Source organism: Neltuma alba, unplaced genomic scaffold (assembly GCF_004799145.2).
Source record: "Neltuma alba isolate B1F8T4 unplaced genomic scaffold, ASM479914v2 tig00002017_pilon, whole genome shotgun sequence".
Taxonomy (NCBI): domain Eukaryota; kingdom Viridiplantae; phylum Streptophyta; class Magnoliopsida; order Fabales; family Fabaceae; genus Neltuma; species Neltuma alba.
Window position 1 is genome coordinate 1 of NW_021632706.1, and position 53,316 is coordinate 53,316.

General features: G+C 32.7%; 6 protein-coding genes and 1 pseudogene across 10 annotated transcripts; 2 read left to right on the forward strand and 5 right to left on the reverse strand.

Annotated features, from left to right (window-relative positions):
• Positions 1–89: 89 nt before the first annotated feature.
• LOC114715368 (heavy metal-associated isoprenylated plant protein 28-like) lies at positions 90–1,339 on the forward strand. The gene is made up of 3 exons (XM_028900213.1): positions 90–105; positions 741–816; positions 930–1,339. Exons 1-3 carry the CDS (start codon positions 100–102, stop codon positions 1,337–1,339), a joined length of 492 nt encoding a protein of 163 aa, XP_028756046.1. The 5' UTR covers positions 90–99.
• A 2,072-nt stretch (positions 1,340–3,411) lies between these two features.
• Positions 3,412–10,595, forward strand: LOC114715379 (uncharacterized). 2 transcript variants are annotated; one of them, XM_028900223.1, is made up of 11 exons: positions 3,412–3,763; positions 5,195–5,339; positions 6,172–6,239; positions 6,804–6,874; positions 6,973–7,239; positions 8,281–8,444; positions 8,529–8,599; positions 8,691–8,743; positions 9,698–9,866; positions 9,962–10,059; positions 10,143–10,595. In XM_028900223.1, the coding sequence occupies exons 1-11, from the start codon at positions 3,589–3,591 to the stop codon at positions 10,245–10,247; spliced, it is 1,386 nt and encodes a 461-aa protein (XP_028756056.1). In that variant the 5' UTR covers positions 3,412–3,588; the 3' UTR covers positions 10,248–10,595. The 2 variants fall into 2 exon arrangements, with proteins under 2 accessions (XP_028756056.1, XP_028756058.1); XM_028900225.1 differs by having other exon boundaries at positions 8,544–8,599.
• Positions 10,596–12,581: 1,986 nt separating this feature from the next.
• LOC114715432 (hydroquinone glucosyltransferase-like) lies at positions 12,582–14,171 on the reverse strand. The gene has a single exon (XM_028900296.1). It carries the CDS (start codon positions 14,163–14,165, stop codon positions 12,708–12,710), a length of 1,458 nt encoding a protein of 485 aa, XP_028756129.1. The 5' UTR covers positions 14,166–14,171; the 3' UTR covers positions 12,582–12,707.
• A 10,767-nt stretch (positions 14,172–24,938) lies between these two features.
• LOC114715389 (anthocyanidin 3-O-glucosyltransferase 5-like) lies at positions 24,939–26,479 on the reverse strand (annotated as a pseudogene).
• A 7,537-nt stretch (positions 26,480–34,016) lies between these two features.
• LOC114715420 (olee1-like protein) lies at positions 34,017–35,027 on the reverse strand. The gene is made up of 2 exons (XM_028900271.1): positions 34,862–35,027; positions 34,017–34,375 (listed from the first exon to the last, which is right to left on the reverse strand). The coding sequence occupies exons 1-2, from the start codon at positions 35,025–35,027 to the stop codon at positions 34,017–34,019; spliced, it is 525 nt and encodes a 174-aa protein (XP_028756104.1).
• A 2,924-nt stretch (positions 35,028–37,951) lies between these two features.
• LOC114715424 (pollen-specific protein-like At4g18596) lies at positions 37,952–39,004 on the reverse strand. Its single transcript, XM_028900285.1, has 2 exons — positions 38,836–39,004; positions 37,952–38,316 (listed from the first exon to the last, which is right to left on the reverse strand). Exons 1-2 carry the CDS (start codon positions 39,002–39,004, stop codon positions 37,952–37,954), a joined length of 534 nt encoding a protein of 177 aa, XP_028756118.1.
• A 2,811-nt stretch (positions 39,005–41,815) lies between these two features.
• LOC114715398 (protein SCAR3-like) lies at positions 41,816–50,804 on the reverse strand. Of its 4 annotated transcripts, none has more exons than XR_003737551.1 (10): positions 50,299–50,678; positions 48,048–48,211; positions 47,105–47,228; positions 46,645–46,777; positions 46,458–46,522; positions 43,633–46,363; positions 43,432–43,533; positions 42,533–42,640; positions 42,228–42,426; positions 41,816–42,147 (listed from the first exon to the last, which is right to left on the reverse strand). XR_003737551.1 is itself a non-coding variant. In XM_028900258.1 (10 exons), the coding sequence occupies exons 1-10, from the start codon at positions 50,705–50,707 to the stop codon at positions 42,376–42,378; spliced, it is 3,618 nt and encodes a 1,205-aa protein (XP_028756091.1). In that variant the 5' UTR covers positions 50,708–50,804; the 3' UTR covers positions 41,816–42,375. The 4 variants fall into 4 exon arrangements, 3 of the variants coding, with proteins under 3 accessions (XP_028756091.1, XP_028756074.1, XP_028756084.1); XM_028900258.1 differs by adding an exon at positions 50,702–50,804 and having other exon boundaries at positions 41,816–42,426; positions 50,299–50,432; XM_028900241.1 differs by having other exon boundaries at positions 41,816–42,426.
• Positions 50,805–53,316: the final 2,512 nt, after the last annotated feature.

Here is a 53,316-nt window from a genome sequence, read left to right on the forward strand (position 1 = left end):
AGACCATATGGTTTTATGATTTCTTCTATACAGTCCTCTAGGAAGCTTAAAACATTTGCTTCACAAGCTTTAAGGCTCTCTCCAATTCCAACTTTCATCATGACGGTAATAACAGATATATTTCTGATTGTTATTTTTTCTTCTTCATTTTTTATTAGAAATATTTGAATATCATATCGTCACCTTCTAACTATAGAAATTATTGTACCGCCTCCTCTAGATAAAAAGTTTGTTTTGACTATAAATATAATATCCCAATTAATTTTATCTTTGAAATTTATAATTTTTTTTCAAAGTATCAATATTGATTACATATAATTAAGAAGTAATTATAAATGCACGTGATTAAAAAAAGTATATCTTTGTACAACCAATACACATTTGTTATAAATAAGATGGGGCGGATGAAGTATAAACCTGCAGGCTATTTTACCAATAATGCTCTATAGCACAAACGTATCATTGATAATTTCTTTCGTTATTATTTCAGAATATAAACCTCGTATCATCATTTTTTTTTCCGGTGCTTTAATGTATATATCTGTTCGTGTGTGTGTCTGTATTTATGAACAGAGCAGTGCCTTTTTTTTTTTTTTTGCGTGTGCTTTAAACTCTAGATGCACTGTTATTGTTGTATGGCCAGCCTCAAAATTCAATTATGTCAGTGAACGCTATCATTTGTTCTAACCTTTGGTTTTCTCTTCTCTTGTTTTGCTTTATACATATACATATGTACACAGATAGTAGAGATCAGCGTGAATATAGACTGCGAAGGTTGTGAACGCAAGATAAAGAAGGCCCTTCAAAAGCTACCTGGTAAGAACCTCACATCTTTCTAATCTCTGATCTAAATTATTATACATATATATAGTAGCATTATCAAGGTGTTTAATCCATACGTTTTTAATAGTCGATGAAAATGTTTGCAGGAGTTGATGATGTCGACACAGACATGAGAATGCAGAAGGTAACTGTGATGGGATGGGCAGATCAAAACAAGGTTCTGAAGGCTGTGAGGAAGACTGGCAAGAAGGCAGAGCTGTGGCCATATCCATATGAACCAGAGTATCACGGCTTCGTCCGCCATTACTGCAACAATAATAACAACTACAGCTATGAATATGACAATGATGATGACGATAATGGAAGAAGAAGACGAAGAAGAAGATCTGTTTCCAACTATCATTCTTCGTCTTCTTCTTACAACTATTACAAGCATGGGTATACTAATGGAGACGACTTTGGGTACTACCAGAAGCCAATTGGTTCAATAGTGGTCAGTGAAAAGGCCATGTCTGTGTTCAGTGATGAAAACCCTCATGCTTGTGCTATAATGTGACATGTGTTTGTGTGTGTGTGTTCAGTTTCATGTGTTCTTTTTTTCTCTCTCCAAAGAATAAATTAGGGTTTTGCTTTCAATGTGGGTGTAAAATGTAAGTAGAACCATTTGAGAAGCATCCATGGAGTGGAAACAAGGTAAGCTATATATAATGCCAATAGATGTAGTGGATTGCGTACGTATATGGTGGGTGTTTGATTAAATTCATGCGTTATTTGATTATTAAAATGGCCAATCTTGCAAGGAAAGCTTGTGAACACCATACAAGTAAAGGTTAAAAAAAAGGCTCAGGAGCACTATTTATATTTTTTTTTTTATTTGTTACTCCTCTTATTCTTAAGATACGATTTAATTGGAAAGTTAATGTTGATCTTATATATATGACATGTTGTACATGTTTATTAATTTTTTTTCCCCAAATTAGCTTTATTGATATTCCCACAATAATAAGAAAGTAAAAGATGGAGGAAAAAAATTAAAAAATATACTTAGGGTGTCTTGGAAAAAACAAATCACATCAACTAATTTAAGTCAAATTTTTACTCCCTTCAAATTAGCTAATTGAGTCTTATATTAAGGACAGAAAGAATAGTATTTTTTAAGTGCCACAAGAGCCTGTGTTACCAAATGTTGCAATAACGCTTGTCAACATTACTGCCTCCTGGGTCCTGTCTCTAATATAAAAGTTAACGAGAAAGTTAAATTTGGTTTTAAATATAAAATTATAATTATTTTTGTCCTTTTTATTTATCTAAACTAACTCAATTGATTGTATATTTATGTTAAGGGATTTTGCATCAAAAGTAGTTTCAATCCAATTGATTTAAGAATGTATTTTAGGAAAATCAACATATATTTTAACATATAACTGATTTGACTATTTTTCTTAATCTACCTAAATTAATAAAATAGATATTATATTAAGAACGAGAGGTAATAATATTGTAATGTCAACAATGAGTTACCTTAGTGGCATTATGAGCTCAAAGCAAATTAAACTATAAGGAGGAAACATTATACTTACTTTAAGATATCATTGCGTGTAAGTGAATGATTTAAAATGGTATTTCTTCTAAATAAAGAAGATATATAAATATATATTCATTTACATTTTATTTTCATTAAAAAACTTGTTAAAATCACATAAATAAGGTTATAACTGTTTGTGTTAATATTATCAATTGATTTCATATTAATAATAGTCTATTTCTTCCCCCTTTTTTTAAAAAAAAAATGAAAAGAGACTAATACCTCTCCTTCTCTTCCCTCCCATAACATAGAGGGGTTGCACGATAACACCCCTCCCCTTCCTCCCTTCTCAAATGCCTAACTGAACATAACATTACAAATAGTATTGTGTAACCAGGGACAAATTTCCAGTACCAACACTCTTCTAAAACCATATATTCCTACAAACAATTGAGAAAAAAAAAAGTTTCGTCTTTTCATTTATGGAAATGATTATTTATTTAAAACCCAAAAAATATTTTAATTATAATTATTATATTAATTAATACTTGACCTATTCCTTATAAGAATTCCATCATGTTTGATAATATAATACTCCTCTCTGATCTTTAATATAAAATATATTTAAGTAATTTGATTATATTATAAAGTTAGATAAATTAGTTAATCATGAGAAATATAACATGTTTTTCTTAAAATATCATAAGAGAAATCCCCAAAAAAAATGATTGTTGAATTTCAAAATTTTAAATAAGAAATTATTACAAAAATATGTTGTCATTTGTTTTTTTTAGTGTAGCCATTTTCCTTACAAATATAGTAATCAATACTGATTTAGAATTTTAAAATTTAACAGTTATTTTCTTGGGATTTTTTCAAATCATAATCATCTTCCTTAATATCATCCATCTCCTATTTAATTATAGTTGAAGGAGTATCAATAGGAGTAATTTAAAAAAAATTAATAAATATGTTTTATTTAGATCATTAATTCTAGATTATGGCCTAAACGTGCTTTTCAACTCATTTTGCACGTGTTAATATTATGCTTCCCACACGCCACTGTGTAATTCAGACTGCCTTCGGTAGGTAAGGTGGAAGATTATGGCGGATTTTGAGTGCAGTGAGGAGGGATGCAGGGGATAAACTAAATTATGGTGCTTACGTAATCTTGTGCCTTAGCCGGCAGAAATTAGGATTTGGGTCATTCTCTCTCTCTCTCTCTCTCTCTCTCTCTCTCTGTCTGCCTGTGGCGCTACGGAATTGTTTTGTGTATATATATGGCAACGGCCCCGTTGATTCACGCGCGGTGCGGTTATGCTTCTCGAATTGTTAGTCGGAAAAATGTATCTCAGCAAGGACCTATAGGATCTTCTTCGAATGGATTATCGTCGTCCTTGTCGTGTTCTTCTTCTTCTTCCTCCCCTTCCAACTCCGATTTGAGTTTCCCTTCTGGTAATTTTTTTTCTCCTTTTCGTTGTTACCTTATTCTATACTCTTAAAGCTTTAATCGATTTTTATCTCTACTAATTGGGTATATTTTGTGCCATTGTAAATTCAGAATCTCTGAATTTGGTTTTGGTTTTATTAGTGATTAGTGATGGAACATTATTAAGTGTCGTATTGTAGGGTCTGTTATTCCCCGAACACTGATCAAAGGATCATTTATTCTTGCCTTAATTGAAGTCGCCTATTTTTCTTCCATGGGCTGGCTTTTTCTGTATTATTTGGATCTCTAGAGCGTTTTTGTTTTATCTGATGGTTCTTTAGGGACCACTGTTGGATGGCAATCTTAAAAGGGGCCTTGATACCCAATCTGCGACCGTTTTCATTTATGTCCATTTGCTGGAGCTGGATAGCTTTGAAGTAATTTACTTTGTGACTGCTGTTGTCATAAATAACTGTTGCTTCGATAGGAGAGGCAACTTATTTTATAAATCTATAACTAAGATTCTTGAAAATTAGTTGATGTTGGTTTGAAGTTCATAGTCAGATCTTCCTTGCAATGTGTGGGACAAAATTCACATGTCAGAAGTCTTCCTGAAGACTCTGCTGTACGATTATTCTCACCGACCCATTATTTTATCATCTTCAATTTTTATTCAGACATTGGCATTGCTTTGGGACTAGTCTCACGAACAAAGTCAATTTATTTCATTGAAAGAATAAACACTTGTATAGAGTAAGCATGTGGGTACAGAACTTAGAGAGATTGGGATTTTGGGTATAATAGCATTTGTAGTGGCACCGCAGATTTTTGGCTTTTGATGTTTAGTAACATATACTCTTGGCGGAGTTGAGAAGGATTTCTATTTGGATGAGAGATACTTCAGCCCTTTCCTTGTTCAAATTGGTATTCAGTCCACCAAATGGCGGCTCACTAGATGTGATACACGAGATGGAGAAAGTTGAGTTAAATTCAATGTAATGCTTGATTTAGTTTAGACAAAGAACAGAGGAGATATCTTTTAGTGATCGAGAGATATTTTAGACTCAGTATCTAGAAGGTATGAGTATTTATTAATATCAATTTATATTATACAGGCAAATACCACACATTCCATGCAGTCTGTTTCCATAAATCCTTCTCCTTGATGAAGATATGTGCAGTTTTGATTGGATAACAGCATCAATTTATTTATGTTGTTCCTGTAGTAATGAGTTTAAAGCTAGTCATCATGTAGGACTCTGTTTCATGTGTCTTTAATATCTAGTTCTTTTTTTATTTAGTATAGAGGTTTACTCCTTGGGTTGCAATTTCTCTTTTCTCTACAAATTGACCTTTAATTTTGTGAGGAAAATAACCTACTAATATTGGTGGAAAGGAACTCTACCTTAATTTTTGTTAAGTAGTTAGATCTTAGATGGATAGATCAACTTTTGCAGGCACAAACAGTGGACAGAGACGCCAGGGCCTTCGAGTACAAAGTATGAGTACCACTACTCAGGGAAAGTCTCTAGACAGAAGCATTGGGAATTCGAAGAATGACCCAGATCATCTTCTTGTTCTTGTTCATGGTATCTTGGCCAGGTATATTTTTCCTAGACTAACATTTTTGCTTAAAAAAATATGTCCGTTCTTCAACTCTAGGTGAAATCGGGCTGAACATGAATTATGGTTTTCATTTTAACAATAACTTATTTCATTGATCTATATGTATTAGATCTCAATAGGAGGCCTTGTTGATTAGGGCTCTGAAAGTGCTTTAGTTTATTAGCTTCCTAATCAGTTCATATGCAACTCATCCTATTGCTATTCAGTTATGGATGCCATCTTTTGATGTACAGATAGAAGCCTTTATCCTTAAAATTGAGGTGTGCGTGTGTATGTAGGACTGGAAAAATAGCCGGAAAAACAAAATTAATTGCCATTAATCGGTGTTTCTGCAGTATAAGGCAATTTCGCCACTTTTCACTTGGTATCCTTGAAATTGAAGTTCAAGTTAAACATGGCAGTTGCTTTGGTAAAATGTTTTTCCATCATTACATCAGTCAGAATGGGTTTCTACTAAAATGTTATCGTTATTTTTTTCCTAAATGGAAATATTTGGGTATCTAAGTAAATATTCTTCCCATTTGGTTGCACGTCTTTTCAAAGCAGAGAATTGATTACTTGAGGGTCTTACTCTAATAATGAAAACTGGAAGAAAAGCCTCTGCCAAGTGGTTGACTTGTTTTTAATTAGTCGAGCTGTTTTCCACTTTTGGTGGTTCTAAATTTGATTCAAACAGTGAATAATATAGTTATGCATAATCTCACAGTATGACAATGGATATTGGACAAGTTTCATAGTCAATCTATATTCTGTTGTTTTTTCCTGTTTAATTCAGTTATAATATATCATTTTGTCTCAACTGTTGCAGTCCAAGTGATTGGATTTATGCAGAAGCAGAGTTGAAAAGGCGTCTTGGAAAAAACTTTTTAATTTATGGTAAAATCCTTTATACTTGAAATTCTGTACTTCTGCACAATATTTATTATATCTCACACACGCACAAACGGGCACCTTTCTTTTTTGAGATCACTCATATTAAATTAATGCTAAAATATTAGCATGATTGGGGAAAATCTTGTTTCATTACAAAATTAAGGCTTTTCTAAAGTCCGTGGACAATCAACAAATCACATGAGATGCACATAAAATGGTCAAAGAATTGAAGAGAACAATTGATATTATGTATCCCTTGACTTATTATGTCCAGCTCACTGGGTTAATTAAGCCAACTTGGAGTATATCTCCCTCCAGGCTTCATTTGGCGAGCAAAACCGTACTTGTACTCTTATGCTGAACTTTTTCAGTTTGTAGTGCATGATAAAGTCTATTTATAGCAGTTAGATAGAAGTAAGCATAAGCTATAAGTGATGACAGTAATTGCAAAGGTGGTGTATAAACTTTTGTTTTTTTATTTCCTTGAATGCCTCATCTATGAATGCCAAAAGCAAAAGAAAGTTAATGATTGAGCAGAAGTCCTTGATAGTTTTTTGGTCTATGCAGTAAGTTCATCAAACACTTACACCAAGACATTAACTGGGATAGATGGAGCTGGCAAGAGATTGGCTGATGAAGTGAGTCGTGAAATATACTTGTTTAAATTTTGAAATTGTTGACCCCATTGATTATGGTGAATTGAAGTTTGATATGAACTCATTCAAGTTATATACAGGTCATGCAGGTTGTAGGAAAGACTAAGAGTTTGAGAAGAATTTCCTTTCTGGCCCACTCTCTAGGTGGCCTGTTTGCTAGATATGCAATTGCTGTCCTTTATTCACCCCCTGCCAATAACTGTGACCAACCTGATGATCTAGATAACTGCATGATCGAGAGTTCGCAGAGAAAAAGCTTTTCCAGGGGAGGGTCGATTGCTGGATTAGAGCCAATCAATTTCATAACCTTGGCAACTCCGCACCTTGGTGTCAGGGGAAAAAAGCAGGTCTGTCCTGGACGATAATAATTATTGGACCATTGTTGTTGACAAATGGCATTGAGCTGCTGTTTTTCTTTTAAATTTTTTTTTTGGGGGGGGGGGTTTATCGCCATCTTACTTTTGCTCTGTGATTCTGTTGCACTTATTTGCTTATATGCTCGGCCATTGCTCATATTTTTTCTAGTTTGGCTCCATAATGAATCAGCAGGGCCCCTTTTATGCTTTCTAGCACCTTCGGTGGTCTCAGACCTAATGCTTTGAGGCTGTTCATTTCTCATAATTCTCATGGGGCTATGTTTGATGGGATGAGATAGAAGTTTAAGAAAACATTAGTTCAAGAGCTTTTTAGTCCCTTAAGAAATCCATATCCATAATTTCTCTAAGAGAAGCATGAGTTGAAGCCCACAGTGAAGCCAGCCGGGGAAAAACTGCATTATGCCATTAAAATTGCAAATGTAAAATGAAGTCAAGTCACTCGTTTTTTTCTGCTGAAGCCTTTTCTTTTCATTTTTTTTTTGTTACAAATTTTCTGATGGTGTAAAATTATGTAAAATGTCAAATATCTGCATTCTTTTTTAAACATTTTAGGATTTAGTGCGATCAAGGGCATTTTTGACTAACAGAAACCCAATTATTTACTCATTAATTAGCACTTATTGGATGCTGCTTAACGTTTGTTTCTGATTCTTTTCTTTTTCTCTAATTGTGCTCTTCTTATACATTCCCTGTTCTTACTTTTATTTTCAAATTGATATAATTTCCCTATATCTTGGCTTAACCAAATTCATACATTGATTTTCATGACGGCCACTGCTCTTTTTTTAAAAAAAAAAGAAAGAAAATTGGCATGACCTGATACACTTTCTCCAACTGAAATATTTTCCTTTCGTTTTTTTTTTTTCCAACACCTTTATTGGCCCTGTGCTTAGATTTGACAGACGTGTTCTATTTCCCAGTTTATGGATCTACACAAAATCAGCTTTCCTATCTCAATTCTATTGTTTATTTATTTTACAAGTTTGACTATTTACCAAGTTTATTTTTCAGCTTCCATTTCTTTTGGGTGTCCCAATCCTAGAAAAGCTTGCTGCTCCAATAGCTCCAATTTTTGTTGGACGGACTGGCAGTCAGCTGTTCCTTACTGATGGTAAACCAAATAGACCACCACTTCTTTTAAGGATGGCTTCTGATTGTGAAGATGGAAAATTCATGTAAGCAAGCAAATACTTCTGTCCTTATGTGGCTACGTATTCTTCTGATTTTGTTGAGTGATATTTAATTCAATGTTAATAAAGTTCTCTGTTTTGTAGATCTGCTCTTGGATCATTTAGATGCCGTATTGTTTATGCTAATGTATCTTATGATCGTATCCTTAGTATCTTTTCCTTAACTGTAGCTTGATAAATTTGTTAGCTCTCTCCTTTTCAATTTCGTTATTTTTTCTTAAATTATCATAGATATGGTGGGGTGGCGCACATCTTCTATAAGGAGGGAAACCGAACTTGGTAAGGTGAATATGATAATTTCTCCTCTTGTATATTATTTCTTATTCTTTGAGTAGTGGTATCTCAAATAAAATGTGCAAGATGGATATTACATGGTTGGATTAAGCTAGAGTAAACACCAAGTATTTTGGGCAATATTATTACACTAAGCTGTTGAAAGCCTTATGATCTGAGTGGGTGAGACTTTGTGGTAGTCTCAAAGCATATATCAGAAAAGCGTTATCTTCAGTTTATGTACTTGAAAGATAAACGTCATTATCAAATGCTTTTCAAAATCTACGGAATAGTAGTATAGAGTTGAGAAAAAGTCTAGATAAGTATTTTTTTGTTTATAAATATTTTGTGTATGATGACTAGTTGTATTGAAAATTCTTTGCAATGTGTACTCTTTATTCTGTTATAACACTTGGCATTTATATAGGCCAGTTGTTATAACAGAATAGCTTACACAAAGAAATTCATTCAGTAGCATGTTATCCTCGAGCTTCACACAAGCTCTCAGCTTGTTCTCCTTTCTTTGGTTTACTTATACTCCCATCATCATTGATATAGGGTGAGCAATCTCTGGATTTAACCCATGAAACCATTCATCATTGGGCTTCTCTTTGACAGTTTCCTTAATGAGTCCATAATCATCTGGATGATTAAAAGTTCGATGTCAAGAGCTTAAAAAGGAAATTTCATTCATATCAATCATGTCTTGAAGACAACAAAGGAAATAGCAGTAAATAATAGCCCTAATTTAAGTCTTAATTGATGTCTTAATCTCTGATTTATTAAATTATTACTTGTATAATTTTGTTAGTTCTGTTCTTTGGAAGCAATGTACAGTTAACAAATAGACATAGTGGGAGGTGTTGATTTCCTAGTTCTTTTGGGGCAAGATTGTTCAGTGCAAAGGTGATAAAGGTGCATATAATGTCTTCTATGGGATTCTAATTATCTCTGTCAATTGGCAGCCTCCTCGCCGATCTTTGGTTGGATACAAGCATGTTGTTGATGTGGAATACTGCCCTCCAGTACCTTCTGACGGCCCTCAATTTCCTCTGGAGGCGGTAAAAGCAAAGGAGGCGGTGCAAAATGCACCTAGTACGCAGAATACTGTGGAATATCATGAAATTATGGAAGGTGACTATTTTTACCAAGAATAACTAAAGATATATAAAGTGCAAGTTGTGTCACTGTTGTCCAACTTCTAAAGCTGCTCTGTATTTTTTAAACAGAGGAAATGATACGTGGATTACAGAAGTTGGGATGGAAAAAAGTTGATGTCAGCTTTCACTCAGCATTTTGGCCTTTCTTTGCTCATAACAACATTCATGTACTGCAACCACGTGATGTTTCTGTCAAAGGTATTGATTTTAGTGACAATGTTTCTTGACTCGAGTATTTGTCTGATTTCAGGTAAAAAATGAATGGCTTCACAATGCAGGAGCAGGAGTGATTGCTCATGTTGCTGACAGCTTAACTCACCAGGAAACATCGTCAATTTTGGCTGCTAGCTTGTAACTAGTATCTGTAAATACAATATGCTTCAGACATAACTAATTGCATTATAGAGTATGGAAACAATATGTCTGCTATCTTGTGATTAATTGCATTATGATGTTAGGAAGTAATCATTCTTTTATAATGGTCATTGATAAAATTTTGCTCATTTTTATGATACTGAATTTATTTGGCATATATGCTTTGCTCAAGCCTATAGTAGGAATGAGTTTATTGTAATGAAGCCATATCTGACATCAACTGTATCATCTTTGTTTATGTACAAGAATCCTTCGTGTACATATATAATAGGGATGTTAAACATGTTTCCATTGGTCATGGTTTATGATATGAGCCAAACTGTTAATACCTCGTGAATAGTACGGCCTACTATAAATTTTGTATTTTATACCAATTGAGGTTTTGCTGGATGCTACTGAACTTACCGTGCGTGAACTGGTTTGGTTCCACTTTGCATTAGCTTGCTTTGATCTTGTTCTTGGGTCCAGTCAATTTGAATGGGTACCCTAATAGGAGGCAAGCCATTCAAATTTGGAATTCCCTCCAATTGAAAACCTGGTTAAAGATTATAGTTTTCACTTGGTGAGGATCAAAGGAAGCTAATTCGAGTCTCTCTATCTCCTTTTTTTTGGCAATTACAGTTAGATTTTTTTCGCTGTGATTGGTTTGCATTGTTGGTTTTGAATAGGATGATGAACTACTCCACCTTAATTTGATGAATGATTTGATGTGATCAGGGTCCAACTTATCACAATTTGAATTTGGATTTAAATTTTGTTGATGAACCTCATGTTCGTTTAGCTTACGATGGTAAATGAGTTTATGACTTGTTTTTAATTTAGCCTAGATTGGATGTGGTTAATAGCATGATTACTGGGGCTATTGAATGAAACACTAGATTTTAAATAAAGGAGAATTTTAAGCAGGATTAAAATAAAATTAACTAAACCAAAACTAATAGGGATGGAGTCTAATAGAAGGGATTAGTTCTTCACAACGTGATGAATTAATGTTCGAATTCTCTTTGGAAGAAATGTTCACATTCAGTACTTGACAATGCTTTCAATAAGAGAATACCTATACATAACCAAAAAAATAAATAAATAAAACTATTTTTTAGGGAAAATTGCAACAAAAAAAAATCTTAGAAATTGAAAAATTAAAAACAAAGATCCGTTTACAAAAATTGTTGTCATTTGTTTATCAATTGTTATCAAAACCAATGTTAATATTATAAACATGCCTCTATTTACATGTCAAATTTCAATATTTTTATTGTAAAGTTTTTGTATTTACAAATAGTTAAGATCTTTCGATAACTATTTCTTCTTTAAAACACGTATATCACCAGGTTAACAGAGGGATTTCGGCATGAGGTTTCATTTCACGTTATTAAAAACTATTCAAATTACAGTTTTAGTAAAAACAAGAAATTAAAATATTCTCTATATTCCTTTCCAAACATGTCATGATCAGTGGTGAGTGGTGGGTAATCATGTCATGATCAGTTACTGTTTTTCTCCTTTGTTTCACTCTTTTTTTTCTTATATTCTTTGCCATTAAAATACATTTTTTAAATTAAAAACATAGGCGCTAACAACGGTTACAAGTTGCATCCAACTGGTAAAAAAATGTGCAGCAGTAGAGGGAAATATACATTGACAAGGGTGATGAATCCCATTTATCAATGGGTGGGTCCCCAGATAAAATCATATAATTTAATTTTAATTTTAATTTACTCTCGGGAAAATAGATCTTTTATAGTCCATGTGAGTTTGATTTGATGGTAGTTTGATTTGACTAAAAATTATAAGAATAAACTTTTGTCTAGCTAAAATTTAGATACTCCAACCATTCCTTTTTATAAAAAAATCTTACTCATAGCATTGCCCTCCAAGTACATAACCTTTTACTGTTTAAATATAAGAAATAAATTTTCTCTTTATCTGAAATTTTATACTATTCTTTTTACTCTAAACCCAATTAAAAATATACTCCATCATTTCTAAATATAAGACCTATTTTATAGTGTAAATTACACTACAAAACGAGTTTTATACTTAGGATCAGAGGAATATCACTTATTATCTTTGTATGACAAATTTTCATTCATTATCTCTCATGTAATCTCTTTACAAACAGAAATATATATAATTAAAAAAAACATGTATATATATTACGTGTTTATTGTTTTAACTAAATTTAATTAATATTTTAAAACGCATGATTTTTGTAACTATTTCTTATAACAAGTGACGGGGAGAATACTTTTTTATGGCAGTTAAAATTTAGACACTAAGTTAATTATATCTAAGTTAAAACTACATGCCTATATGGAGCAAAAGATTGATTGTCTTTATTTTTTATTTATATAATTATAACTTATTTCTTATAACAAACACAGCATCTACAATGCCCGCTCAAATGAGCCAAGCAACACAGGTTTCTTGTACATAATCATCAGTTCTTCAAGGTGGCCTTCCACTGAGTAGCAACTCGGGCGAGTGACTCATAAGATGGCCCACCGTTACTCAATGCTTTGATTGCACTTTCTTTCAGCTCTCTCGCTCTGCGTCTCATCTCCTTCCCTTCTCCTCCTTCCACCGTCATCCTCACCACCTTCTCTATCTCCTCCCTCCCAACAACCCTTGTCTCCGCCGTGTCCTCTGCCACCGCTTTCATCGCCACTCCAACTTCCTCTGCCAGCATCGTCGCATTCATCCTTTGCTCCGAGTAAAGCGGCCACGCTATCAATGGCACACCGTGAGCCAAGCTCTCCAACACCGAGTTCCACCCACAGTGAGACAGAAACGCCGCCGTCGAACTGTGTTGGAGCACCGCCACTTGCGGGGCCCATGATGGCACCTCCAATCCCCTTCCTCTGGCCCTCTCTATGAACCCTTCTGGTAAATAGGACCTCGCGTCGGCGTCCGTATCGTTACCGACGGTGAAAAATGAAGCACATGCACTGGCATCATCTGGGGCTCGAACCACCCATATGAACCGTTGGCCGCTCAGCTCGAGACCCCATGCTAACTCCGTGAGCTGCTCCGCAGACAAAGTTCCCCCACTGCCAAGAGCAACAAAGAGAACCGAGTCCTCTGGTTGTTTATCAAGCCACGCCAAACACTCCGACCCGGTTTCTGTTACCGATTCAGTTTCCTTTATCACCGGTCCGATAGGGTAAACCGGTGCTGTGAGGGTCTTCTTGTAGAAAGCATTCTCTCTGATGGCTCGAACCGGTGCAGGTTCGAGATCCTCCCATGTGTTCAAGAACACTCCATCCGCCATTGACACCCTACTGAGGTGATACAGATACCACTTGTAGTCGTCGCTCTTTCGGCTTCTGACCTGATCGAGAAGGTCGTGGGTTCGCAGCGGAGAGCATCCCGGAACTTGAATGGGCTCCGGAAGGTCAACGAACTCGCCGGCGACGTCACGGTCAAGCTGTGGGAGCAACAAGGAGAAGGCAAGCAAGCGAGTGGAAGCAGTGAAGAACATGAAGACACGGATGGAAAGCTCCTTGCAGATTTCAAACGCTTGGGTGCAGAACAAGTCGATGACGACGGCTTGAGGCTTGTGGAGCTGCAAGAGTATGGATTCTAGGGAGAGCAAGGTTTGTTGTACGTTTACAGAGAGACGGGTAAGAGCTGGAGCGTCGTCTTCGACCACGCCGGAGAGATCAACGGTGGGGAAATCGACGACGGAGAGGCCGAGAGGGAGGTTGGGTGAGTGGAGGAGCTGAGTTTGGGCGAGGGAAGCTTCGGTGGGGATGTTGAGGAAGGTCACGTGACAGCCATGGAGGAGTACGAGACGCTTAGCGAACTCGAAGAGAGGCGTCACGTGACCCAAGCCAGGGCTCGCGAGAACGACGATGTGTGGTTTCTTGGATTGCGCTTCAGTAGCATCTCTCGCCATTGTTTCTGCAGAGGAAGAACAGGATGATGGAAGATAACGTTGAAGGAAGTTGTGAAAACTGATGATACAAAAGTCAAGTAATGCGAACAAATATATATAATCAAAAGAGACTCCTGGCTCGAAAGCTGAAGTAGAAAAAAGGGTAGATAGATCAGAGAAAGAATAAATATTAGGTTCACGTGAAATTAGACTCTGGTGATGACAAAAATCAAACATCGGGTTGAATATAGAAAATCATTAGTTTTGCCATACCCACACACACCCCCTAATAAATATTATAAACATCTGCATCAATTAATAAAATTAGTTAAAATTAGTGGTTTTTCATAAAATATTAAAATCACTCTCCATAAAAATCATTAGTTAAAAATTTTAGTAAATTAATTAGAAATTTTTATAATTACTGAGGGATATATTAAGTGAGACATTGACAGGAGAGTGTGTGTAGATCGATGAGGTATATCTAAATTTTTATGTTTATTTTTATTTTATAACTGCAGTTATCCAATAATTAAGGATTAATCACTTTTGAAATATAAAGATCATAGAAGTGTGTTTTTTCTCTTCCAATAAGATACTTCTTATACGTATAATAACCACAAATTTTATTTGTGCAAATAATTTATGAATAATTTTAGAATATAAGATGTATCAATTAAGCTGATACTACCTCTTGTCCTAAATATAAATACTAGTTAGAGATTAAATTTTGTTCTAAATATAATATATCAATCCAATTTCTCTATAAAATTCATAATGTTTTCTCTAAAAATATCCTTTTGGTTGGAAAGGGTCCCTATCAAGGAATTATTTTTATGCACATGATTAAATAGGTTAGTTTAAAAAAGTTAGCACACATTTACTACACTCAACCAACTTAACTAATTTTTTTAATTTTTTCAAATTAATTATATAGTTCTTATATTAAGAATCAAAGATAGCAACAAATTCTAAATTATAGTAAGTTTATATGTATAAATTAAAAAATACTCCTTCCTAAAAAATTTTAAAAACTTCTCAAATGTAAATCATATTAAGTCTATTATTTAAATTAAAAGTAAAAAAGGATAATAGTATTTTCAAAAATGAATAATAAATATTTTATATAGCCTAAAATATATATTTGGTCTTCTAAATTTACATTAAGTTTTAGTTTAATCCCTTAAATTATAAAGTGTATTTTCAGTCCTTAATCTTAACTTCGATGCTAAATAATGCTTATAATTATTTTTATATTTTAAATATAAAATAAGATTACATATCAACAACTTTATTTTTATTTTAATCATTTATAAATATAATCATTTTTAGATTTTAAAAGAATGCTGATTAGGATGTTTATTTTAGTTTTAAGATATAAAATAGTTATAAATATTTGTTAATATTTAATTGCTGAGTCCAGATTTAAATTTGCAAAATCAACATTTTTCATTGAATGAGACTAATGGTATTAGAATTAAGGAATATATTAAAAATACATTTTTATAAGTTTAGGGGATTGAATTAAAACTTGATAGAAACTTAGGGTATCAAACATATATTTTAATTTTTATTAAATTTTATGAGAGAACTAGTAATAATAATTGATGAATAATGCATAAGGTCACATATCTTCGACAGGGTCGTGTAACTGAAGAATCTGTTCTCGCCGGTCCCCGCCTATTCAAATCATGTTGGGACAAAGAGGCACCGTCAGCTCCTTTGATATTATTATTCAAGTGCTAAATATAAAAACTAATTACATATTTAATTTTATTCTAAATATAAGATATTAATCTATTTTATTTTTTATATTTATTTTTCTTTTTAAAGTACTTCTCATAATGATTACATACATGAAAGGGTTTTCATTCTAATATATATGATTAATAATAATATTTTAAAGAAGATAACATATAATATATCATGTTCTTAATATAAAAGCTAGTTGACTAATTTAAGTAGATTAAGAAAATTTATTTAGTTATTTGTAGCAAATATAAGTTGAATTCTCTAGAGTACCTACACTAATCATATATATTAACTAGAACTACTAATTAATAAAATATTTAACATGTGCAACTCTGCAAATTATTTTTAAAAATAGATAAATACGAGAGATAAAGTAGATTAGAGTTCTATATTTTCTGACAAAAAAATTAGAATCTTCTATTTAAGATCAAATTAAAAGTCAATCAAGCTCTTATATTAAAGACCATAAATAATATTTATTACAAATAATTAACTTAACTAATTTTTTAAATATTCATAAATTAATTATCTAATTTTTGTATTAAAACTCGAAGATAATATCTTACCAGAAGAACGTGGGCGCATTGCCCTAGTGCCAAAGTGGATCTCTTTTGCACGACGGAAGGCGGAGGATCCCAGGCCAGGCTGTATGAAGTGAGAGCATAATAATGATAAGGAGGCAGTGCCGACGAAGGTGTCGGGATGTGTGAAAAGATGATTAAACAAAACACTGCCAAGTACCAACCCTTCCATTAATTCACCATTCTGCAATACACAGCCACACACACAGACACACACATGTTGTGTCTGTGTGTGTGTGACCTCCATCCCACGTACATACAATTTTATAATTCCAATTCAAGTCTGCTTACTGCTGATCTGGCACCAAATCGCTGTTTGACTCCTTCCTCTTGCCTCTCATATTATAACTGTTCCGATTCTTGTATTACAAAATAGATTCTATATTTAGAATTTGAGGTACTCTTTATTGAGTTTTATAAGAGGGTCTGTATTAGCAGATAGGAAGTGAAAAACTTCATAATTTAAATCCACATTAAAAAATGAAAAAAAAAAATAGCTCAATTCCAGAGCGGATTCTCTTTGTTAAAAGAAAAGCCCAAACTCACCTTCCTAATCAAATCAAGTGATACTGTTAAATAATAGTGATGTATTACCTTCGATTCTAATTATAAAAACTAATTGACTAATTTGAGAATATTAAGAAAAGAAGTTAAGTTAGTTATTTGTAATAAATATGTGTTGTCTTACCTAAAATATTCTTACAAATTAAGTGTTTTAGCTAGAATTATCATTGTTAGAACGACTATCTTAGAAAAAAATATAAATATGAGAGATAAAATGGATTTGGTCTTATATTTAGAAACAAAATAAAAGTCAAACAAAATCTTATACTCCTCCGGTCCTAATTATAAGACCCAATTGACTTATTTGAGGAGATTAAGGAAGTAAGTTAAGTTGGTTATTTATAATAAATAAGTGTTGTCATTCCTAAAATATCCTTACTAATTAAGTATATTGGCTAAAACTATCATTATTAGAAGGATTATCTTGGAAAAAAATACATAAATATAAAAGACAAAATAGATTGGGTCTTATAATTAGGACCAAATAAAAAGTCAAATTGGGTCTTATAATAAGAACCGAAAGAATATTAAAGAATGGACTAATATAAAGATTGAGAACAAATCGTTGACTAAGGTTTCTTGAAATCGTATCTCTAGTCGTTGAAACTTTGGTTTCTTACGTGCCCATGTACATCTTCACCAGTCATTGACATTTTCTTTTCAGACCCAAAATAAATAAATAAATAAATAAAAGTGTCTGTTCTTTTATATATAGTATTTTATATATAACTGCTAATACACGTGCTGCATTTTATAATGCCCGTGGGTCCTACTTGCCGGCATAATTCAATTGTAAATTGTTGTATAAAATCTTATAATGTAAATCAGTATCTGTAAATTTTCATATACACAATTCATATATGCACTCACACATTTACTTATAAAATATGAATACTACTTATTATTTTACTATTATTATTTATTAAAATGCATGAGTACTTATAAATTATCTTCCGGTCCTTAATATAGGATCCGGTTGTTGAGTTGGTTTTGATCCTAAATATAAAACCCATTTATCATATTTATTAATTTTTTTTAAATTACCCTTATGGATGCTCCCTCAACCATAATCAAGTAGAAGAAGGAGAGATGGTATTAAGAAAGATGATTATGGTATTTTAAGAAAAACATGTTATATTTCTTACAATTAACTAATTTACTCCACCGGATTAAGGACCCAATTATTGAGTTGGTTTTTGTCCTAAATATAAGACTCATTTCTCATATTTATTAATTTTCTCTAAATTACCCTTATAGATACTCCCTTAACTATAATCAAGTAAAAGAGGGAGATGAGGTATTAAGAAAGATGATTATGGTGTTTTAGGAAAAATGTGTCACATTTCTTATAATTAACTAACTTACCTAACTTCCTTAATCTAATCAAATTAGTTAAATGGGTCTTATATTAAGAACCAGAGGAGTACTTAACTTTCTTAATATAATCAAATTAGTTAAATGGGTCTTATATTAAGGACCGGAGGAGTAATTTATAAACTTGACATAATCAATATCAGCAAATTGACCTAATTTTTTCCCTTTATAAATAGAATATTAATAGTGTATTTCACATGAAAATATAAGAGAGAATTATAAATAGATTTCGAATGAAAAAATTAATTATCTTCCCACTTTTATTTATAAGTAAAGCTTCTATATTTACATAATAAATAAATAAATAATTTTTTATTCAGAACCTGTATGTAATTCTCTCAAATTGAACTACACGATATTATTTACACATATTAATTGATCCATTGAAATACATTTTTCATAAGAAAAATAACAATAACAAATTTTATTGAGGTGTTACTTTAACACTGATTAGAGTTTATGTGAGGTGGTATTCTGAGACTATACGAGAATTCTTCTGTTAATGTTGATATAATTGAGAGTGAAGTTGTTAAAATAAAAGTCAACCTTAAAGATGGAGAACAAATCGAAGTACGTTTTGGAAAAGGTTTGTTGAAATTAATAATCCTCTCAATTAATTATAGAGATGAGTAGTTTTTTTTTTTTTTTGACCGGAATAGAGATGAGTAGTTGAAACTTTGCTTTCTCACGCACATATGACATAGACATTTTCGCTGTGAACAAATCATTGGCGTTTTCTTTTCAGACCAAAATAAGTGTTTGGCCTTTTCATTTTTTTATAACAGTGCCAATACATGTGCTTTATTTTTTAAACGCTGGTGGCGATATGATATATATATATATATATATATATCTGTGTGTGTGTCTGTGTGTGTGTGAATGGCTGAGTTCCTGTTAACCAGAAAAAGCTTGATATGTTTGAGGATGATCAGAATAATATCACTCCCGTTCTTAGTATAAGTTACTTGTAACACATTCTCACATATTAAGGAATGCATTAAATTTACAAAATTTTTCAATTTTACATTTATTGAAGTCTTCTGCCTTCTTCTACATTTACAAATCTTTCTCATATATATATATCTTACCCTTTTTTCTCTTTTTCCAATAAAAATTAAATAAGTGTAAAATTAAAAAAAAAAACATTAAATATGCAACAAGTTTCTCATGTTTAGCACCGAAACTTTTCTTTACTAGTGACTTATATTTAGGATGAGAATAAGACTTCATTTACAAGAGGAAAAAATGACCTTAAGTTTTATGAAATTATTGTGCAAAATCATGATTACTCTCTTAGAAAAATGTGTAGTAACTGAGATACCTATGAGACAAATATCATATCTTTTGAGAAGCCATTTGTGTTTGGATTCCTCGGGAAGCAAAGTTAGTCGCTAATTGGGACTAAAACTTCATTGGATAGGTCTTGTCTAAACTGATTGAGCAAAGGGACGTCCTTCACCTTTACAAGGCTGATTGCTAATAAAGAATTGTGTTCCTAGCTTAAATTTTGGTTGATTTTTTGTTTTTTTTTTATGTATAAATATCATTCTATTATAAAGAATTCTATTCGAGCAGTGTGGAGCATTAAATTTTGTTAGATCTTTTGTTTCACTGTTTTGTTGCTTTGTTTTCCTGTACTCCTCCAGTCTTTAATATAAGACTCATTTAATTAATTTCATTAAATTAAAAAAGTTAGATAAGTTAGTTAATTATAAGAAAAGTGATATATTTTTTCTAAAACACCATAATTATTTTTTTAATACCCCATCTCCCTCTTCTACTTGATTATGGTTGAAGAAGTATCCATAAGAGTAATTTAGAGAAAATTAATAGATATAAGAAATGAGTTTTATATTTAGGACCAAAACTAACTTAAAAATTAGGTTTTATATATAGGACCGAAAGAGTGTCTATTTTGCAGAATGGTTTTGTTGGTTTCTTGTCTTTTCTGTACCATTGGATCTTTTATTAATGGAAAGGAATTTTTTTTTTTTTTTTTGCCCACCCAGCTCACCGGAGCTTTGCTCCAACTACATCTAGATCCAACCCGCGTCGCTTACCTGGCTATGGTGGATAAGTCTCCCAATAGGGATTTCTGGAAAGGAACTTTTGAAGGCAAAGAGACGTAAAGAAAAATGCAATTTATTTACCAAAAACACTCCTATTTGCCAAAGAGGTCAGCCCGCCTAAAACATATCGACCATATGTACGATGGGCCGGAATTTTAACCCAGCTTGCCCAAGGGGTTAGTGGGCCAGCCCATTTTTTGTTCTGTTTTTTTTTTTAAATTTAATTACAAACATTTTATAATGCCCGTGGATCCTACTTGCCTGCATAATTCAATTGTAAATTGTTGTGTAATATCTTATAATGTAAATCAGTATCTGTAAATTTTCATATACACAATTCATATATGCACTTGCACATTTACTTATGAAATATGAATACTACTTATTATTTTACTATTATTAATTATTAAAATGCACGAGTACTTATAAATTACTCCTTCGGTCCTTAGTATAGGACCTGGTTGTTGAGTTGGTTTTGATCCTAAATATAAGACCCATTTATCATATTTATTAATTTTTTCTAAATTACCCTTATAGATACTCCTTCAACCATAATCAAGTAGAAGAAGGAGAGATGGTACTAAGAAAAATGATTATGGTATTTTAAGAAAAACTTGTTATATTTCTTATAATTAACTAATTTACTTAACTTTTTTAATCTAATCAAATTAGCTAAATGGGTCTTATATTAAGGACTAGAGGAGTAATTTATAAACTTGACATAATCAATATCAGCAAATTGACCTAATTTTTTTCCTTTATAAATAGAATATTAATGGTGTATTTCACATGAAAATATAAGAGAGAATTATAAATAGATTTCGAATGAAAAAATTAATTATCTTCCCACTTTTATTTATAAGTAAAGCTTCTATATTTACATAATAAATAAATAAATAATTTTTTATTCAGAACCTGTATGTAATTCTCTCAAATTGAACTACACGATATTATTTACACATATTAATAGATCCATTGAAATACATTTTTCATAAGAAAAATAACAATAAAATTTTTTATTGAGGTGTTACTTTAACACTGATTAGAGTTTATGTGAGGTGGTATTATGAGACTATACGAGAATTCTTCTGTTAATGTTGACATAATTAAGAGTGAAGTCGTTAAAATAAAAGTCAACCTTAAAGATGGAGAACAAATTGAAGTACGTTTTGGAAGAGGTTTGTTGAAATTGTTAATCCTCTCAATTAGTTGTAGAGATAAGTAGTTGAAACTTCGCTTTCTCACGCACACATGACATAGACATTTTCGCTGTGAACAAATCATTAGCATTTTCTTTTCAGACCAAAATAAGTGTTTGGCCTTTTCATTTTTTTATAACAGTGCCAATACATGTGCTGCATTTTTTGAACGCTGGTGGCGATATGATATGTGTGTGTGTATGGATGACTGAGTTCCTGTTAACCAGAAAAAGTTTGATATGTTTGAGGATGATCAGAATAATATCACTCCGGCCCTTAATATAAGTTACCTGTAACACATCTTGCATATCAAGAAATGCATTAAATTGGCAAAATTTTTCAATTTTATATTTATTAATGTCTTCTCCCTTCCTCTATATTTACAAATCTTTCTCGTATCTCGCCCTTTTTCTCCTTTTCCAATAAAAATTAAATAAGTGTAAAATTAAAAAAAAAAGCACTAAATACACAACAAGTTTCTTATGTTAATACCGAAACTTTTCTTTACAAGTGACTTATATTTAGGACGGGAATAATACTTACAAGAGGAAAAAAAAGACCTTAAGTTTTATGAAGTTATTGTGCAAAATCATGATTCCTCTCTAAGAAAAATGGGTAGTAAATGAGATACCTATATTTTTGGCCAAAAAAAAAAATGAGATACCTATACGACAAATATTATATCTTTTGAGAAGCCATTTGTGTCTGGATTCCTCTGGAAGCAAAGTTAGTCGCGAATTGGGTGACTAAAACTTCATTGGATAGGTCTTGTCCAAACTGATTGAGCAATGTGACTGATTGCTAATAAAGACTTGCGTTCTTAGCTTAAATTTTGTTGATTTTTTTGTTTTTTATGTATAAATATCATTCTATCAGAAACAATTCTATTGAACACTAAATTTTGGTAGATCTTTTGTTTCACTGTTTTGTTGCTTTGTTTTCTTGTTTCTATTTTCCATAATGGTTTTGTTGGTTTCTTGTCTTTTCTGTACCGTTGGATCTTTTATTAATGGAAAGGAATTTTTGAAGGCAAAAAGATGTAAAGAAAAATGCAATTTATTTACCAAAACACTCTTATTTGTCAAAGAGCTCAGCCCGCCTAAAACATTTCGACCATATGTAGGATGGGCCGGAATTTCAACCCAGCTTGCCCAAGGTGTGTGGGCCAGCCGATTTTTGTTCTTTGCTTCTTTTTTTTTTTACTTTTTAAATTTAACTACAAACATTTTATAAATCAAATCTAAATTGTTTCTATATTTTTATGAAGTTACATTGATTCATTTAACATTAAAAGCTGCAAATACAAGCACAGAAATTATTTTACATAATTATTTCGCAAATATAAAGATATAATGAAAAATTAAATATAGAACAAAGCTCCCCAAAAAACCAAAATAAAGGTTATAATTAAAACATATATAAAACAAAAGTTACTTTTATCATTAGAATTATATTTAAAATATTAAAAATTGAAAAAAAAAGGGGTCAAGTTCAATAGCAAAGGTCATGCACATGATGAGAAGTTAATTATTCCTTGTTTGATTACATGGAAAGAAAATGACTCCATTTTCAATTAATTGAGATCTAAAATATTTATTATATTCCTATAACCATTGCTTATGAGAACTTTTTTTTTTTTTAAATTACCCATCTGTTCCTAAATATTGGGTTCGTTATAGAAGTAATCTCACAAATGTTTAGAGCATAATTACTTTTCTGGTCAAAAAGAGAACAAATATTTTCCTTCCATACATGTGCATGAGTTTAGTTAACAAAGGTAACAAGCGATGGTGAAAATTAATGAGATTAAAGTTCGGTATAGTCAATAAGAATAATATTAGAAACTAAATAATTTTATAACAAATTTAATACTTTTCTTAATTACTAAATGGAGTAGTAGTAGTAGTAATAACATATGACATTTTACCTTTGAAAATACACCTTTATTTTGTTTTATTCTCTTTTTTTAATTTCCATCTTGGTTTACCATAAATCCACAGTAAACACAAGATCTGGAGATTCAATTCTTTGTGACTCGGCCTGTGGATGCTTTCAGCTTCGGTAGAGTTGCTTGTTGCCAGGAAGTATGAATCACATTGTGAGAATGAAGAAGGTGAGCTTTCAGTGTTTCCGTTAATAAATGTTGCTAACACTAACTTCTTCTCAATGCCTGGATAATAATATTGCTGCATTGGCATTTCGCAAAGACCATATATTCCACACGAGAGCTCATATATTTTTAAGGGCTAAGATGAAAATTTAGCCTAAAATTTTTTATTCAGGAGTACTAAGCAATGAAATTTTCTTTTTTTTTTTAAATAAATTTGTTCTGAAAGTTTAAACGGTAACAATATTGTCCTTTATTGTTAAAAATATTAAAAGTTAACATCACTATTTTAACAGTCCATGTTAACTTTTTAGTGGTAAAAAGTAATATTGTTAAGATTTTAAATTTTCAGAACAAATTTCTAACCTTTTTTTTCAATTAAAAGAAAAGACAACTGACCCACAACCTTCCAATTTTAGGGGAATCTTCATGCTATCAAGTTGGAAGCTCATTGACACATGAAAACTCATAGATAGTACTACTTCTGGTCATAATTATAAGATTTTATTTATAAACTATAAATAAGATCTTATAATTAGAATCGGAGGTAGTATATCCAAAGTAAAGGCCTCAAAGATCAAGATTTGAGACTTATGTGCATGGATTAAGCATGTCGTTCCGGGTCTATTCTCATGCACTTATGCATTCCTTAGCTTTTGAACTTTATTAAAATGACTTTAGAGTGTTGTTGGCCTTGCAAAAATCATCTAAACAAGTCTTATTTGATAACAACTTTTACTTTCTCGAAAGAATTGATTTTTTGGGGAACGAACCAAAAAATGTGCGGGTGATTTTTTTCACTTAAAGTTTTTTGTTTGGTTATAACTATCGCTTTCCTAACAGAGTTTTTGGGAGCACAAGACGTTTGAGTAATTTTTTTCACTTTGTAAAGTTTATTCTAAAAGTCTGTTTTTGGCTTACTTTTCAAAAGTCCTTCTTATTTGAATACTATTTTTAACTTTTGAATAACTTTCAGTTACTTTCTAATGATAAAAGTTTTTTTAAAAAACATATTTAAACATAAAATTGGTTACAATAACTAAGTTTAATTTTATCGAATTGATTTTTTGACAAAATAAATATTTAATAAACAAAATTTTGATAAAATGAAACCGAAACATACACCACAATTTTCACTTAACGGAGGAGCTTATACAGAGTCATATATTGGCCAATCAGCGATCGCCACTTCATTGCACAAACAGGGTTTAAGGGATCCAAATTCGAAGTCAATTTTTACCGTTGACTTTCCATTGGCTAACAACGCGGGCGAGTGACTCATAGCCATTGGAGGACCCATCATTCCTCAATGCTTTGGCAGCACTTTGTTTGAGCTCTCTCGCTTTGCGTCTCATCTCCTTCCCCTTTTCACCTTCCACCGTCATCCTCACAGCCCTCTCTACCTCCTCCCTCCCAACCACCCTCTTCCCCGCCGTCTCCTCCGCCACCATTTTCACCGCCACCCCCACTTCCTCTGCCATTGTCGTTGCGTTCATCCTTTGCTCTGCATAAAGCGGCCATGCTATGATCGGCACACCGTGAGACAAACTCTCCAGTACCGAGTTCCACCCACAGTGAGATAAAAACGCGGCCGTCGACCTGTGTCGGAGAACCGACAGCTGTGGTGCCCATGACGGCACTACCAGTCCCCTCCCTTTCGTCCTCTCTGTGAACCTTTCTGGGAGATACGTTCTGGGATCGTTCTTATCTCCACCAACGTTGAAAAACGTGGCAGTTGCACTGGCATCGTTCGGGGCTCGAACCACCCATATGAACCGTTGCCGGCTCAGCTCGAGACCCCATGCTAACTCCGTGAGCTGCTCCGCAGACAAAGTTCCCCCACTGCCAAGAGCAATAAAGAGAACCGAGTGCTCTGGCTGTTTATCAAGCCACGTTAAACACTCAGCACCGGTTTCTGTTACCGGCTCGGATTCCTTTATCACCGGTCCGATAGGGTAAACTGGTGCTGTGAGTATCTTCTTGTAGAAAGCATGCTCTCTGATGGCTCGAACTGGTACAGGTTCGAGATCTTCCCACGTGTTCAAGAACACTCCATCCGCCATTGGAACTCTACTGAGATGATGCAGAAACCATTTATAGTTGTCGCTCTTTCGGTTCCCGACAAGATCAATAAAGCTTGAGTTCGAACCGGAGAGCACCCCGGAACCTGAACTGGCGCCGGAAGGTCAACAAACTCGCCGGCCACGTCACGATCAAGCTGTGGGAGCAACAAGGTGAAGGCAAGCAAGCAAGTGGAAGCAGTGAAGAACATGAAGATAGGGATGGAAAGCTCCTTGCAGATTTCAAACGCTTGGGTGCAGAACAAGTCGATGACGACGGCTTGAGGCTTGTGGAACTCTAAGAGTATGGATTTTAAGGAAAGCAAGTTTTGTTGTACGTTTATAGAGAGACGGGTAAGAGGTGAAGCGTCGTCATCAACCATGTCGGAGACATCGACGGGAGGGAAGTCGACGACGGAGAGGCCGGGAGGAAGGTTGGGGGAGTGGAGGAGCTGGGTTTGGGCCACGGAAGCTTCTGTGGTGATGTTGAGGAAGGTCACGTGACAGCCATGGAGGAGGACGAGACGCTTAGCGAACTCGAAGAGAGGCGTCACGTGACCCATGCCAGGACTGGCGAGAACGACGATGTGTGGTTTCTTGGATTGAAGATCTGTAACACCTCTCGCCATTGTTGAAGGAAAATGCGGGAAGTGATGATACGAAACTCAAGTAGTGCAAGCAGATATATAGAATCCAATGAGCTTCTGGTTAGAGTTAAGGCCAAAAAAAATAAAAGCAGACAGATAACTTCACATGCATGATGATCGCCGAGTAGAATATTTTAACATTTCTCGCATTTCATCTTAATTATTTATTTACTTTTTCTTATCGTATTGGACTTAGCTTCAAGTGATTTAATTAATATAAATATAAAAACCATCAACTATCAACTACCAACCAACTCTAACTAATATTATTAAAATCTTGTAATACCCGGTTCATTTAAAAATGAGTCATGTATAACATTATAGGATCTGAATGTATTCAATTAATAAAATTTGGATAACATCTTGATTAGGATTTGAATATATTGAATTAAATAGGAAACATTATAATTAAATGGGCTTTCAATTGAAAGTCCAAATGAAAAATTTATTAATTAATTTTGGATTTAAATAATATCTTATTTAGGATTTCAATTGGATGCTTAAATAAAAAAAATTAATGATTAATTTTTAAGTTTGAATAATATAGTAATTGAGATTTGAATAATATCTATTAGAATTTTGAATTTAATCAAATATACTAATGGGTACATCGCACAAAGGATAAATTTCTAGTTCTATTAAAAAAAATATATGCTTGACTAAATGTGGTTATAAATGTTTGTAGTGAAATTATGTTTAAAATTTTTAAATTATTTATATAATTTCTTAAATTTACATTATTTATACTATATCATAAAAAAATACATGTTTGAAATATATCATTTATACTATACATGAGGGAAGTTACTGGTTGACTCTCTTCGTTACTCTTGTTGTTTAGATAATATCAGTTTTCATTAAAACAATATTTTTAGCCATTTAAAAGAAATTTAAAAAATAAAATTTATGATGAAAAATTAAAATTATACAATTTTATAGTATGATAAAAATTAATAAATTTTATAACATACTAGTAAGGTTGAAAATAAACTAATTACAATTATTTTTATGCTGACAAAAATTATTTTTTGAAAATATTTAAATAATTCTTATGTTAAAAAACAGTGTTATAAAAGTTTAAGAGTCAAATTTATAGTGGATGGAAATGAATTTTCAATTATATAAGAGAAATTTACGTGACACAATTTTTTTTTTTTATAAAATTAAGAGAATTCTCAAGTCATTTTGGGCTTGAATCTAATCTCTATTGGGTTGAAAGCGTTAAGGTTAAAACCCTTCTAACAAGTACGCTCTCTAATATTTAAATTTATGTTTTTCTCCTTATAAAGGTGAGACTGCTCACTATTTTAATCAAAAAGTTCTTGGTATGTAGCAGTACATTTTAATTCAAGAAAGTTCATATATACCTTTTTAAATAGCGGAAAGATTTTTGTAATTTTGGTGAAGGAAAAGAGTGACTAGTGTATTTTAATTTTAATTTTTATTTAGAGTTATAGATAGATCACAAAAGTGTGTTTTACTTTACCTCTGTAAATAAAGTATTTTTTATACATATAGCTAAGGATTTTATTACTAAAATAATTCAACAATAATTTTACAAAATGATATATATTATCTAATTTGATAGCAAGTTGTAAATTATAGTTTATAAGACTATGTAAACTAACCTTTTTTTAAATTCGAAAATTTAATTAATATCAGTTAAATGTTAAAAATTTTCACAACTTTCAAATTTACCGTTAATCATATTAAAGCTATTATTTAAATTAAGAGCATAAGAAGTTAGACTATTTTTGAAAATGAATTTAAAAATATTTTATTAAATTTTATCTCTATCTTTTTACCTTTTAATAAAATTGCCTTTTGATTAAAAAAAAATCATAAAAACGTAAATAAATTTGATCGACATCAAAATTAAAGTTAAAAAGATAACTAACTTCCAAACCGCCTAAGAGCAAAGATAACTTTTTAAACTAAGGGTAACTGAGACAAGAGTATTTAAAAAGATAAATGGTAAATATTTTATTAAATTTTTTAAGGAATCTTGTATTAGTGAAGAATAAGTAGAGGATCTTATAGGATCGAGCGAGATGTGAAAAACATAATAAATTGGACCGACATCAAATTAGTTAGTTTGTTAATTTTTGTATAATTACTAAAAGATACTCCTCTAGTCCTATTTATAGGACGGAGAAGATATTTTTTAGTCCTATTTATAGGGCACTGAGAGAAATTTTTTGTATGGATATATAATTTTACCCCTCATTTATTATTGTGTTGACTTTGTTTATATGAGGTATAATATATATTAAATAGGGATAAAGTTGAAAAGTTATTAAATTTTAAAGGGTTAATTAATCCGCAAGTTCTTGTAGTTTCAACTAATTTTGAATGAGGTCCTTATAGTTTTTTTTCTTTTTATCAGGTCCTTATACTTTTATTTGTTTTTAATTAAGTCCTCGCATTTATTTTTTTTTATTAAGTCCTTATAATTTTACTAAATTTTTAATCAGGTTCATCTAGTTTTAATTTTTATTTATTAATTAAATATAAACTTAATTAAATAAATTATACTGAAATATAAAATATTAATAATTGAATTGAATTAATAACTATATAATAAAAGATAAGTAATATAATTAATTAATTCAGGAAAATTTTGTAGAACAATTATTTTTTTTTGAAAAAAAATTATTATAATAATTTATTATTTTTAGAATATTATTCTTTATAAACTAATATTAAATATTAAATAATAAATACTATTTTATGTTTATAGAATAGTACTATTAGAATTTATAAAATAAAGAATAAAAAATATAGGGACTTAATTAAAAATAAGGTGAACTTATAAGGACTTGATAAAAAGAAAAATAAATGCAAGGACTTAATTAAAAATAGGTAAAAGTATAAGGACCTAATAAAAAGAAAAAAATTATAGGGACCTGATTCAAAATTGGTTGGAACTATAAGGACTTTCAGATTAATTATCCCAATTTTAAATGAGAATTAATAAAATTTAAGGTGTTTTTTTTTTGTCTGTATGAAACATACTAGAAATGCATTATAAGTAGGACTAGAGTAGTAGCTACATAGGAATGTGTTAAACAGTAGTTACCATAGAGATTGATGAGAACAAATTCAAGTACTTTTTAAATATTTCATACATGTGAAGCTCTGATTTCTCACATGCGCAGGAACTTTTTTATATTTGCCACTGAATATAGTATTTGGTCTTTAAATATAATATACTCTTCTGATTCTAATTTACATTAGAAAATGAGTTTTATATTTCAAATCAGAAATATTAGTATTTTGTGGCCAATGCCCGCGTGCTGCATTTTCAATGCATGAGACGACGACCCGAGATCCACCATGCCAGGAAGGTTTACAAAGAGGACAAGAGGAAATAATCGACAAGTTGCCCGCAGTTTGTGGGTTGGCGCATCATAACTCGCAGGTGGCGCGAGTTAAAACAATTGGCATCCTAAAAAATTGGCAATTTATTTATTTCTTCAAAAAAAAATTTTTTAAAGGTTAACTCGTTAGTGAGGATGAATTGGATGATTATCAAACAATCAAACAAATTAGATCTTTAAATGCGGGAAAAAAACAAATAAGTAGGGTAGAAGTAAATGTTACTGATGTTAAGTAAAGACTGAGAGAGACAAATCAACTTTATGATATGTAGCAGACTTTTTAGCGCATGGCAGATCATCTAAGAGTAAAGTTGACTGGAACTCATCCAGCTTGATTGATTAACTATGTCCTATTTCTCAGCTTCAGCCATTATATTCTGTCTTCTTCCCTCTCATTCACATTAATCGGATAAACTGGCATGGCAAGGAAATTTTATGGGCATCTACAAGGTGAAAAACGGAGCTTCCATTTTAGTTAATACTGATAATGTGGTCATTGATGATTTCTGAAAATTCATTTGGAAATTTCCTTTGCCTTAAAAGATGTCGCTTTTTACATGGAAATGCTTTAGACATGGTATCCGTTCTTGTGATGTTTCAAGAGCTCATCACCTTAATATCTCTTCCCTCTGGGCTTTTGGTTGTCAAGTGGAGGAGATTTTAGAGCATCTTTTCATTCCGTGCCCTTCCTCTCGAGCTCTACCATTTGGATGCGTAACATAAAATTGCATCATGATAGCTTTCAACACTTTACTGTTTGGTTAAAGAATACTCTTCCTACTCTGGTGAAGCATGGATATGTTAATAATGCCTGCAAAATCATTTGTATTTTAAATGCCATTTGGCAAAAGCGAAATATGATCCTACACTAGGGAAAGAAGGTATCTTTGATTGCAACTATCAAAGAGATACAAGGCACACACACTCTCTCTCAGTTAGTCTTTTCTCCTCAGTCTGATCTTAATAATCATTAGTCACCTGTGCAACCTGTTTTAAACTATAACTTTCTAAGTAAAGAAAGATGGGATGTCATTCTTTATAAATTCAAGAAATAGAAGATCACTCACAATCATGGAATCATATGGTTTAATGGATCATCATTACAAGAATTTTTATGGAGAAGCAGAAATTACAAGGGTTAGATCTTTCTTTGGCTATGCCTAAGAGCCTCTCTTCTTCGAATTAAAAGTTTTCGAGTATTTGCGGATCATGAAATGCAATCATTAACTGTGAGGCTGTGAGCTACAAGCAAAAATGTTTTACCAGGATTCCACCCAAGCCTCGTCCTTCTGATCCAGTTTGGATGGATATTTTTTATCTTTTCATCTTGTGTTAGGAGTTGTAATTCTAGAGTAGTTTCTCTTCCTTTGTTTTAAAAGTTTTCTTATGAAAGTTGTAGGTCTTTATTGTTTGGGACATTGTGATTATTTATCTTAATATCATTTTGTCCTTTTTACCAAAAAAAATTAAGAGTGAAATTTTCAACTTGAAGTTAATTAACCAAAAGATATTGAGAAGAAATGAAAGTTCCTTTGGAAAAGGTTTCTTTAAGTTGCCAATCCTCTCACATGGATGAATTGCATAAACTTGGCTCTCTCACCCGCATATGAGATGCACATTATTGCCTGAACAAGTCGTACGTTAGCATTTTATTTTTAGACTTAGAGAAAGTGTTTGGTCTTTTGATTATTTATAAAAGGCCAATGCATCTCCTGCATTTTTTTAATGTTGGTGGCGATTTTAAACGACCTGAAAAGCTTTTAGGGAGAATATTTGTTTAAGGATCAGAATAATAAGTTATTTACACATAAGAAAACCATAAATTTATGAAATTATTGTGCCGTTCATATGATTAAAAAAAATTAGTCACATACTGAAAATTAGTCGTAAGATTATTAAAAAAATTAATAGTCATCACATATATATAGAGAATATCAAGAATATTAATTAAAGTTCCTGTGCTCCTCTCCACACTTAGCGATGTAATTTCTTAAAATTTGATGAACTGGACTTTCGAGAGGAGCCATGTGCAATAATTTCATATCCAATAAGTCAAGCATCAGTCATGTGATAATAACAAGGTTCTTACAATATCAATAAAAGCTATAACTAACTTGAGGTTATTAAAAAAAATTACTTAAATTAGTTATTTGTAATCTGTAATAAATATGTGTTGATTTTCATAAAGTATTATATTTAATCATATGCATTGAAAACTACTTCTCGGTAGGAATCTCTTACAATCAATATAGATCATTCAGAAAAAATATAAATTTAAGACATAACATAGATTGCATTTTTATATTTAAGATCAAATTCATCTCAACTAACTTTTATGTCAAGAAGTAAAGATAATATAATTAAAAGAAAGTATGTACATTAACGAATTTTAATTTGAATGCACTTGCCTAATCTCCCTCTCCACATGCATGTATCAATCAAATCAATGTCTTATAATCTATGGAGTTATTGATGTTACCCGCAACATTATTGAAAATTTAAAATATAATTCAATCATATCCTAGGAAGACACTTTCTTTCCGCTACTTGCTCACACGTTAGCCTTGCTGCATGTTCATTGGCATGTTTCTACTTTGACTTTCATGCCAAAATTTTGCTCTCTAGTGCATCGTGCCCGAGACTTTTTTAATACCTTGGTGGCATATTTGGATGGCTTTTGCTCCACACAATAGTAAGTGCAAAGGATGGTTATGGTCATCAAAGCTCTCTGAGGGTGTGTTTGGATGAAACCAAACCGTGGTTTGGAAAAGTGATTCTGGAGAATAGATTCTGTGAAGAATAGATTTTGTAAAAAAGTGATTCTGAGAAGTGAGAGTGTTTAGATAGTTGTTATCAGAAGCACTTTTTATATATACAAATTACTAAAAAAAAAACATAAGTTAATATGATAATTACAGAAAAAATAGATTTTATGATATATTTTAATTTGAAGAAATAAAATTGTTAATAATATGTTTTTTACCAACATAATTAATAATACATAAGATAATATAATTAATAAATAATTAATGTCTATATATATTTATAAAATATAAGATTAAATATATTTATAAAAAAATATGTTTATAAAAAAATAACAAGATACATATCATATAGGCCCTCACACTCTCCCTTTTTCTTCAAAAGCAAAAAAATTTTGCTTTTTCCAAAACCATGGTTTTGACCCAAAACCATAGTTTTGGTTTTTGGAGAGGCTGTTTGGGTAGCATTTTCCCCAAACCATGGTCTGGGGTGCTATCCAAACAGAGCCTGAAGTGTCATGGATGGTGGCGTTTTGGTTGGTTTTCTTGTACCGTGGTTCGAGTCTCCCTTACTGACTTATTCTAAATTTAACAAGTGTAATTGGCTGATCTTTTTACGTAATCATTTAACTTATATTGAATAAAATTGTCTTTTTATAAAATAAAAATAAAAAGACACTTTCTCTTTCTATTCCTCTTTTAATTCATTTGATTTTGGACTTGGTGCAAATACGGTTAACCCGCCAAAAACATGCTGACCCGTTTTAAGCTGGGCTGAAATTTCAGCCCAACTCCCTGAAAGTTGGCATTGTTTTGTCTTATTTTTTAGTTTTTCAATTTAATTACAGATTTTTATAAATTAAATTGAAGTTGTTTTCATTTATTTTTATAAAGTTACATGGTTAAATTAACATCAAAATTTACAAATACAAATAGATAAACTATTTTACATATCCATCATTATTTCACAAAGCAAGCAAGCAAAACAGATCCGCCATGGAGCAAAAGTCAAATTAGTAAAGGACAACATATGATACACACTCTTTTGCTTGCATGTCTAAAGAGATGGATCATTTCTATACTTTCTCTGCATACTTCACTCGATACTCAATCTCTTCTGTTCATTCAATGTATTAATTCATTTGGTCTAAGAGTATAATATCGTTACTTGTGGCATCAAAATACATAAGTTATCCTCCTAGTAAATCAAAGATCAAGGGGGGAAAAACTCCTTTATTGTAAAATAATTTGAAATTAAAGGGGGAAAAAACGGTTTTCTTCGAGAGCATTCACAAAACTCCAGGATTATATTCTCTCTATATAGTAGAGAATTAACCCTAACCCTACTCATATGGAAGAAACAAGAATGAGTAGTGCTTATTTATCATCTAAAGGGGTGCCATCAGGCTTCAATCCAATCTCTTTGAGAGCCTCAGCGCACTCAGCAAGAGGTTGCTTCCTTGAGAAACCCATAGGGCTTGCACTGCGAAGCCTTGCTTTCATGCCATTCTTGTTGGTGATACTGATCTTTGCAGATTGTTGCAGGTGTTTGGCTTCGTCCCACTCTGCACAATCTTCTTTGCTGCTCTTTATCGGCACAACCTCGCACACTTCCTCGGCGTGGTCGCCGTCCACTACGATCTTGTACACTCCGTTCTCGTCCGTTGTCCCCTCTTTGTCCAACGTTATGTTCTTTGGGTTCTCAGCGTCCATGCACCGCAAGCGTACGGTCGCACCTTCACCATTGTTCAACTTTGTCAATATTAGGACATTCTTCCTCATATATATTATTCTCGTGACAGTTAATTGAGAGATTGACTTTTAGTCTTTTGTCTTTTATATTTGTAACTGTTTTCAAGCTATCCCCATTAATTGTATATATTAAAAAACTAACCTCAAGCGCACCTTTACGCCTGTAACTTGAGTTGATAAACTTAGAAACAAACTGAAAACATCACTTCATTCATTCCAGCCCGCAAGATATCAAATTGTCACTGATTTTGTGTAGAATCAAATAATCAAGATAAAAAAACATTTAGGAGACTGGGGCATGTATTACAAGAGGTATTAATTCGAGGCTCTTTGTCCATTATTAAATGGGGTATTTCAAAAAAATCAATACACATTTGTTATAATAAATAACTAATCTTTTTGATATCTGTAAATTAGTTATTTATCTTTTATCTCTTATTAGCATAATGGAAGGAGTCAGAACTAATTACCAGCCATGGGCTCGCTGAGCCGGGTGACAAATTGAACGTCGCATGTGTCACAATAAACTGAGCCCTGCACAACCAGCTCTTCTTCCTTTTGGCCATTAACAGAACAGAAGAAGGCGAAGAAACAAAGGAGGACTGAGGCAATGATGAATAGGTTAGATTTGGCCATTGTGTGAATTTGTTTTTGTTTGATTTGCCTTTGAGATATCTGACTATTATTATGAGAGATATGAAGTCAGTTTCCAACAGTTTTGATTCTTCAAAAGGGTCAAAGTCAAATTACTAATTTGTTTGTTCGTCTCAATTTACTCTCTGAGGTTGTCATTAATTTTCTTTCTTTCTTTCTTCCCTCACTTCTCCGGCGGTTTTGTGATGATCCGATCTTTTCGTAATTCTATATGACTTAAGCCTTTGCGAGTTATTTGTCTGGGAATATATATATATATATATATATATATTTATTTATATTGATATTTGGATCCGGAGTTAAGGTGATGACTGTCATAATTAAGTTTGCTAAGTTGAGAATTTATGAACTTTGCACTCAAAATATTTTCTTTGTTTTTCATTTATTTACAAGAGTCAATTTTGTGCGGTTGGTGTTCTTAATTATAAAGGGGAGAATGATATTTGTGCAGTTTTAAATATAAGACTCATTTTGCAGTATAATTTACATTACACAATAGATCTTTTGTTTATGACCAAACTGGTACTTAAGGACTACTAAAATGGTGTAATACCAATAAAGTTTACCGAAATGAGGAAATTAAATGCCAATAAAGTTCCAGTGAATTCTAATGGGATTAAAATTTTGAGCACATTTATGTAAATGTCCTTCACTGATTTTAAAGGGGGAAAAAAAGAAGGAAATTCATCCTTTACAGTCACCTGTACTAGTTGTTAGAGCTCCGACAACTACTCTTACACTTTAGCTATCGGTTAGAGTTTCAGAACTAATGAGTAACAAATTATTTAAGACAAGCAGTCAAGATGGAATTTGATCCCACAAATTTTTTTTTGGGCCTTTAGGTTACTAATACACTGTAATGTTGGGCGGCTGCTTTATTTATTTATTTATTTAAATGATGTATCAATATTTTATTGTCATCAGGTTTGCATTTGACTTTTTTTTTTTTAATGCAAAAGTCCATCCAATAGGACAATAACCAAAATGACTAAAGTTGGTACTCCAACATTGTCGGTCTTTAATATAAGAGCTCGTTTAAATTTTATTTTGATTCTAAGTATAAAACCCCAATCCATTTTATGTCTTATATTTATCTATTTTTTCTCAAGTAGTCTTATCATAATAGTTCTAGCCAATACACTTGATTAGAAATGATATTTTAAGGAAGACAACACTTATCTATTACAAATAACCAACTTAACTAATTTTCTTAATATACTCAAATTAGTCAATTAGCTTTTACACCAAGCACCGGAGATAGTATAGTTTGACCATCGAGTATTTATCACATAATTGTTATTTGGTCAAAATCGTGAAGTATGTCAATGCAGTAACATGGTAACCAATTCTGTCACCTAAATGCTTGATGGTTTTTAAATATTTGATGGTTAAGAATTGGGTCAAAACAAGTATAATGCCGCATATTTGATGATTTTGAATTATTGTTAAATATGAATAAAAATAATGGTCAAATATCACTAATTCTAGTTACAGCTCCATTCTCATAAATGAATGAAGTAACAATTCTGGGATACATAAGAGATGATTAAACAAGAAAATGCTTCAAACTAGTATATTTTCCCCCTCTTTCCCCATTCTTTTAAGGAACATGAAACCAAATGCACTTTATGCCAAATGGAGCAAACATTTTAATTGATTTGTGTATTCATGATATAAAGTGACCAAAATATCCTTCTTAAAAATAAAACAAACAAACAAAAATCTCCCTCTCCTGCCAAACGACCCACGCCCACTCACCCAATCAAAGAGCTTGGATCAGAAACATAAACCCAATCAAAGATCAGAATGAATTAGATTGCAGAGGAAAAAAGGAAGTATGAGATCTTTCACGTTCGTCACATATAGAATAAGCACGTAATAGAAGTAGATACAAATAAGCCCTAAATCACATAAATCGAATCGAAGCCAAACACTATTCCTGGTTTGACTGAGGCAAGGACGTTGTTGTCGTATATTCCATCACCATTTCTCCATATTTGTAGTGCAAATCTGTCGAAGCCATCTTCTCCATTACACCCATAGTTCAAGCGTACCAAAGGGGGCATTAATCTTTAAATAATAAGACTATTATTATGTTGGAAACCAGTTTTCAGTGTGTTTTTTTTTCAATAACTTTCAAGACCAAGCTACTCTCATACTACTTCGATCAAAATCACGATTTGACTAAGATTAAAAGGTTTCTAATCATCAGTAGTGTTAATATAGTGGGCTTTTTAGCTTGTTAGACTACTATCCGCTGGTTGTTACATTTGTTGGCTTGTTAAAGGGCATATAGCTGTTAAAAGTAATAAATCATCTTCTATTTAAATCGTAAATCTTACCGTACTTGTTAAGTCCCAAAATAATCAGTCTGCTTAAAAAGAAGCCAAACCGATCGCACATTAAAAAGAAAAAAAAAAAGAAAGGGTTTTTCCCACAAACTAAATCAGCTAAACGGGAGGAAAGCAAATTATCCAAATTAATTAGCAAGCCGTGAATTCATCCATCGACAAAATAATCATCAAACTCTACTATTTACATTCATGAAAGATTTCTACTCCATATAATGGAAACCAAACGCTGTTTATAAGTCCCAAACTCTAGTTTTTCTCATACCCTAGTCAAATCAAAACCTTAAAAAGAACACACAGAAACAGCAATATGGTACCATCAATATAGATATAAAATTTGATATCTATAACAAATAAGTCTCATCATTCCTCAGACTCAGTGCAATATTGCAACAAGAAACCATATATAGCAGATAGCCTAGTTATTCTCAACGGTATAATTGTCGGAAAAATAATCAAACAACTTTCATCGGAAGCAAGCACAAGGATCGATCATTCGTTGGATGGATGGATGAACTATGAAAGTACAATAATTAATTAAGTAATGAATCATGTTCAGGAATTATCTTCAATCTCAGTGCCATCAGGGTTCAAGCTGAGCTCTTTAAGAACTTGGGCGCACTCGGCCAGAGGTTGGTCCTTCATGAAGCCCAGAGCATTGGCGATACGATCAGGAGAGTGGATAAGGCCATTGTCGTTTGTGATGCTAACTTTGGCTGCTTGGTTCAGATGTTTGTCACTGTCCAACTTGGCACAGTCGCTTCTGCTGCTGGAAATCAGAGTCACCTCGCAGTCCTCCTCCGCGTGGTCGCCCTCCACTTCGATGCTGTAAGAACCCTTCTCGTCCGTCGTCGCCTCCTTGCTTAATGTTACGTTCTTTTCGTTTGCAAAGTCCACACATTGCAGTTTAACCTTTGCGCCTTCACACATAATATCATTCTCACACTTCATCAGTAACACAATTCATTGTGTGTGTGTGTGTGTTGTGAACTTTGGATGTGAACCACATAGCTTCAAGATAGGGCTTGTTAACTTGGATCTTCTCAATTATTTCTCGAGTTTTAAATATAAGAATTAGTTACAGGTTTGTTTTAATCATAAGGGAGTGTTTAGATGAAAGCCAAACTATAGTTTTAAAAATGATTTTACGGTATATAAAGTAAATATGTGGAGTTTGTCTTGATTTACAAAAAAAATATTTTTTAAAAGTACTTTTAATGATATTCAAACACCCCCTAAATCTAAAATCTCAATTTATCTCTCAAATTTATAATCTCTTTTTTTTAATTATTCTTATCAATTGCACATATTAAAGGAAATTTTCATCATCCGAAGAGTATTTCAGAAAAACTAACACTACTTAACTTTTTTTTTTAAATATTTATAAATAAGGCATTAAGCTCCTATATTTAGGATCAGATGGAGTATAATTTACGTACCGGCCATAGGAGCGCTGAGCTTGGTGACGAATTGGACGTTGCATGTGTCACAATAAACAGTGCCATGCACGACGAAGTGGTTTCTATCATCTTGGCCGTGAGAGGAAGCGAAGAAGGAGAAGAAGCAAATGGCAGAGGCCAGGACGATGAATATAGAAGACTTAGCCATATCTGTGAATCTTAATTACCTATTTCTTCAATTTTGCCTTCGGTGTTTCAAGAATGGAGGAAGTCGATTAATGCTACATTTTTATAGAGGTATTTATGAGGTCAGTTTACTATATTTGCTTCTTGAACCTTGCGGTACTCAGTAAGTCTTGTGTTTTTCTCTTCCTTAAATTTCTGGTGATTTTGTGATTACCCGCTAATTCCTCTAACTTAATCACAACCTTGAGTTTCCTTTGCCAAAAATTGACATTTTGAGATCTCCTACTAGTTAATCGGTTACTCAGTGAGGAAAGGGCCATAACAAGTAGAGTTGGCAATATGGGTTTGATCTATAAGTTCAATTTGCCAACCCCCTAAAAATGGTGAATTAGCCGGTTAGTAAATGAAACTTTTTAACCCTCACCATGAAACATACAACCCACCACAAGTTAGTTTGTCAACCCGTGGGTTAAGCTGCATTAATTTTTTTTATTTTTTCAATTTTATGGATTATTATAATCATATTATTATATTTTATATCCTATCTAAAAAATTTAAAAAAAATACCTATATTATTTATTTGGTGTTTTTAATCAGTGTTTGAAAGAAATATAAATATTGTATTATTTTTTGTTTATATTATATGAGAAAAAATTTATAAAAAATTAAAAAAGATAATAATAGTTGGTGGGCCCAAAATGGTGGGTTAGCAAACCTATCATTATACGAAGCCTTTCCAAATTTCAATCCTAACCCTCTGCGAGCCAACCCGCAACTCGCGTAAGTTAGCCTGGATTACCACCTCTAATAATAAGTAACTTGAACTTGCTAACTAGCCGGGAAAAAGCAATGTTTATCTTATTTTTATGGGTTGGTATATGTGCTTATTGAAAAACAAACACATATTAGTTCTGTTTATCATTTAAGAAATTTAATCATGTGGATATTCATGACTTCAAAAATAAATGACAAATGACATTTAAAGGACCCTCTAAAAATATTAATTATAATAAAGAATCGTACATTTTGAAAGTTTCACAAAAAGATCAGTGTTCTTAGTTGAAACTATTTTTTCTTTTTAAAGTTGACATTTTTCAGTACTTTTTTTTTAATTTTCCAAGTTATTATGATAAAATTCCTTTTTTTTTCGGTTTTGAATATTTGCTTAGCCAATAAATTAAAGCTTCTTTCATTAATATTTTTGTGAAACAAGTTAGACTCAAATGGGAGGGAGAAATTAAGATTATTGTTCAGACATTATTAAGAAAACTGTCTGTACTACCAATCGGCATTAGTCTTAATGAAAGGGGCTTTAGCCGCTTGAGCATGAGGTATTGAGTTCCAATTTATGTGAATGCAAAAACACGCTTTTGGAAAAGTTACCATTCAACCTAACAATAATCAAATCTCATTCAATTAATAGCTATATCAAAATAACTAATGTGTCCCAATAAACATGCACAGGCACACAACAGTTAACACCCACAATATTATAAAGTAACTACCTCTAGTTTTAAATATAAAATTTAGTTCGTAGTACAGTTTGTAATACAAGCTAGATCTTACATTTAAGAGCAGAGGTAGCATTGAAGTTTGAAGTTTCAAACATTAGAAAAATATCATACAACCTTCATGTGAGTTGGTTTTCTTATTCGTTGTTGTTACTGATATTCTACGGATTTGTATGTGTCCGACCTCAGTGGTGGAGATGCTGAGCCTGACCAATATTGTCGCCTTTAATCATTACATTGAGCTATTTTGTGCTGCAGAAAAGGGGCAAAGCTTCTAAAAGAGAACTGCAAAAGGCAATGACATTGATAATAATTAAAAGCACTTTGTTTCAAAAGCGCTGAGTCAATTATGGATCCTTGCATGAGTGTAATCAACTTCACTTCTTATAAACGTGCTTTCAGATCAAATTGAATCCTTCGAATTCATGCATTTACGCACATAGAATAAAACACCTGAAGTTAATTAAATATCGAGTCTACATCTTATTTTAATACCAATTACTATCTTTTCTCTATGTACCTGCGAGGCATTCATTTTTTGCTGTAGATGTGAAAAATTCAAAATTTGTTTGTCATTGTAACCTAGTGATATCAAAGTTCGCTGCACAGGAGGTCATAGATTCGAGATCTTCCTGTAACCTTAGACAGTTAGTGTCTGTCTTTCTAATTTGACCCCCAAACAAAAAATGATTTGGTCAGATATATCATGTTTGAGCACGCGTTCTCTTCAGCCATAACACAGTTTTGGAATAGCCAATACTGCGTTCATCAAACAAGTCTATAAAGCGAGAGGGGGAATGAAAAGCTGTGTGGAAGACAACAGCTCCAGAAGACAGTAAAAACTGCAATGGTCATAACTCTGAAGCATTCTTATGAACTCATTAACCCATTGATACTGCGTTCATAAAAGAATTAGTTTTTGGCATCATTGTGTGATAAATCGCGCTAAATGTGCTTTTAATCAGATATATCATGCTTGAACAAGCGTGCTCTTCAAACAAGTCTATAAAGCTAGAGGCGGAATGAAAAGCTGTGTGGATGACAATAGCTCCAGAAGACAGTAAAACTGCAATGGTCATAACACTGAAGCATTCTTATAAACTCATTAACCACATTGATATTGCGTGAGATTACATAATCAATCATAAAAGAATTAGTTTTTAGCATCATTGTGCGATAAATCACGCTAAATGTGCTTTTGACTGTGCGCGATAGAAAATCCAGATCACTTGAAAAACACCGCACCTCAATAATTAATTCCGTGTATCAAACAAGCCCCACAGAACAACCATTAACTCTAAAATGGTTGAGCCAAACTACAATTAAACATTACAGTGGACCTCTTCGGCCAAGTGGGGCAGGCTCCAACTGTGCCATTTTGAAGAGGAGGCATGATTATTACATAGAAAATAAGTTCTGAACTGACACTAGCCAAGTGATTCAAGCAATTTGTAGGTAAAATATTCAGAGAAACCACTTCTAACATTTCCTACATTTACAAGATAAAGAACATTGATCAAGAAATATTACACATTACACTTTGCAATGAAGTTAGAAAGATCAAGAACTCGGAACCATCAAATTTTTTCTGACGTCTTGTATAAACAACAGTCTCAAGTTGAAGTTTGGGAATACATTGGCTCAACTTGATTACCTGGCACATGATTTCCGTGTAAAACTGACAAATAAAATGAGGGGAAAAATCCAACTGAGAATAAAATTGGATAAACTAACCGCTGGGCTAAAGATTATTGCCAATGTTGCCAATAAACAAGAGTTATTCACACTTGAGTACAAAGAGCAACACCTCAGCTAACTTCTTAACTTGAGAATGTTGAAGGAGCAGAGGATGCAAAACACCTATAGACCAACTACCAAAAATTCAGGTGTCACTCCAGTTATCATCATCTTCTCCGTCATCACTAGCAACAACCTGGAAACATTATCAGTTATGATAATAAGTTGGATATGAAGTGAAAATAAGTACGAAGACCTAAAAAGGAAAGGAGTGACAGAACAAAGGACAAGACCGTGAATACCTGACGTATTGCACTTGCTTTCTCCAAAATTGCGGTAACCTTGACATTTTTAGGGGGACTAGTATTAGCATTTGGCTTTCCTGTCACTGTAGGTCTCAGGTTGAAGGACTGCGGCAACAACAAAATGATAATGGATAAATTTATTGTTGCTGTGATTAAAAAAAAAAATTAAGGGGGGAAAAGACAGAACTTAGTTCATGTACGTCCTAGTGCAGCAACAAATAAACGAGGCAGCTTTATACAATAGTAAGAATTTTCAGACTCATTATTTTAATGGGAAATTTGGTTAAAAGTTCCTGTTTAAAAATTTAATTGACTAAAAAGACCTAAATTTGAACGAGTATAACTATGATCTATGAGTGCAACATATATTCTGTTGTGACAACATATCATTAATGATATGCAACAATCATCAATACAAAAGTCCTTTATACATAGTGGAAAATATGCTGCACTCACGGATTATACTTGTCTGCACTCAAATTTAAGTCCTTTAAGCTAATTAAATTTTCAAACAGAGATTTTTTACCAAATTTCCCTATTTTAATTGTAAGATCTATCAAAACTCAAAATATACATCTCATGACAGGTTCACAAGTGAAATACATGCACCAAATCACCATATAATGCAATTTCTGATCTCCCCAGCTCACCTTTGCAAATAGAAAATGGAGCTACAAATGGTCATTTTGTTGAAACGAACATGGTAACCAGCTAAGACGAGTAGATAAAAGGAATTTATTCCCTTTAATTTCAATTTAGACTGTCAGGTAACATATGCCCTTCTACTTTACCATAGTATGCATCAAATATCTAAAGAAATTAAATACAAACTCAAAGATAAGCTCAGAAAAGTCAATTTCATCAACAGAAAAATCATGCAATGAGAAAATACTCACTTTGGTTCTGATTTGATGCAGGAAATCATCCTTGTCAGCCAATTCTTTTCCCATTACCTCTTGATGTGCTTCCTTCTTCCCATTTAACTTCTTCTGACCTAGCTGCATGATGGATTGAACTAGTGAATATCTGAACCGACCCCATTACCCACCATGGCTAATTAATTAAATATAATGCAAAAGAAGAATGAAAAATCATACAAGTACCCTATGAATGGCAAGCTTTTGTGAAATATTTCCATCAGACTTGTGATCATCATGATCTGTTAGTTTTTGCTCCATTTGGGAGGGCCTAGGTTGCAGGGAGATGATTGATTCTGAAAGGTTTAGACCTTTAGTTTGTCCAGCATCACCAGATGTGTCCTTGCGTGTCCCATTTTTCATATCCAACTGCAGTTTTGAGATCTGCTGCTGCACTTGAGGAAGAGGCGGCAGAGGAGGCGGCGGCGGCGGCGGCGGCGGTGCTTCAGCTTGACCTTGAGATTTTACAATATTATCGACAGTGGAAACCCGGCTACTTTCTTTGTGAAGTACTGGGCTCACACTATCAAAACTCGGAAAATCAAGAAAACGCCCAGATAAAGAAGGCTCTGCACCATTTTGAATGCGTGTTCCACTAGCCACATTGACATCATTATTTGATAATCCTGTAAATTCTTGTGAACTTAGCGATTCTGTTGATGATGAGTTGTGGGAAAAATCATGAACTCCGTGGTCACTGCTTTCAGGACTTTCATCAGATTCCCACTCATCAGAGTTATACTCTAAATGAGGGCTAGGACAGTCATCAGACAGATATGGAGATGACCTACAGAAAGTGTCATTATCATCTGAGTTGAATCCAGAATCATGCAGTGGAATGGAAGGCTCTGGAACCAACTGGAATGAAGGAAACATATCCCTTATACATTCATAACGATTAGTACCATCAGGGAATCTCAGTTTCAGTTTGGGCGTCTCATTCCCACTAACTGAATGGAAAGATATTTTCATATGTCCAAGTGGTGGTGAAGGAGGGAGTGAATCAATAGGATATCCATAATCAACTCTCTCTTCGAAGGTTGTCTCAGGAAGTGACTGATCTATTATGCTATTTTGTCCGTTTTGCTCCAATCTGTCAGATTTCAGAGAACCAGCAGGTACAGATTTCTCATTAAAAGAAACCTTCTGGCGAAAGCTACTCCTTCGTAACATTTGACCAAGTCCAAAAACACGAGATGAATTTTCACTCTTTCCAAGATTCGTTTCAATTGAAGTTGCTTTGGAATCAGGGGCAGCCGGGGGAACACAAACTGGTGCAAGTACCCTGATTTCCTCCAAACTACTTCCATCAATTGGACAGAGTTCATTACTCAGCTTATGAATACCAGATGCCTTCTCAGTAATAGGAGCTTGATCTTCACGACTTGACGTTAAGCATCTAGAAGTTGGTTCCTTTTCAATCTCTTTGGCAACCTCTGCTAATAAATCTTGTTCCACCGTACATCCATTGATCTTTAGCATTGAATTATGATATTGACCTCCATCTGTCTCAGTTTTTGTAGTTGGAGACACTTTACTTAAAGGACCTGGCATGGTAAAGTCAGGAGGTTTTGATGGCTCAAGTCCTAATAATCCACCATTAGTCCAAAATCTAACTGAATGGTCATTGGAAGACTCTGGAGGAGTCTCTTTAGATTCACAGTTGTTGCCATTAATCCTATCTGCTTCTTCATGTGGTAAACCAGAACTTTTAGAACCAGAGAATGATATATCACTTTCAATGGATGGTGAGACAATATCTTTAAGTGCATGTGCCCAACCCAAAGAATCAGTGCTTACTGAGCAGGCAACAGCAGAATTTTCAAAAATGCTAGGCTTCTCTTCATGGATGGAGCTCTCAGAGACCTGAGGATCAGCTAAAACCCTTGGCATTTCTTCATTAACAGAAGACTCTGATTTAGTTGCATAGAGATCTGATACAGGAGGTGGATCTACTAGTAGTGAATCTGGGAAGCCCCCAACTACTTCTTTTTTTAATGAAACACTTGATACACTGGACGCCTGTTCAAAGATGGGGCTCTCAAAGTCTTCAGAATCAGGTAAATCCCTGGACATTTCTTTGTTAACAGGAGCTTCTGATTTAGATGCACACAGATCCAATATGAGAGGTGGATTTACTTGCAGTGGATCTGGGAAGTCATTGCTTGTTCCATCGTCAAATGAAGCACTGGATAGAGTCTGTGAAACAATGAAAGATAAATTGTGGTCTAGTACATTAGAATCAACCCCGCCAATTCCATTTTCTGCTATTCCATCAGTGACCCTTGAGGTGATTTTATCCACTTCTCGCTTTGTTTCACAATCAAGATCATTTTCAGATTCTAACTCAATGCTATTACGTGCATCCATGTACTTATCAGGTTCGCTATCAATTTCTTCTGTTTGGACGCTGCTAACAACAGGTTTCAGGTAGCTTTCTTCATCAGATAGGATATCACTGTAATCAACTTTTGTCAAGGTAACACCTTTACAGTCACGCATATTTGGATCTTGCTTTTGAGCATGCATCTCTGTTATTTTATCTTTATCATAGGTTTGACTCATAGGTTCCACAATCTCTTCCTTTTCTTCCCAAGTAACACCTGACGAACTAGAGGCATTTTGCTTTTCCAATGAATCAATTGAAATATTATCATCCACAAGAGAAGATACTGAATAAACAGTATTTGCTTTTTCTTTTACCCTAGAAGAAGATAATGGCTCATAATCCTGATCATCACGTTGCATGGAATTACCCGGATGGAAGACACATTCAATGTAGTCAGCACCAGCTCTTGAATCTAAAGAATTTGAATGATCTTCTGAATCTGATTTCATTGCCATGTCCACCGTGGATGCTGCTTGTAAGGAAGAAGTTCGTCTATTGACAGCGGAAGGAACAAAGTGCATTCTGTACAGAGATGATACATCATGTCAGCATTTACCTGGAATAAGTAGCACTTGCATAGATACCTGAGAAACCAATACACAAATAGATGTAATACCTCCCACTAATGTTATGCATTTGTTCACCTCGCAAACCTTCTTTCCTTCTAAATGACCTTTTCTTCTGTTCAACATTTTCTTGATATAAGAACCAAAAATTTGTTTATAGAGTAATTAAATGCACCAAAGAAATTAAACTTAGCCATAGAATCATCTTTCAATTTGATGCTTCAATTAGCAATGTACCTTGCTTTTACGAGATTTTCTAGCTCTTTCAAATTTTTCGGAGTATGCTTCATCTGAATAAGCTGAGACTCTCTTGAAGAAGGTTGGATCTGAATATCTCATTAAGCAAGATCCTGGGCCACCAGCATCAAATCTGAATGACAAAGGACTTGTTTCATTAACTTATGGGATTTAATTATCCAAAAAAAAAACTTATGGGATTTAATTTAAACTGGATTATCAACACTACTACTGGTCACTTTTAAGTCCAAAGAAAACATAACAGGTTAGAGATATTAGCATCAATCTGATTGAAACAGTAAAAATTCATTAGTCAAATGAGAAACTAACTCAAGCCTTGGTACTGAACAACGCTTGGTATCTTATCTTAATTTAAAAGAAAACAGAGGGAGGAGAAAGATAATTGAAAAAATAAATAAATATATATATATATATATATATATATATATATTGGGCATACCTATCAAGTAAGTTCAGGCGAGGAGGATCACGGCATTCTTCATATGAGTCCATAATAAACTGCGGCAAGTCGCTGTAAATGAAATGATTTCTTTTTGTTTTTATGCGAGGATGCCATTCACAACCTGAAAGGTAACTGCTTTCATTATGGACTTTTATATCATCTGAATATAAAAATTTTAATCAATTTTAATCACAAGACATACCAATTGTCATTCTCTAGCACTACTGAACCCAAAGAATAAAACAACAGAATGTGAAAATGAATGGGCAAAAATGAAGCTCGTATGATAGGGCAAACCAGCATACAACTTCAATTATATTAGAGATCCAATTTTTCTTCCACAAAGGTAATCTAACATCCAGAAATTGCATGCTGATAAAAGTCTATATTTTAACAATAGCATACCAATAGGTAAGGCAACATCATCTAATAATACATACCAGGCAACATCTAGAGTAAAATTTCACAATATTAGAGAATTCTTTAGCTGTGTGAATAGCAAATACCATCCAATGAATAGAAAGGAGATGCATCTACACCAGCCACATGTCAATATCAGCTACCTGGTGAGCATAATTATATATATTAAGGGATTCTTTTACCCGAATTCCCTTAATAGAAGTTCTAAAATGTAGATTACTGTTTAGCAGTATGTTTATATATAGACTTATTTTAAGAAAATATTTATTAAAACATTTACAAGATAGTCAAATGATAAAACATGAATTGAATAAACATCACAAGTTCATTTTATTCAATTTGGACATAGAAGTTAATAAGATGTCAAAATTACAGGAACAAAGTATTGGCATCATACTGGGAAGGAGAACAACTCTAATTTCCAAAAGCAATATACATTCAAAGAGGAAATATTATAATCTACATCCATGAATATAACATCTAGCAGATAGAATGAAATCGCTGACCACAAAGGCCATACCAGCTGTGTATGCAAAATGTATGTGGCTAGTCTGTGCTAATACAGCCTTCTCCAAGGGAGGAAGAGAAGATTCAATTTTTTGAACACGAACCATCAATTTGTGGCTCCTATTAGCTGTAATCATTGCTTGCTCCTGTAAGCCATGGAAAACCTCTGCTGCAAAACTACACAAGGAAAAGTTTCCTCAGTTAAACGACAGTCACATGAATGTCCAAGGTTAAATTGGGCATTGACAAGTTCAATATAAAAACAATGTTTAGTAAGCAAAGAATAATGGATCTAACACCAATTATCAATCAAGAACAGGGAACGCTAAATATACAATAAACAATCAGTTGACACGGATCAATGAAATAAGATGAACGATGAAGATATATAATATCTACAGAAAGGCACAGAATTATGGTATGATACTCCAACTCTGTGTCTGTGTCTGTGTGGGTGAGTGTGGGTGTGGGCGTGGGCGTGAATTTATTTTACTGCTTTATATTTTCAATAACTGTTAAAATCTTATCAATTATAACTTTAAGTAGTTCGCTTCAACAACATTCTTATATAATATAATTTGAGCAAAAACAAAAACAAGGGGAAACTATGGTCTTTTTTTCTGTGTGCAATTGGCAGATGTTGGATGCCATGTAAAGCTTGGTGTTTAGTCAAACCAACAATACTGTACACGCTACCATAGTGTGAATTTTGGAGATGAAACAATAGAAAAATAATGCAAATTAAAAGATCCTACATGTCCACTTCTTCATTATATCAGAATCAGACACCTTCAATAGCTAGGGTTTCCAAATTTGGAGATGACTAGTAAGAGAAACGAGGCAAAGAAAATGGAAGGGAGAAAAGAAAGAGACACCAAACAGAGTACTATAAACACATGTAGACGCTTATACAGTATCATATACCTTTTACCTTCGGTGCACAAGTGAAGTAACTTTTTTCTCCATTATGCTCTTTTGACCAATCAAGTAAGTATTTTCAAAACCTAGAAGGCTTTCCCAACTTCTCAATGTCTCTTAATAGGCTATTCCTCTTGCAACAGACAGCACCATTTTGCTTTTACCAAATTGGCATGCAATCAAACTTTCTCGTATGTTCTTCTTTCAACGACTACCACAGACAACCTTTGACCAACATGGCGGAGAAAAAAATGTAGTAGGTGAAACAAAGGGAAAATTAAGGACGCATTTGTCACTATGGAACACCTCTCAAACTGTTTTATTGATGCACAACAAGGAAACAGTTCAGCTCAAAGAGAAGCTTCTAAATTAAAAGCAACCTTTGCCTAATAAAGATTGAGAGGTGAATGGTGTGGCCTTATTGGTTTGGTTAGATACATATAAGTTTAAGATTTAATATAAAGGAATTTCGATCAGGATTCCAGCTTCACGTGGAGCAAATAGCTATGTACAATCGGAAAGTGATGACAAGTTTTCAAGAGAAACATGGAGAACAGATATATTAGACGAGTGGTTCTATATTATTCATCGAAACTTATAAGATATCAATATTCGTCACTACAAAATTAAAATTTTAGCTCCCAGATTTAAGCCTTCAACATATTTACACCATATCCGAAGACACATTCACATAACGAACAGTCACCAGCCTCAAGTACAAAGTCAAAATTGCAGTCACCTCTCAAGAGAAAACAAAGGGTCAACTCCCTGGTCCTTATGTAAAGTTTCTCATCCTTCTAAGTGATATATGTAAATTTATAAATATATAATAGATTCGTTACATATAAAATACTAACTTTCATTAATTTGAAATAGATGAAAGAAGAAAGAACCAGTTCAAGGAACTAGAGCTTAAAAAAAATAAAGGAAAAAAAAAGCTATTTTAGGCAAAAGCCTTCTTGCTGTTAATTGCAACCGATGTTAAACCCAGAAATTGTTAAAAGGCAAGAAACAGAGCGACTATTCAAATATAAAAGACACTAAAATATTACAGATATAATTTGCAATCGCCAGTCAAGCTTAAACCCCTCTAATGGGAAAGCTCCAACATGTCAGACGATTTTGTCAATTTACAAGAAGAAAGTTAGCCTAACCCAAAACATACTCCAATCTCAACGACTGAGTGACATCCTTTCCACAAAGAAACTCGGTAACATTGCTAGCAGCTAAACTGACCTCCTTAATGACCCTTAATGCACTACCCCATCAACCAAACACGAACAAATTAAGACAGAATGAACCAATTGGAGCAAACAGAGAAGTTCAAACGAAGTAGGAAAACATACTCAGCAAGATCACCCAGCTGCCTCAAGATCCCAACTAGCCCAGCCACAGCGACCCCGTCAAGCACGGCCTTGGGATCTTCTCTGTTCGTCTCTTTGTACAGCTCAGGCTGCCCAAAACCGTATTCATTTCGCACCTGCAACCTCACCAACGGCATCTTTAGATTCTTCCTCTCTCTCCCTCTCTCCCACTCTATTCCTCACTCTGAAACAGCAAAACTCAAAGGAGAAGAGGACAACCACGCTGATATTTATGAATTAATAGAGGACCGTATGAAACTGTGAATGAATGTACGAGTTTCTAGCAATAAATGAAAGAATGGTGTGAAAGAAAGAAACGAATTAACTTGCTTTTGCAAATTTTAGAGGGAAAAAGTAGGTGAGAAGGAGATTGGAGCAGCTTAACTGCCATGGAGAAGGACGCAATTGGATAGTGAGAAACGGGTTTTTCGTGTGTGTACGGATCAACGAGCGTAGCTGAAGAGAGAAGCAGAGGACATTGCCAACTCTGCAAGCCATTCTTGAACGTAAAGAATGGAGGATATACACTGAGAGGCAAAAAACAGAGCATATGAAACTACTGAAATACCCTAAATGTTTTGAGACAATGACGTTTGTCTCCCCAAGAGTTTGAACGAGATTACAGGTTTGGGTCTCGGCCCTCCTACAGGCATTGTGTGGTTCCGAGGTAAGACAATGACGACGTGGGAGCCACAAACTTTTCGGGTATTGGTCAAAATGGTAAAAGTAGCATTACGGTATATTAGAGAGAGAGAGAGAGAGATTTCGAAAATAAAAAACAAAAGACAATTTGAAAGAAAATTTAAATAAACACTAAAACACAGAAATATTTAGATGAAAACTAAACAATGATTTTAAACAGCATACAAAATAAATATGTGGAAGAGTTTTTCTCTATCAGCGAAAAAGTATTTTTGAAAAGCACTTTTATGTGATGCGAAACACCTCCTGAAAATATATATATAGTTGATGATTTAAATTAAAGATATGTATATTAAAAAATAAAATACAAAAAATTTAACTTATTTTTGTTCAAAAATTAAAAGTTAAATTTGAAGATCTTATTTCATAAAATTTATCTATGCTATTTAAATTTTTAATCATGCGGTGTTTCATCATAATTTTAAAAATTTAAAATTTTTCAATGTAAATATATTTCATTTTTAAAGAATTGCAAAAAAAAAAAAAGGCCTTAGGTGAAGAATAAATGGAGGAAGATGATGTTTATGAGCATGAGAAGGGGGATGAAAGTTACATAAAAGATCATATTCTTGAAATGTCAATTTCAATTTTAATCTTTAAGTAATTACTAAAGGTAAATTTCAGTTATTATTATTACTAAGATCTATAATTTTTGTTCTGTGGAGGAAGACAAGTGATCATGGGTTAGAACTTAGAACTCAAATCATAGTATAATGACACTATTTAACATATAATTAACATCTACCCCGTGTATATATATATCTACAAAATATTTTTTTAAGAAAATTCGTATAAAAATTTAGAAAGTGAATTATTTATTTAGAATAAATTAAGAATTATCTCAATAAATAATAAAGATAAGAATACTCCTCAATTCTACTTTTACATAATATGTGATCAGTTTTGTTTGTATTTCAATATCTTGTGAAATTGCCATTATGAGTGAAGATGATGCAAGACAAATAACGAAAGATAAATAAGGAGGAAATGAAAGTGATGGAAACTGAATTGTCATTAAAATGAATGGCAGACAATAAATTCCTCACATGTAACCAATTTGATTCTATCATGAAATGCCCATACCCAAAACTTAGTGACACATCATTAAATTGTAGCTGTACTACTGATTATATTTATATGACATTTTTAATGCGTTTTATTTAAAAAATTTAAATTTTATTAACTCTATCTTAAAATTTAGTAACATTTTCTATGCTTATTTAATACTCACTCTGGTCCAAAGAGAGAATTTTTTTATGGCAAAAGAAGAGAGATGGTTTCTTTGTCTTATTTATAAATCAACTCATTTAACTCTTAATATGAATGTACTATTTTATTTTTTATTTATTATGATATAGATGGTTATTTCTTTAAAATGTGTATATATTAAATTGATGTAAAGTTAAAAAAATTACTATATTTAAAAAAGAGTTGCTATAATTTAAAATTTTTCATTAGCCTATGTAAAACATGCTAAAATGTCTTATAAATGGATTAAAAAATATGTATGTACTCGTTATTTGAATGACTTATTCACACAAATAATACGTGAAAAGTACAATTATATATTCATATAAAAAATCTAATAATGACTCATAAATAAGACAAAAAGATATGTACTTTTTTTTTGTCTTGTAAGTTGAATATGAAAAGTATATAAAAAAATTATGCTAAATAAAAAATTTAAAAAAAAAAAAAAACTTCAATACCACGGAGCGGTGGCTCGAGTTGTACAGGAGGCGTCCATATGATGTTAACAGTGCGTGTTCCAACCTGCTGACTTTTCCGCTTTGCCAACTCAAAAAAAAAAAATATAGTTAAACGAAATAATACTAATTTCAGTTTTTAATATAAAATCTAATTGACTAATTTTAATAAATTAAAAAAATAATTAAATTAGTTATTTATAATAAATAAGTATGTTTTTTATAAAATACTTTTGCTAATCAAATATATTGAAAACTATCATAAAATTTTAATATATGCAATTAGTACAAAGATCACTTTAAAAAAATAGATAAATATGAGAGACAAAATAAATTAAAATTTAATATTTGAGGCCAAATTAAAAATTAGACTAACTCTTATATTAAAAACAAAGGAAGTACTAAAATAATACTTGAATTTAATTTAGTAGTACTTTTGTTAATGATGTATACCGGAAATACTTCAAACTTGGTAGTACAAAATGCGAAATAATTGTATAAAAGAAATTGAAGTGAAGTTGCTTGATTATAGTAGGTTATTTAAAAAAGAGTACAAAATACAATACATGTGAGATCTTATGTTACTTGTACC

What these genes read in the sequence shown, in the direction of transcription:
- LOC114715368 (XM_028900213.1), top strand. An exon ending in GGCCCTTCAAAAGCTACCTG is followed by an intron (nt 817 to 929) that starts GTAAGAACCTCA and finishes AAATGTTTGCAG; the next exon opens with GAGTTGATGATGTCGACACA.
- LOC114715379 (XM_028900223.1), top strand. Translation starts at nt 3,589, where the DNA reads ATGGCAACGGCCCCGTTGATTCACGCGCGGTGCGGTTATGCTTCTCGA. An exon ending in GCAAGAGATTGGCTGATGAA is followed by an intron (nt 6,875 to 6,972) that starts GTGAGTCGTGAA and finishes AGTTATATACAG; the next exon opens with GTCATGCAGGTTGTAGGAAA. An exon ending in GGGAAACCGAACTTGGTAAG is followed by an intron (nt 8,744 to 9,697) that starts GTGAATATGATA and finishes GTCAATTGGCAG; the next exon opens with CCTCCTCGCCGATCTTTGGT.
- LOC114715432 (XM_028900296.1), bottom strand. Translation starts at nt 14,165, where the DNA reads ATGGCGAGAGATGCTACTGAAGCGCAATCCAAGAAACCACACATCGTC.
- LOC114715420 (XM_028900271.1), bottom strand. Translation starts at nt 35,027, where the DNA reads ATGGCCAAATCTAACCTATTCATCATTGCCTCAGTCCTCCTTTGTTTC. An exon ending in GCTCAGCGAGCCCATGGCTG is followed by an intron (nt 34,376 to 34,861) that starts GTAATTAGTTCT and finishes ACAATGGTGAAG; the next exon opens with GTGCGACCGTACGCTTGCGG.
- LOC114715424 (XM_028900285.1), bottom strand. Translation starts at nt 39,004, where the DNA reads ATGGCTAAGTCTTCTATATTCATCGTCCTGGCCTCTGCCATTTGCTTC. An exon ending in GCTCAGCGCTCCTATGGCCG is followed by an intron (nt 38,317 to 38,835) that starts GTACGTAAATTA and finishes TTATGTGTGAAG; the next exon opens with GCGCAAAGGTTAAACTGCAA.
- LOC114715398 (XM_028900241.1), bottom strand. Translation starts at nt 50,453, where the DNA reads ATGCCGTTGGTGAGGTTGCAGGTGCGAAATGAATACGGTTTTGGGCAG. An exon ending in CAGCTGGGTGATCTTGCTGA is followed by an intron (nt 48,212 to 50,298) that starts GTATGTTTTCCT and finishes TTCCTTGTGTAG; the next exon opens with TTTTGCAGCAGAGGTTTTCC. An exon ending in ACATTTTGCATACACAGCTG is followed by an intron (nt 47,229 to 48,047) that starts GTATGGCCTTTG and finishes GTTACCTTTCAG; the next exon opens with GTTGTGAATGGCATCCTCGC.